This window comes from Urocitellus parryii, chromosome 3 (assembly GCF_045843805.1).
Source record: "Urocitellus parryii isolate mUroPar1 chromosome 3, mUroPar1.hap1, whole genome shotgun sequence".
NCBI classification, from domain to species: Eukaryota; Metazoa; Chordata; class Mammalia; order Rodentia; family Sciuridae; genus Urocitellus; species Urocitellus parryii.
The window spans coordinates 52,195,012-52,267,100 of NC_135533.1; the positions used below are offsets into that span (position 1 = coordinate 52,195,012).

The 72,089-nt window shown below is 41.5% G+C and overlaps 2 protein-coding genes and 2 pseudogenes across 3 annotated transcripts; 2 read left to right on the forward strand and 2 right to left on the reverse strand.

Moving 5' to 3' along the window:
• Positions 1-14,773: 14,773 nt before the first annotated feature.
• Rbm28 (RNA binding motif protein 28) lies at positions 14,774-47,254 on the reverse strand. The gene is made up of 19 exons (XM_026411668.2): positions 47,039-47,254; positions 42,286-42,444; positions 41,864-41,958; positions 41,292-41,367; positions 40,589-40,681; positions 39,836-39,907; positions 38,505-38,715; positions 38,212-38,351; positions 36,057-36,129; positions 33,301-33,410; positions 28,014-28,087; positions 27,091-27,226; positions 25,415-25,479; positions 23,495-23,653; positions 21,490-21,639; positions 21,084-21,158; positions 18,650-18,906; positions 17,939-18,038; positions 14,774-15,660 (listed from the first exon to the last, which is right to left on the reverse strand). The coding sequence occupies exons 1-19, from the start codon at positions 47,154-47,156 to the stop codon at positions 15,526-15,528; spliced, it is 2,298 nt and encodes a 765-aa protein (XP_026267453.2). The 5' UTR covers positions 47,157-47,254; the 3' UTR covers positions 14,774-15,525.
• Positions 17,120-17,406, forward strand: LOC113198835 (large ribosomal subunit protein eL37-like; annotated as a pseudogene).
• LOC113198843 (ras GTPase-activating protein 2 pseudogene) lies at positions 31,405-32,205 on the forward strand (annotated as a pseudogene).
• A 5,011-nt stretch (positions 47,255-52,265) lies between the features above and the next one.
• Prrt4 (proline rich transmembrane protein 4) lies at positions 52,266-60,256 on the reverse strand. Of its 2 annotated transcripts, XM_026411688.2 has the most exons (5): positions 59,608-60,256; positions 59,419-59,523; positions 58,944-59,069; positions 53,865-54,085; positions 52,661-52,830 (listed from the first exon to the last, which is right to left on the reverse strand). In XM_026411688.2, exons 1-5 carry the CDS (start codon positions 60,254-60,256, stop codon positions 52,759-52,761), a joined length of 1,173 nt encoding a protein of 390 aa, XP_026267473.2. In that variant the 3' UTR covers positions 52,661-52,758. The 2 variants fall into 2 exon arrangements, with proteins under 2 accessions (XP_026267472.2, XP_026267473.2); XM_026411687.2 differs by having other exon boundaries at positions 52,266-54,085.
• Between the last annotated feature and the right edge of the window lie 11,833 nt (positions 60,257-72,089).

A 72,089-nucleotide genomic window follows, 5' to 3' on the forward strand; every position in this document is an offset into this window, starting at 1 on the left:
GTTTCTGTTGTTACAAGCCATTCAATTTGTGGCATTTAACTATAGCAGCCTTAGAAAACTAATATAAATATAATAACTTTAGAACCATCTTAAAAATTCAAAGAAAATATAGGTGAAAAAGGTATATACTTTCAAAAGCAGTAAGTGTTTTATAAGCATAAAAGTAATGAAAAATTCAAAGGGAAAAATAAATACTTTTTATATGAAAAACATTTCAAAATAGCTTTACCATACCGAAAAGGTAAACATTAAACTGGGAAGTTTAAATGGCATAAAATGACAGGTCACTATTCCTATACAAGGAGAACTTTAAAACCCCAATAATAAATTCAGTGAGAACACAATCTGACAATTTACAGAATATACATGGCAACAAACATTAAAAGTATTCAACCTCACTAGTGATTAAATTCATATGAATAAAAGGTGATAATTTTTGCCTTTCCCATGAGAATATTTTATGAAATAGTTCTTAATCCTGACCAGGGTGCAGTAAAAGTTGTAAACTGCCTCCCATGGTCCTGTTCAAAGTATAAATTTCTACATTGTTTTAAATACACATATATTTTTCAGTTTTTGATGGACATTTATTTATTTATTTATTTGCAGTGCTGAGGATTGAACCCAGTGCCTCACACATGGTAGGCAAATGCTATACCACTGAGTCACAACCCCAGCCCCAAATTTCTACTTTTTAAAAAATGTAGTCAGATACTTTGAACAGAGACTAAATAATCTATAACATTGACTCAATAATTCTCCTTCTAAGAATCTATTTTAAGGAAACAATGAGAAATTTAGGCAAATATTTATCTACAAAGATGTTTCTCATTGTATTATTTTTTAAATGATAAATTAGAAACAGCTCAATGTCCAGCAATAGAGAAATCAGTATATTTACCTAATGTGAGGTTATACAACAATTGAAGGTAGTGATTTCAATGTATTTAACAACAGGGAAAATATCCACAATAAAAATGTGAAATTAGAGTTCATTATTATATGCAAATTATTATAAAATTCTTATAAAATACATACCTTCAGGAGAAGGAAGGGTTAAAATAAGCCAAGATATTTATATTTTTCTCTGGATAGCAGAGGGGTTTTAATTATTTTTATTCTGATAAAATACATATAACAACCTGCCATTTTAACAATTTAAGTATATAATTTAGTAATATTATGTACATTCACAATATTGTAAAATCATCACTAGCATGATTTTTCAGAAAATTTTAATCTTCCAGAATTTTTCATCTTTCCATAAGGAAACTCCATATCCATTAACCAATAACTCCCCATTTCTCTTTATCCTTGATTTCTGATTACCTCTGTTATACTTTCTATCACTATGAATTTGTCTATTCTAGCTACTTTGTATGATTAGAATCATCCAATATTTTCCTTTTGTGTATGGCTTATTTCATTTAGCATAGTGTTTTCAAGATTTGTCCATATTGTGGCATGTATCAGAATTTTACTCCTTTTTATGACTGAATAATATTCCATTGCTTATAATTACATGCCACATTTTATTTATCCATTCATCTATTGATGCACATTTGGGGGCTATTGTGAATCATGCCATAAACATTAGTGTACAAGTTTGTTCAAATCCCTGCTTTCCGTTCCTTGGTTGAAAATTGCTGGATCATATAAAAATTCTATGCTTTAATTTTTTGCACAATAGTTGGTTTTAATTTTTAAAATTTTTCTTTTGCATTTTTAAGTTTTCTCTGTTGAGCATGTATAATTACTAATTTTTTGTGTGTGGTATTGGGGATTATAGCTAGGGACACTGTTTGAGTCAGGGTCTTGTTAAGTTGCCCAGGCTGGCCTTGAATTTGATACTCCTGCCTCAGTCTCCTGAGTTGCTGAGATTACAGGCACATGCTATTATAATACCCAGCTATTATTTCTACAATCAGAAAAAAATGAATATATATATTTTCAAATGCTTCCCATTGCTTTTCTTTCTTCTTTCTACATAGAAGCAGTATTCCCTCAGAGCCAAACAAAGGATCACTCAGTATTTTCCCTCTAACTGAGAGCAAGGGCTGCACGTGCAGAAAATGACTATTTTTAAATGTACCTGAGATTTATTCTAATCAGGTACGGCAAGATGGCAGACACAGAGACAACTGAGTCTCTTAAAAGAAGAATTTATTCCTTATAGATCAAGAAGAGGGGACATGCCATGTCATGCAGGGCCACACCTGGAGGCACTAGGGCTGGTCTGAAGGTAGATGGAGTGAGGGAAAGCACCAACCAGCCTTCACTGTGGTTTCCACGGGCGAGGAAAGCCAGTGTCAGCAGACTGTAGATTGACTAGTCTGTATAATTACAGCAGGGTCTGGGTGACCAGGTAGTCCCTGCTGCCCAGTACCTACCCCTGGAGTGATTCAGGTCTGGAAAAATATTAGCTTGGTATGAGAGAGTGAGATAAAAGAGGTGGTTGAGGATATGGGCTCTGTATTGATTGGTTTGCATAGAAATTAGCTAGTCCTGAGAGGGGCAGTCTCCCAGGATCAGAAAGGTCCCAGGATAGCAAAGCATCATAAACAACAACACTAATACATGATTAGTATAATGACACATATACACTTTTCCTTTCCAGCAGTTTGTAATAGCAAAGGTTGGAAATCAGTGGAATTTCTACCCTACAAGAAACTGGTTAACTAAATGATGGTAACTTGATACAATTTATCAAGTTACGCAGCCACGGAAAAGGATGAAGTCCAAGAGATGTTGTAAAAAGGGAAAAACATGAAGTCATACATCCTCCGCTATCTGTACTTCTGTGTGTGTGAATGCCATGACTACTTCTGTAAGGACAAACAAGAAACCCTAATAGGGCACTTTCAGAGAAGAGAGCCCAGGTGAGGAGGGAGATAATTTCTGTATTTTTTAAATTTCATGCCATGTAAATGTATTGCCTATTTCCAAAAGAATTATATTAAGATTTTTTTTTTAAGGAAAGGAAAAATAAAGAAGATCAGAAGCCCTGTTATGGGTTGAATTGTGTCCCCCAAAGACACGTATTGAAGTCTTAACTTTCGGTACCTATGAATGTGATCTGATTTGGGAACAGGATCTTTGAAGGTGTAATCAAGTTAAGATGAGGTCATTAGGGTGGCCTTGGTGACCTTATTAAGAGAATAATTTGGAAATGAACAAGGAGAACACCATGTGAAATACAGACACGGAGAGAAGACAGTCCACGTGTCAGATTAGGCAGAGACTGGACTGATGCAACCACAAGCCAAGCAATGCTAAGAACTTCTGGCAGAGGCTGGGAGTGGTGTCATGTTCCTGCAGTTCCATACTTGAGAGGTTGAGGCAGGAGGATCACCTGATCCCAGGACTTTGGGTCAACCTGGGCAACAGAGCAAGACCCCATCTTAAAAGGGAGGTGGGCTTCTGGAGGCAAGAGCATGTGCCTAGCATGTGTGAGGCCCTGGGTTTTATCCATAGCAACACACACACACACACACACACACACACACACACACACACACACACAAATTGCTTGCAAAACCCAGACATCAGAAAATGCAAAGAACAGATTCTTTCTCATAGCACTAGGAAGGACCACTTTGTGACTGGGTGCAGTGACACATGCCTGTAATCCCATATGCTCAGGAGGCTGAGGCAGGAAGATTGAGTTCAAAGCCAGCCTCAGCAACTTAGTGAAACCCTAAGAAATCCTAAGAGATCCTGTCTCTAAATATAAAATATAAAAAAGAGGCTGAAGATATGGCTCAGTGGTTGAGCACCACTAGGTTCAATCCCTGGTACCAAAACAAACAAAAACACAGAAGGACCTCATTGTTACCTATGTCATAGCAAAATAATATAGGTGCTTTCTCAGCTTTCCTTACAAGCCCTAGTTTTCTTTTTGTAACCCTGGTAGAGGCTTCTGAAGTACATTTGATGTCTCCTCTCTTCTACGACTGGTTTTCATAATGAAGTTCAAGCTGGAGACAGTCTGTGCAGATGAACCCTAAGGACCACACAGCCCCTTCCAACTAGAAGCTCCAGTCTGTGGGTTCATCCTTACCTCTCCTCCAAGGGCTCTGGGCAGGGCAGGGTTAGAACTAGGCATGAGCCAAATGTAGGGGTGAGTCGGCACTTCGTTGCTGTAATGTGAACTCCAAGACAGCAGGACAGATTCTGTTCTGTGCTCTGCAACTCCCAGAGGAGCACTGGCACGAGGAGGTGCTTAGTTCATACTGGCAAGTGAACAAAGGAATGGTCTGTCTTGAGTCTGACTTTTCTCCTTCTTCTTCTTCTTCTTCTTCTTCTTCTTCTTCTTCTTCTTCTTCTTCTTCTTCTTCTTCTTCTTCTTCTTCTTTTTTTTTTTGTAATGCTAGGGAATAAATCCAGGGTTTTGCACATTTGCATGTGCTAGACAAGTGCTCCACCACTGAGCTACACTCCCAGTCTGAGCCCATATGGACAGCACCTACCTTCTGCCCTATAGTAAGGATTCAGAGTATTAACACCCCTGAGCCCTTCCATGATGCCTAGAACCCAGTGTGAATCCACCAAGTGGCAGTGGTTAATACTGTGTCCTGTTTTGGCAGAGAAGGCTGTTTCCTTATAGCAAAATTGGCAAGTGGGCTTCATTTCACATGCCAACTCTGGCTGTGTTGAAGGACTGCCAAGGTCCCGGCTGGGCTGGGTGGCAGAGAGTGTCATGATTAATTAGCAATGTTTGCCCTGGCAAAGGAGAAAGGAGGATGACTGGGGGGCCAGCACCTTATAACACCTCACCCCAAGGGCCTGCTTGCATGGCCCAGCTGTTCCTCATGGAAATAACAAACATGGAGAAATGACATGCTCTCCTCTCCCTGCAGTGGCCCTGGGAGCAGAGCCTCAAGCCATATGTTCCTGGTCTCCTGTGAAGGCTGGAGATAGGGCCATCCTTGTCTCTGGCTGTTTCTCCCCAAGGGTGGGTTTTCTCAGCATGGGCAGAAGAGGGTAGAAATCAGCCAATCATCCTGCAGTGGTCAGCCATTCTCTCTCGCCTTTCCTGTTAATTCACTCAGGGCACTGAGGGCGAATGTCATCAGAGACCTTTCTTTCCATACTCCCCAGATACTCTGGTCCCCACAACCTGTTTTCCAGGCTCTTTTACAGTGGTTACTTCACTTGGTGCTTGCTAACAATTTTGTGATGTAGGCTTAATGGCCTCTATTTCACAGATGATTGAAGAAGACTAGCAGGGCCGAATGATTGGTCCAAGGTTACACCCTGACTCTTACACCCTGACTTTTACCTATGTCCCTGGAGATGTGGGCTGTGAAGATGCATAGAGGATGAGTCTCCGTCCCACTGGCAGCCCCCTCCCTGCCTATCCTACTAGCTTTAAACAACCTGGCTGTCTTCTTCCCCTACAGAACTTGAGATCTCTTGGGGGAGCCTTGGCCTTTCTCTTATTTTCCCGCTTTTCTTGCTTATACTTCAGAAGCAGCTCAGATATACTTACTGTCCCCTAGGAAAGGATAAGGATCCCTGCCAAGAGCAGTGTCAGCTGGACGAAGTAGCACATGCCTGTAATCCTAGCTGCTCAGGAGGCTGAGGCAGTAGGATCATGAGTTCAAAGTCAGCCTCAGCAACTTAATGAGGCCCTAAGCAACTCAGAGACCCTGTCTCTAAATAAAATATTTTAAAAGGCTGGGGTTGTGGCTCAGTGGTTAAGCACCCCTGAGTTCAATTCCTGGTACAAAAAATAATGAACTAAATAAAATAGCCAGGGTTACCAAATGACTCAAAAAGCTAGAAACTCTAAGGCAGGTCCCTGGGAACCATGGGGGCCCTACCTTGGGTCTGGCCCAATATGCAGCACCCCAACCTGAACATTTAGGCAAAATGACTGACTGGGTACTCAGTCCCCTACTGGAGCTTCCCCTGGAGACCACTCTCACTGCATTAGTGTTAAGTGCCTGCTAGCTAACAAAGTATGATGGGGTGGGGGGCGAGTAAAGGGAAGACCTCCTACAGGAAAGACAGGCCCAGAAACAGAGACTTCAAATGGTTCTGCTAAAGGACCTTAGCCTATTATTATCCTTAGTCCCTGGACACGTCCATGTTCCAAATGTGGGAAAATGTGTAATGTGCCAGGGCAAGACAGGCAGTGAGTTGCCTGTCACTAAAGGTCTGCAAATAGAGGGAAAAAAACCTCTGGCATTTTCAGAAATTTCCTTCTGTGCTCTTCATCTGGCCTCTGGACATGGGATAGAGATAAGCATTTTATTTATTGAGATAATCTATAGCATATGCCTGACACACAGTAAGCAGAGTAATTAGTTAGTTGATACTACTAAATATTTTTGAATTTATAACAACCATCTTCTTGAATGTGGAAAGAGAGCAGAGACAAGCAGTTCTTCCAAGAACCTGTCCCCTTCCTTGGGACTTACTCCAGTGACTGGTTGCCAGCAGCACCCACATGCAGCTGGGCCAGGCAGGAGGGCCAAGGTCCAATTGGTCAGTGCTGGCAGCTGTCCTGCAGACAGGATGAAGGGTATGTGATTCCCTGAGCAGCCACTTCAATCCTAATGTCCCTTTAATAGCCCTTGTCAAATTGCCATGGCTCTCCCTAGAGATTTTCCTGACTATGGAAAACAGCCATTATATGACCTCCAGGGGAATGGAGATGTCTGCAGATTCTGGATTCCGGGAAAGGCAGTTATAGAAGCAAGTGAGGCCAAGTCACCCCTGCCATGTCCTAGCAAGTCTGTCGCAAAGAAAATCACAAAATAAATGTATTCAGGGCTCAAATTCTCTTTTGACCTATATGTATGTATATGAGTGCATTTGGCTTTTGGTAGCACAGGAGAAAGAGAGAGGGAAAAAACTCTGAAAATGTGTGACTGGTTTCTTTTGCCCTGGGGGAGAGGGGAAAGGAAGCTGGCCAAGCAAAATGTTTAATTTTAAGTTAATAATTTGTCATAAAAACCTTGCACTGTGGGGGCTGTAGCTCAGTGGCAGAATGCTTGCCTAGCACTGGGTTCGATCCTTAGCACCACATAAAATAAACAAATATAATAGAGATGTGCTGTCAAGAAAGAAAGAGCCAGGCACAGTGGCACATACCTATAATCCAGCAGCTCGGGAGACTGAGGCGGGAGAATTGTTGAGTTCAAAGCCAGCCTCAACAACTTAGCGAGGCCCTAAGGAACTCAGTGAGACCCTGACTCTAAATAAAATACAAAATATGGCTAGGGATGTGGCTCAGTGTTCCAGTGGCCCTGAGTCCAATCTCCGGTACCAAAAAAAAAAAAAAAAAAAAAAGAAGAAGGAAGAAAGAAAGGAAACACTTATAATCTTCAAAAACAAAACAAAAACTTTGCATTATTACATGAGGGAAATTTTCAAAGAGTTCACCATCCAAAGACTGTGAGAATAAAATGCTCTTTTTTTCCCTACCTAATTTGAAAAAGAGAAACCATTTCTTTACCCTAAAAACACTTGGGGTACCTAGCAAAAGTGTTTTCCAATACAAGCTATTCCTTAAATAACCCCAGGGAACAGCACATGCCAAGCCAGGCAGGAGCCCTTTTCTGGTCCTAACTCATGAGACCAAGGGATTCTGGGAGAGATTCTAGACTTCCTGCATCCTATTAAATTGGCTCTAACATGGATAGGTTGTGTTTGCCCCTCAATGACTTTTGCTAGGTTTGATGTAAAGCTCATTGAGATAAGATATTATCTTATTATTTTTATTTCTTGTTTTTCAGTGCTTGGGATAGACCCCCAGGGCCTCACACATGCTAGGCAATGCTCTACCACTGAGCTACAGAACAATTTTGAAGGGACGGTAAGAAAGTCTGGAAGATTGAGTAGAACACTACTTGGATGACTTAAAAAGAGAAATGGGAACAGCCCAAAGCAGTGAGCTGGCTATTCCCAGAATCAGTGTTAGCAGGAGAAAAAAAGCTTTTACAGCACTAGTGTGCTGACTGTTTAACAATGGGCTCTCTAGAATAAAATATGTTTGCATGTCATTGATAAAAAGGATGTGTGAGGCTGAGGCAAGAGGATCAATCACAAGCTTGAGGCCTGCCTCAGCAACTTAGCAAGACCCTGTCTCAAAATAAGAAAGGAGTAGGGGTGTAGCTCAGTGGTAGAGTGCCCCTGGGTTCAATCCCCACTACCAAAAATAAATAAATACATACATACATACTCAATAGAGAAAATTTGAAAATGCAGAAAAATTTTAAAAATTAAAAAACCAACCACTGCACAAAAAATTAAACACAGAAATACCATATGCAATGTTCTTTATTGTAATTATAGAATAATAATACACTCAATTATTTGGAATTACTTTTGTTGATTATATATGTGCCAACTCTTGTATCCGTAGGGAACCTGTGGCTGCAATTCAACCGTGACTTAACATAGACTACAGATAAATTTTGTATTACTATTGGATTCTGCACCCACCCAAGTCTCATTAAATGGACATGAGTTGTTAATCAGCTGTAGGACATGTGGAATGGTCTGAGTTAAATCGCCTTCTGACAGAAGCTTCCAACCCATCGATAGGCTCAGAACCAGGAGTACCATCCAGATGGATTCAGCTACTATCCTGAGAAATGTGAGCCTACAGGGTCCTTGCTAACATTGGGAGGTTTCTCCTCTCACTGGTGAGGAAGGCCACTTTGGGCCTTCGGATACTGCTGGGGCCAAAGCACTCTGCCTCACAGAGCTGTTCTTCACTTTATTTGTGTTGCCTACCTCTGAAGTAACACAAACCTGCTCTGTTTCCCAGACCCCTGCTGCCAACACCCTGCTGTGGTGTCCTTGGGCTAGACCAGAGTGCCCTTAAAAGTATCTTATTAGAAAAGTGTATCTTGGCTGGGGTTATGGCTCAGTGGTACAGTACTTGCCTTGTATGCATGGGGCACTGGGTTTGATCCTTAGCACCACATAAATAAATAAAATAAAGGTATTTAAAAAACAAATAAATATATTGTGTTCACCTAAAACTAAAAAATAAATATTAAAAAAAAAAGGTGCATCTTAATCCCATCCTCTTGTAAATAGCATAGGAAGATAGGGTCTTCCACACTAAGGACCAGAATATAAAGATAACATGTTTCCTGCAGGGGCATCTAAAGGGAAAGCTTTATCAAAAACATGACTTGTGAGTCTTTTCAACTATAAAGTACATGCAGACAATGGAGTGTAAGACCCAGGGGAGAGGAAAAAGAAAAAAGAGAAGGAAGAGTTGGGAAGACAGGCTAAGAGAGGGACACTTGAGTCAGTTTCTTACCACTGTTTCCTGCATTCAGCCTCCACCATCCAGCCCTGTGCATAAGGGCTGGGAGTCTCTTGGTGGCAAAGGGACAGGAAGGGGACTTCTAGCCACCAAGACAGATTAAATAACACGTGAGGGAGTTGCTGGTGGATTAAGGCCCAGACAATAGTGCAGGAGAGAAGAGAAAATGGTACAGGAGAGTGAGAGAACTGACATTTTTTATGTATCTAATATAAAATGAATGAGACTGAGCAAGAAAGAAAAGAGAAAGAGAAAATACATAAAATAAGGACAGGTTGGGGAGCAATCACTGCAACAGATGAGTGGGGACATCATTTACCTTTATTATCTTCAATAACCAATCACTAAGGACCATGTGCCAGGCCCTGGAGCTGAACTACAGGGAGAAAATTCTTACCATCAAGGGGTTCACAGTCTCCCTAGGAAGGCAAGACCTAGAGATATGACAAAATCATACCAAAGTTGAAGTACAGCCATATGCCACAGTAGCCTACACTGTCAAGCGAGAGGAAGCCAACCAGTAAGTATGCCAGCAACTTAGAGGGATCACAATGCCCTAGGATGCTTGAGGTCCCCAGGGAAAAGCTGGGCCTTAAGCCTGAACGTGAATGATGGATGGCATTTGAGTAGAGAGGAGAGGCAAAGAAATTGTCAAGACTGGCATAGACGAGGCATAGCAGAAAGGATATAGATCTACATTCAAGGTACTGTGACTGGCAATTTGTTATTATTATTCACTTTTTATTGGCCTTCACTGTATCATCTCAGGAGATGACTCCATTGTCCTTCATAAGCCCAGCTAAGCCCTAGAACAGACAGTCTTTAGAGAGTTCAGCAGTATTACATGAACTACTACTATGGGTAAATCAATGTTGAGTGTTGCAGGGTATATAGCAAAGCATAAAATATAGATCCTGCCCTCAAACACAGAAAGGACTTTCCTTCTATCAATTGTTCAGTGAAAGAGACTCTGAGGCAGCTTTGCAGCAGTAGTACAGGCTCATTTCTGATAAAAAGGCAATGGACTCTGGGCACATCCTCTGTTTGGGGGTGGTCCAATAAGTCTTTTAGTAACTCAGCAGTTTTCTTCTCAGAATTGGTTCCAGGCTGTGTCCAACAATCTTCTTATTGTACTCCTTCATGAATAGAGAAGCTGTCTGCAGCCAATTACCAGTTCAGAATCAGAAGCCAATGTAACCACACACTACACCTATGTCACCCCATGTTTGGGCTGCTGAATAACACCCCATTTAACAAGGGATCTCAGACTTTACAAACAATTCTGGAAAGAAAAGGTAGCAAGACAAGAAAAGAATCAAAACAAGGCAACACATGTAGGCAACTTCCAAATTGGTCAACTTTGGGCAAAGGGAAATTTGGAAATCTCTATTTGGCCTGAGAGAAATCTCATCCTGGCCCTTAAAGTACCAGTTAGAAGTGAGTTGAAAATCAGAGTTGAACATCACCAGAGCCAAAATGAAATACAAACTTTGTCTCAGCACCCCAAAGTCCAACAATATGGCCATCTCTATGAAGAAGCAGTTTTTGGAGAAGTTACAGGGACTTTCAAAGTTGTCTGGGAAGAGTTGCTCTTTAGATGACAGAACTGGCAGGTGATGTCAATCATTGTACAAACAGTGGGATATTAAGCAGAGAACTGGCTACTTAGGTTAGCTGGAGAGCTGAAACTGCAGATTCTGGAGAGTCAGTACTCACTGTCGTGACTCCCTGCCTCTTCAGGCAATGGAAGGCCAAATGTTTAATAAAGAGGATCTCCGGAGCCTTCAAAGTTTTTGACTCTGAATTACTTCTCTCTCCTTCCCTTCATCCTGCCCTCCATTCTTTCTTTTCATTTTTATGTAGTACTACAGGGGACTGGGGGATTGAACTCAAGGGTACTCTACCACTGAGAGAGATCCCCAGCCTTTTTTATTTTGAGACAGGGTCTAAGTTGCCAGGTTGGCCTTGAACTAATTACAATCCTCCTGCCTCAGTCTCCCAATATCTGGGATTACACTTCTTTTCAAGACAAAATAATACCAAAGTTGAAGTATAGCCATATGCCACATAATGATGGACTGCACATACAATAGTAGTACCATAAGACCATATCATTGAGGGCTGGGGTTGTGGCTCAGTGGTAGAGTGTTCACCTAGAATGTGTGAGGTACTGGGTTCACCCCTCAGTACCACATAAAAATAAATAAATAAAACAAAGGCATTATGTCTACAACTAAAAAAAAAAAAAGACTATATTATCTAGTAACATTATGGCCATCTTAGTCTGTTGAGTACACTCTGTGATGTTTGCATAATGATAAAATTGACTGACTAAGCAGGTCTTGGAATGTGCCCGTTTTTCAGTGACACCTCACTGTATTTCAAAGAAACAATCACATGCTCTAACTTTGTAACAGAGGACACCACAATTCTCATTCTACAATAGTTGAAGCACATTCCTTGCCCCAGGCCCAACTCCGAAAGAAGAAATTGTACAATCCCGAATAAAGCAGATTCCTCAAAAACTACCAACTAATCAAGGTTGGGGAAGGAGGACAAGGCAAAGAAATAGCTGCACACTATCTTAAGATTCTTTATTTGGAAGTCTTATCTCTTAGCCAAGCTACTGTGTAATAAAGCAGGGAAATACCACCAAAACTTGATCGTTTTGGCTGATGGCCTTAATCTTCAAAATGAACAAAAATGTTTACTGTTATTAGTGACCAAGTAGTCTATAACTCAACCTACATGTTAATTCAGAAAACCCCATTCCTAGGCTGGGGCCAGAGCTCAGTGGCAAAGCACTTGCCTATAGCATGTGTGATGCACTGGGTTTGATCCTCAGCACCACATAAAAATAAATAAATAAAATAAAGGCATTGTGTCCATCTACAATTAAAAAAAAAAAAAAAAAGAAAAAAAAATGAAAACCCCATTTCCTGAAACTTCAGGCTCCGAAGTGAAGTAGAAGTGAATTCAAACTCAAGGGGTCAATGGCTAACCAAAGAATCCATGGGAAAGTGTCTCAAAGGAGGACACCATATGTGAAGCCCAGTTGTTGAGAAACCAGACGATTTATCCTCATATCTCTCTTGAAAGAACTGTGCAATAACAACTTTCCAAGCAACTGACTGATGCTCTAACACACTGAGTTGCTAAAGCTGTTAGAAGAAATATCTGGATCTAACAAAATCTGGCAATGTTACCTGAAAGAACGCCATTTTTTTTTAATCTATTCTAAATGTTAAGATATATTATATTTAAATATTAGGGATATTTGTACAGTGGGGAGAAAGTGTCTAGCAAACAGAGTTACTGAAAAGAGATGAAATGATGGGCAGGTTGTGGCTACTTTCATAGCCTTAATAAAAAGTACCTTACTTCTTCCCACATCTAGGACAGGTATGTTGACAGGCTACTGCAAGAATGTTCAAATCTCCCCCAATCACAATGTCTAAAGGTAACCCTGGAGATAGCACCTGTCCTTCTAATTTCTCCAAAAGGTCTAAATATTTTTCAATTCCTTTTTTCATCTATCTCTAAATGAACCAAATGAATTTAGAGTATTCATTATTTTCCCAAGATACTGCCTTGAAACAGCCCTATCCCTAGCTCAGCAATGGTTCTGTGAAAGCATCATTTATGACACCGGATTGGACTAGGGAATCAAAAACTCTGGCCTATGTTCCCAACTTTTTCTCTTCTCTTGTGAGTACCATTTCTTTCTTTCCTTATTTTTTTTTTCAATTAATAAACACTTCTTGATACCTAATAAATGCCAGGGTCAGGACTAGGTGCTGTTTCTGTAGGTGCTGTCTCTCTAGAAGCAAATAAGATAAACTCCCTCTCACAAAGTTAATATTCTAATTTGCGGGGGAAAGTTTTCCAGTTAGAGGGAACACAGACACAAAGGCTCTGAGGTGGCTGAGTCAAGAGAACTGAAGGCAGGCCTGTGTGGCCAAAAATAAACAGAAAGGAGAATAAACAAAGATAAGGTAGGAGAGGGGATAGAGCTGTATTGCCTGTTATCACTCTAATCAAAGTAAGATGAGAAACTACAGCAGAGTTTTAAACAGGGGCTAAGCCACTTCAAGGACCAGAGTTAATGAGGACTGAGTATATGCAAAACACTGGGCAGAGAAGAATGTCAGATAATCTCTAGAAAAAAGGCCTCAGGCACCAAGGCAAGAAAAGAGACATATCTTCAGGTCATCATGGGGCCAAATATCAATGATCTGACCAGTCTTTACCATCTCCTTTAGCATAACTCTGGCAAGGCAGTCCCCAGACAGTATCCTAGACATACCACATCTATATCTGGACTGGATGGACTCACACACCTGACAGCTATGTTAAAAAAAATTCTTCCTCATGCCGAGCCAAAATCTGATTTCTTGAGGCTTTCACTCATCTGCTTCTATATACTCTTCTTGGTTTTCCTCATTCTATCATCCCCCAAGAATTTTCTTCTCAGGCAGCCAATATACTTTCCTTTATCAACTCATCCATTGTCTTTTTTTACTTTTTACTATGGAAAATTTCAAAATGTTCATACAAGCAGAAAGAATAGTGTATCAAATCTCCATTTACCCATGACCAGCTTCAACAACAATTAACTCATGACCATTTCTGCTTCCATGTGGCATTCTGGTTTCTTTCACCTACTTGGTCATTACATTTGTCCTGCATGTGTGAACTGGCCAGCTCAGAGTACTAGCAGCTCCTTCACCTGAGACCTTACATGTTGACTATTAAGACAGCCCAATGGTCCCTTTGCACATGTCAGGGCCAGACTGCTGCTTTCTAACATGAATTCAATTGACTCCCACCCTCTCACCAGAAGCTATGCAATGGGATTTTAGACCCCAGCTCAGTTTGTCTCCAGTGATTTTCATCTTTCAGACTCAGCCCACTACTCATGCCATCAGGATCCTTGTGGACCTTGACTCTAATATTTCAGCCCCCAGCCCCTACCCTTTCTTTAGAAAAAAGAGAGAAGGAATATGAATATTATAGAATGAAATAGAGGGCTGGGGATGTGGCTCAAGCAGTAGCATGCTCGCCTGGCATGCGCGGGGCCGCTGTGTTTGATCCTCAGCACCACATAAAATAAAGATGTTGTGTCCACTGAAAACTGAAAAATAAATATTAAAAAATTCTCTCACTCTTTTCTCTCTCTCTCTCTCTTAAAAAAAATGAAATAGAGGGGCTGGAGTTGTAGCTCAGCGGTAGAGCACTTACCTCACGCGTGTGAGGCACTGGGTTCGATTCTCAGCACCATATAAAAATAAGTAAATAAATTAAAGGTCCATCAACAACTAGAAAAAAAAATTTAAGAATGAAGGAAGAATTTAGAGCAGCAAAGGATCAGAGAGAATAGTTAGTTAAACCCTTATTCTACAGGTGAAGAAACTAAGACCCCCAAAGAATCCACAGGATGATGGTACTTAGCCTTAGAGGGACCTGGGCTTCATGTTCACTGTTTTTTCTACCACAGCTACTAGCTCTGAGTCCCCAGCAAGAGCTTCATGACAGAAATGCAGGTCATCACTGGCCAGGCGAGTGTCTCTAGCCACAGCAAACTGATCTCTAATCAGCTATCAGCCATTACCCTTTCATAATAGTAGACACTTAGCAGGTGCTGCTCTGTGGCTGGCCCATTGCCCTCAACTGCTTTCCAATTCAAGTGTCTCCACCTTGCATCGATTACATCAACAATTTTACTTTTTCTGCTTTTACTTAGTCAACTCCTGCAGCATACAGTTCTATAGAGTTGAACTAGTTAGGAATGTCAAAAATGTTAATAAATAATAAAGGATTTAATATTAGAAATGAGACATAGTCTGTTATTCAAAGAATCACACAATATTTCATTTAGAGGATGTTAACAAATTATACATTTTAAAAACTCGGTGCTCCAGAATGCTTTTTTACAATTGATTCCATTTGAGAAATAGAATAAAAATGGACAATAATAGACACAACTTCACATAATAATCTGGCTAATATTGCAAGAACCATCATGATGTTTTTCAGATATTTCTTTGTGGCTAACTAGCCACATACTGGAGGATGAACCAAAGTTCAGATGTGCACAGTCCAGCGAGCCTCCTAACAGAGTGGGTGCTCTCAGGGATCTTCTTTCCCTCAGTGAAAGACATGGGCATGGGCCTAGGGTTAAGAGCTTTACCAGAAAGTACATGCCTGACTTCTTACCCAGTCTGCTAGCAGCATCAACTGTCAAACCATTTGCTCCTCTTTGCAAGAGGTGCTCCTATAGAAGGTCCCAATAATTTCCGCTTATACTGTTCGACCAACTGGTTGAAGTGGACTTCTGTCTTATTTTCCTTAGCTTTTTTCCTAGGTACCTACAAAGTAAAGGAAAGAAGACATAAGATAATCAGTTTCAAACACTAAATATTACCTTACCTTTAAGTCAACGAAGAGAGAAAATAAGCTATAGAGGTCACACCCCTCCAAGAAGAGATAGACCTTCAGAGAGAGACCCTTAAAGAGAAAAGCTCAAAAGCAATCATTCATTGGTCCATCCATCAGAGCAATAGCACATGGGAGCAGAGCTTGCTGAAAGTCTTGGAGCCTCTCCCATTCTAGCTCCCATTCACTCACTTAAACCTCAACACAGTCCAGAGTATGGACATTCTTGCTTGCTCCAGTCCTCACCAAGAATACCACTTGGGCTGGAGTTGTGGCTCAATGGTAAAGTGCTTGCCTCGTATGTGTGAGGCACTGGGTTTGATTCTCAACACCACATATAAATAAATAAGTAAAATAAAGATCATCAACAACTAAAAAAAAAAAAAAATATTAAAAAAAAAAAGAATATACCACTTAAGGGATTTCAGAAAAAGATCTCTAATACCATATGATATAGCCAGAAATTTCCCAGAAACAGATTTCTTAGGTAGGATGGGAAATTAATGCTTCCTTTAACCTTAAAAGAAATGGAATAGGGAAGGTAGAAAAAAATTTGACCTCAAATGTTCAAGAACACAGGATGAGTTTTTTCTACTAAAAGGAACTAAGGCTCCTTAGAAAAATGGCCAATGCCAGGACTAGGAAAAAGCATATAAGACAGATAAGATCATGTCAGATGGACTCAGAAGCCAATCTGAAGGGGCTTCTTTTGGCCTATGACAGGACGAGCATGATAATAGCACTGGACTGAAACACACCAAATATATGGAAATCAAGAATTCCAAAATACTAAAAAATTCTTATTGGTTGCCATAGGAAGTTGGTAGGGCAACAGCTTATTACTCTGCAAACCAATACCAGAGAAAATTAAAAAGTGAGCATTTACCCTGCCTTTCTCATACAAACGGTATTTGGTGGTAACCCCCAAATTTTTTTGCCTATAATTTGCAATGCAAAAGGGTTGAATGAACTATAAAATCACTTTTCTGCAATCCATAATGAAATAATGGGTCTAAATAGCACTCAGCAATGATTGCTAAAACCATAGATAAAAGGTTGGTGGGAGGGCTGGGAATGTGGCTCAAGTGGTAGTGTACTTGCCTAGCATGCGTGAGGCACTGGGTTCGATTCTCAGCACCACATAAATGTAAAATAAAGATATTGTGTCCACCTAAAAAAACTAAAAAAATAAATATTAAAAAAAAAAGGTTGGTGGGAAACTTTCTAAATAGAGGTAGATAATTTTTACATCTACTGACCAATATCCACATCACTAAAAAGGGGCAACCAAGTATGATGTCTGTGATGCAAGGAAGCATACAGCACCACCCATGAAATACACTTGTCAAGAAAACTGAACTTGAGCTCTTTGGTTTCCGCAGCAGAAGGGAGATGACAAAGGGAATGTCATCATTTGGCAAGGGCAATAATACACACATTGTGCCACCACTGGAGCTCTAAGGCCTACCACCTTTAGAAGTCAACCTGTTGCAAATGTGGCTACCCTGCCAAGAGCAAGAGAAAGTATAACTGGCGTGCCAAGACCAAAAGATAAAACAGCACCAGGACTGGTCTAATGAGGCACCCAAGAATTTTATACCAGATTCAGGCATGGATTCTGTGAAGGAACAACTCCTAAACCCAAGAGGTCAGCTGTTGTAGCATCCAGTTCATTTTGAGAGTTTCAACAATTAACCATCCAATAAATGTTCTGGTTTTTAAAAAAGAAAAAAAGAAAACTGAATTTAAGCTGCTATTCCTATCAATTGAAAGGCAATATGTGGTGTCATAGGGACAAGTTCAGTGATATCACAAAGTGGCTAAACTCAAAATCAATTATATTTTAGGGCAAATGACCTAGATTCTCCAAAAAATTAACAGCATGGAAAAAAAGGGGGATGGAAAGAAAGAGGGCTACTATAGAATAAAAGAAGACTGAAGAAATACAAAACCCAAAGGTAATATATGAACTTTGATGGATCCTGACCAAGGCTATCCAAGCATTAAAAAATATTTTTGAGACAATTAGGGAAATTTTGATATGGGCTATGCATTAAATGATATTAAGAAGTTTTTATTAATTTCAGTAGATGTGACAGTGCTGTATCCTATGCAATTGCAATCCAGAATACATTTGCTCAACTAACCCAGGTATGACAGTGCTGCCAGCCTGGGAGACTCACCATAAAGTGTGTACCCTGAAGAACTCACCTGCTTGGAAGATAACTGCTTTTTCTCTTGCTTCCACTGGTTTTTCTGAGTCTTTGGCTTCTTGGGAGGGAGGGACTTCACTTTACCTTTGTCCCGCAACCTGAAATAAGACATCCAATTAAATACCACCCTGAGTCCTTCCTCTAATTGGTATTCCTGGGCTCTCTTGAGTCCCAGAGATAAATTCCTTTTTTTTATTCAAACCCTTTCTAGGCCCAGGATAAGTTGAGTCACTCTAAAATGGGATTCTAGAACAGATGATCCTAAGGATCAACATTTGTGTACTTATCAGGTTTTGTTGTTGTTTAAATCATGGGAATGAAAAAAGACCTTCATTACTTACTAAATATTTTATAAAAATCTACATTTACACATAGCACTAATCTGGCACCCCAAACAGAAGTTACAGGTGAGCTTCAAGTATATGGCTTCAGCTGACAGAACTAGCCATCTGGACAGGAGGAAGCTCTTCAAAAGAGAAAAATGGCATAAAAGCTTGCCCTGGAAGGCTCCTCTGAGGCTCCCTCTGCCATTTGATCCAAGAGTAACTTCTCTGCTGGTGTAGAAAAACTTGTGTGTTAATCCCATGTGGAACCAGCATAGCACTAAAAATTCCCTTCATCCAAACAAATGCCACAGAAGGGAAAAGAGCTGCACAAAAACAAATGTGCCCAGAGTTGCCCTGTTCCATGCCACCCTCCTGCATCTCACCTAATTTTGGGGCCTCGGTGTGAGGGAAGCACCAGGACCTTTCTTCTCTTCTTTCCATCAGGCAGCTCCACCTGCTCCACTTCAGCCTTGGTCTGGAACCCTGTCCATGAGGTAGAGCCTGACTTTCCCTTCTGACCTGGGGGTTTCTTGTTTTGTTCCTGTGTGTGAGTCTGGGCTACCTTCTGTTGCTTGTCTTTTCCAGGCTCTTTTGGCTCCTTTTGGGGCTTACTGGTTTCGGGCTTCAAACTCCTTTTTTGCTGCATAAAACAAGAAACTGCCATCTGGTTTCTGGATAAGGTTTGTTTGCTGGAAATACTCAGCAGAAGTGGAGCTTTATGTGAGTTTGGTGAAAGAAGGGGAATTCTTTCCCCACACGGTTGGAGACTATAGAAAAATAAATACAAGCAGTTCACAAGCCCTACTATAGTAAGAGATAGTTACTGGGTGGGGGACACAAAACTACCATTACCCTTCCCATAACACAGAAACAGGCATAGAGTAACTTGCCCAAGACTCAAAAGCCAGTGATGAGTACAAAATGGATAACACACATGAAAGAGGAATACCAAGAGAAGAAAGCAAGCAACAAAAGAAATATTTAAAGTAGTAAAGGCTAAGGATTTTAAAAAAGTAATAACAGACATAAAACCACAGACATAGGAGCTAAGAAAAAAACAAATACCCCAAAACCCATACCTAGGCATATCATAGTCAAATTGTAAAAAACTGAAGACAAGACCTTAAAAGAAACAAAAAGAAAAAATCTTATCTCTAGAGGAATAAGGGTAGATTACACTAAACACTGAATTTCTCTCCAGAAATCATGTAAACAAGAAAAGAGTAAAGTGGGGTATTCAAAATTCTGAGGGAAAATAATCACCAACCTAGAATTATGTATCCAACAAAATAATCTTTAGAAGTGAAGGAGAAATAAAGACTTTCTGAGGAAATTTGTTACTGGGAGACCTACCTTGTAAGAAATGCTAAACAAATTTCTTCAGAGAGAAGGAAAATGACACAAATCAGAAACTCAGATCTAGATAAAGGAAGAGCATTAGAGAAGACATAAAGGAAGTGAAGAAGAAAAAAGATGCTATGGCTTCAAAGGAAGACATAATGAATGTTACAGATTTATTTGTAATTAAGTCAAAGAAAAAGAAGATTCAAGAAAAATAATGTAACAATAGGAGTTTGCTATTATGCCCTTTCACCTTAAAATATCCAGATAGGTACAGTTACAACTAACACTGATTATATGCCAGTCTATTTCTAAATAGTGAAGCGATAGATATAACAAAATAAATGGAGATTAGAGACGCATACACAAATAAAGCAAAGTAAAAAACAAAGTCATTTAAGAAAGTTAAAGTAATGAGGACTTATCTGAGAGGTGGAAGAACATAACTCATTTGATCTGAATATGGAATAAAAAGGTATCTGTTTTGAGTTAAGGTTGAAAGGGGCATTTTTACACAGAAAGAGTAGTATGTACATAAGGGCAAAGAACAATGTGAAAAAACAAAGCCAGCAGCTTAAGAGTCACTAATCAAGCAATGGCTAAAGGCATTAAATAATTCTATCATGTGTAATAACAAAATTAACCTGAACAATAGCCAGATCCCAAGTTCTCCAACCCAGAGTCACTGTCTTAACCACTAAAATTGCTCATCTCTTAGTCATGCTCTTGGTAGAACCACAAAGACTATGAATATCCACTATATATACAAGTTAAGGTATGATACTGATAAGAGCTATAAGAGGAAGATGGGCAGGAGAATGACAATGCAATAAGGTAGGCAATGACAAGTGTCATCTCATTTAATCCTCACAGCCAAGTGAGGCAGATATTGTCAACCCATTTTACAAAATGAAATTCTGAGTGATAATAACTTACCAAGGAATATATAGCAAGAAAGAAGCAAAAGTTCAAACTTCCCAAAATCTCTATCTTCCATTTACCATGCTAGATTAAAAACAGTTCTAAAGAGACTAGGGTATAGCTCAGTTAATAGAGTACGTGCCTCATATGCACAAGGCCCTGGGTTCAATCCCTAGCACCACACACACACACACAAAAAGTTCTAAAACCAGCAGGCATCATGTTTCTGGAGCTATCTAAGAAAAAAGAATTCTAGACGGGACACTGAAACCTACATTTATGTAAAACCATAACAACATCCATTACATTTGACATGTCCCACACAAACCTATACACAAACTATTGACTGCTTCCTCCATCCTCCCTTTATCTATGGAGCTATCACAAGACAGCCAGCAGAGGAGAAAATGGCCTAAAGAGCCTTAGGGAACTGAAAGTGAAGGGTGAATAACCTTAATTGGGCTGAGAATTGCTCTAAGGGAGCAGAAGCACAAACTGAAGAAATTTTATGTTTAAATAACTGTCCTTATAAAAAATATTAAGTTTTCTTTTTACCAGACTGCGCTGGATCCTTAATTCCTTTATTTTAAGTTTCCTTCGATCTTCCAAAGAGAACTCCACTATTGGTCTCTGTGATAGAAAGAGATAAGAACAACATTCATTAAATTTTTTGGGGGGATGGGGTGGGTGGAGTGGGGTGCTGGGGATTGAACCCAGTGCAAATTTAGACTTGATCTGTGAGTAAGTACCTACCCCCACAAACCAGAGATTACTACTCACTTGCTCTACTTAAAGGTAAGGAGCCAGTCTGCAAGCAGTCTATCCAGTTTAGAGCTCCTTATAATCATTTTACTACCTGGAATAACCAACCACTTATATCTCCTCCTCCACCCCATCCACTAGCTATTCTTTTCCACAGGTGGCTCCAAGGAAGCAAGTCTGTCTGAAGGATGAGGCTTACCTTTTGAGTCCCAAAGATTTCTGGATTGTTGTTGATGTGGCGGAGGGCTCTCAGAGCATGCTCGTGCTCCTGGAACTCTGCAAAGGCATAGCCCAGGGACTGGCCCTTTGTTTTTCCATGAACTCCTTTAAGGTCTCGCATCACTCTACACTATGAGTAGAATGAGAAAAAGAAACAGCAATTACTTAATGATAAGCCTTGCCTGACATAAACTGCTTTAACAAAATCAATAAGAAATGAGCTTATGACCTGGGAATATGGATCAGTACAGTGCTTGTTTAGCATGAAGGCAGAGTTTCCCCAGCAAAATACACAAAAAAGAAGAAAATCAGTTTATAAAAAGAGAATCTTCATTTATGCTACCATCATAAAAAACATACTAAAGTAATATTTCTAAGTATCCATCTAATTAGAATATACCCATTGAGAGCAGATTATTTTCCTATTTACTAAGAATTTATAGACATCAACACAGACCCACAAATAAGCACATAAATACAATAAAACTTGCCAAGGCAAGTTTATAGCAGTTAACTATTCACAATATATACAAGCTGAGAGGCATATGACACTCTACACTGAATAACAATTTATCACTGTGGATGGAAAACTGTCCATAGATCTCATCACTAAAGCAAGGCCCAGGAAGGGACTTATTGAAAGAAGGAGGGAAGGCCAGTGGCTTTGGGTGAGAAAGACATTTCTGGTATGAGAGTGAGCCTTCCAACTTCTAGACTCAGAAATACAGAAAGAAGTTTCAGCTCTCTGCTCAAAATCAGATCCTCTCTGGCATGATTTTTCCCTAAATTCGTAAGCAAGATGTGGTAAGTACTGGACCACTGAGGTATGGTAGGATATAATGAGAAAACTGACCATTTATATTCAATTACTCCTGAAAACTGTCATTCCCTTATAACGGAGAAGTCTAAGTATTGGGAACACATGGAGTCTATATTTGATTTTTGTTCAGTATCCACTGTGTGTCTAGATATTACTGTGTGCACCAGTGGGGAATCAAGAGAGGTATACAACGAGTTCCTGTCCTCAAGATGCTTAATGTCTTACTGAGTCACTATACTTATATAAACCAAAGAATAAAGAGAAAAATCCAATATAATGCACACATTATAGAATACAGAGATTTTGCTACGTTCTCACAGGTTTTAAATATATAGACACTAAGTATTGTGGAAGTTGATGTGAGGTTACTGGCATGGACCCTAAGCCAGTAACACTTCTAGCAGTTTTACTAGGAATGTTGGTGAGATATATGCTGATATATTCACACTTTCTCACATCATTTCCCAATATCAACATACATTTTAAAGAGGATTTCAGTACTTAAAACAGTTTATGGTGATAAAACAGAGCAAAGCAGACCCCAAATATTGGTCATGGTACTTTTAAAATAAATACTAATGAAAATTTATTATGTGCTATACCAAGAATTGGGGATAATAACAGTAGCTCTCGAAGAGTTCAGTCTGGTTTTTCAGGCCAGTGTTAACAGTAAGTCCTATGAAAGAGACACAGAGGAGAGGATTCAGCACTCATGTGGAGTTGAACCAAGACCTGGTATGAACTATTGAAGACATGCATGGCCCCTCTGCTCAAAATGGGGTACTAGGGGCTCTTTCCATTGAGTAAGACCCTAACTAGAAATAAAATGCTCTTCTAAAGAGCAAACCACAAAAATTATTTTCTCTGCAAGAAAATTCACATTACAGCACCCAGGATAATGCTGAGTACATAGCAGGCATTTAATAAATGCTTGCTAAATTAATTCACGAGGATAGAGACTTCCTCACATTCTACTGTAATTTGGTCAGATGGAAGACAGTTCTCATAAGACAGACAAAACAAAAATGACTGCTGAAACCAGTGTTACATGCTGAAACTGTGTTAAAAAGAAAATCTGTTAATATGTCAGAATCCTAGCCAGAAATACACAGTTAATAAACCCAGGATGAGAATGGAAGTTCTGAATGCATGGGGAAACTCTCACCTCCTTGATGCGCACCCCCTCCTCCCCTCTAGTGGCATTCAGCAGCAGTTTCCTGAGCCATTTGTCATCCACAGCCTTTGGGAGATTGTGCAGGCAAAGCCTGGTCCGCGAAACAAAGATATTCTGGTCCTTGAGTTTCTGATGTTTCAGTAGTTCAAACTAAAAAAATTACAAATTGTTAACAGTAGAACCCATCCTTTAAAAAGGCAGACATAAATTCTATAGATGGAAAGAACCATGATCCTCATCCCAAAATCACATATAGAAAAAGAAAGAAAACTAACAACGTTAAAGCCTTTTAATAACCAGTACAAGAAAAGAAAAGTTTAAGGAGGTTAGACAGTGGGTAGGTAGTGGAAAGATCATGGGCTCTGGAATCAGATCTGAACTAGAAAGCTGTCCAACTGCAGAAAAAACATAAAATTTTCAAGACTCAATTTTTCATTCACAAAATGGAACTGCAGATAAAATATAGTCTGCCTCTCAGCACTAATATGAGACCAAAATTAGATTACTTACACACACACATACAAATCCCTGTTTCAAAATATTGCCCAGAGCAAAAAGAATGAATATTGTGGCTAATGTCTATGCCTAGTGCTCATCTACCCACTAACTCAAACTAATTATCTGGAGCTTCCTTCCAAAAAGAAATAGGACTTATTTAAAGCATAGAACAGTATCTTGACTCAACTCTGCCACCCTGAGGCAAAGACACATCCATGACCACAAAATCAAATTTTGCTCTAGCGGCAATTCCCTCAACTACACTGCCAGAAACAGCGGTTCCCTGGGTGACCTGCCTATGAAACAAAATGAAGGATGACATTCTTCTGCTAATTTGTTTTTTTAAACTAGGTTAATAGGATAAAAAGCTCTCGGTTAATTTTTTCTCTTTTATCAAGTCTTCTCAGTCCTGCTGCTCCTTGTTTGGTAAAGGTATATACAAATTGCAAAATAAACAAATACTCTGAAAATGAATACTAAAGTGACATCTGAAAAGGCTATCATGTCTAAGTTCAACAGACTATTTTTCTCCCAGGAAAAGCTGTGCCTGCTGTGAATTTATAATTACTACACATAATCCAGTGAACTTTTCACTGGATTTAGAGCTAATTTTCAAAATTAGCTCTAAAATTCAATATGTCATTATTGCATTTTAGTCAGAAAAGGGCACACCATGTTCCCTCAAATACCAAGATTTCTTGATGTTCACTACAAAAGAAACTGAACACTAGTATAAAACCTGTGCACACTGAAAAAAAGAAACAATGTTTCTGGTTGTCATTATATCCTTACCTCTGTTCATTATTTTCCAAACTTTAAGGTTTCACAGTTAATGCTGTTAACGGTTATGCTTTTTCTTGGGGGGTGGGGGCGCAGTTTATAGGAGATTGAACCTAGAGGCTCTGAACCACATCCCCAGCCCTTTTTTGAGATGGGATATTGCTAAATTGCTAGGGCTGGCCTTGAACTTGTGATCCTCCTGCCTTAGCCTCCGGAGCTGCTGGAATGACAGGCATGTGCTATAACATCAGCTATCAGTTAACAGTGGAAACTCCTATAATATAGAATTTTACTACAACAATTTTATAAACTGGAATTATCACCCCTTCCCCACTGACATCTTAGCTGCTCCTTCCAAACCCACATCTCCTCCCTATCCTAATACTCTAACCTATATAGCTCTTCCTTTCTGAAGCTACTCTACATTTACAATTATACATAGTCCTAGCCTTTACATGTACTACTGCATGATCCAGCAGTGTGCTTCTTAGCAGATGCTTACTGATGAAAAACTAGGAAAACAAAAATAAGATTCAGTTATTATAATGGCACATAATACTGCATCTAATAATTGTTTCTGACCGACTTTAAACCATGGAGCCTTAAAAGTAGGCTGGTGCCTAATCTGCTTACCCGTTCTCGTTTGGCCATATCAGCAGCACTCACACCCTCGGCTGCCTTCGTCCCAGCACGGATCACTGCAGAAAGAGGAAAAAAGGCCAAGATATCACCAAGGGAATTTTCACTGAGCAACAGGAGGAATGTGATTTGAATGATGCAAACTCTGTACAGGGCCCAGAGGACTGTGCTGGCCAGAACATGTTATCATTTGGTCAGGTCCAAAAATAGGCTACAGGGCTAAGTTCTAGACTTAGAGCTACTCTTAAGGACTAAAACTCTCAATATTTTGTGACTTTGTTCTCTTCCTTTTCTCCCTTCAAAGAAGTTTCATATATAGGCACAATACTAACTGAAAAACCTGGAGAAAGTTCTGAAAATAAATACAATGTAAGGATGATGAACGTAACACCTATAACCAGCCCCTTAAACTTAGCTGCCTCTCATGTACCAGGCGCCATCACCAAGCACTGAGATAAGTCAGACTAGAGAACACATCCATTGTTATAGAGGTCTAGGATCAAAGGCTAAGAGCCTAACATTACTAGTTGAGACTATGCAGGAAACAGGCTGATAAATACCATGTGACCTATAAAAAAGAACTTTTTTTTAACTTATGCTAAATTCTGGTTACCTTCCTGACAATAAGGAAAGGTACTAGATGCCCACTTTAAATCCATGAATAATCCAAAAGAGCAATTAGTCATAATTTTCAACGCCTTCAGAACACCTCTTGTTAAAAATGATAATAAGGGGGGCTGGGGATGTGGCTCAAGCGGGAGCGCACTAGCCTGGCATGTGCGGGGCGCTGGGTTCCATCCTCAGCACCACATAAAATAAAAAGATGGGCTCGGGATGTGGCTCAAGCGGTAGCGCGCTTGCCTGACATGCGTGCGGCCTGGGTTCGATCCTCAGCACCACATACCAACAAAGATGTTGTGTCCGCCAAGAACTAGAAAATAAATATTAAAAATTTAAAAATAAATAAATAAAAATAAATAAATAAAAAGATGTTGTGTCCACTGAAAACTAAAAAATAAATATTTTAAAAAAATTCCCTCTCTCTCTCAAAAAAAATGATGACAAGGGGTTAGGGATATAGCTCACTGGCACAGTGCTTGCCTAGCATGTGTAAGACTCAATTCCTGGGTTCAATTCCTAGCATCTAAAAAAATAAAAGAAATGATGTCAAGAATCAAAGATAGTTTTAAGTTTTCCTCCCTCTTTGCCTTGCCAATCTTCCATTAAGAAAGTCTAAAGGCCAGGCGCAGTGGTGCACATGTGTAATACCAGTGGTCTGGAGGCTGAGGCAGGAGGATCGTGAGTTCAAAGCCTGCCTCAGCAAAAGCGAGACACCAAGAAATTCAGTGAGACCCTGTCTCTAAATAAAATATAAAATAGGAGTGGGGATGTGGCTCAATGGTTGAGTATCCCTGAATTCAATCCCCAGTACAAACAAACAAACAGCCGTCTAAAGGCAATCAGGCAGAAAAAAGAATGGGATCAGTTAATTTAAAAATTGGGTGAAGTTTTTCTAACAGAAAGCCACAACTAGTAAGGTGGAATGACAATACAATTAAGAAGAATTTTTTTTTTTTTTTAATGTGCACCAAAATACAATTGTTGGATTATGTCATGGCATGGAGCCAGCTACTCAGAAGCCTAGTTCACATCTCCTTTCCACTACTCACAGCCTTCTCGGGCCAAGTAGAGGTTCCGGGTTCCAGTTGGCTTCTTCACCTTCTTTGTCTGAAGCTTTGCAGCCTCATCACGGGTCACAGCCAAGTCAACCTTGAGCTGCCGGCCATCCAGCTTAAGGCCACCACCCTGTAACAGATTGTAACCCTCTCTTCAAATACACAACAAGCAGAAACTGAGCACCTGACAAGGAACACCAAGGAAAGGGAATCAGAAAACCCCAATTATATTGTGGAAGTCAAGTCCCAGGATATTTCATCCCAGCTGTCCACAAGTGGATCCCTGACCCTCATAATATTTAGTATAGCTAAGCAAAAGGTCATGTGTGTACTGAGGGCAGTCAACAGTAATGGATTTACTTTAGGGGAGATGATTAATTCCAAAGTAGGCCAAAATAGAGTAAAATGAACTGCAATCAGGTTAATTTTTAGTATTCTAAAGAAAGTTAGTAAAATGGTAGTAACTAGAAAATATAAGGGATAATGGCAATACAGGAAAACTTTATCTCAAAACAATATATACTTGGTTACATAACACAGAGAAAAATTCTCAATCATCCACACACTTTCTCAAATATGTATTCCATTTCACAGATTGTCTTAATACCTTCATGACACATCATGTCATCAGCCTAGGATAGAGGCCACATAGACAGCAATTGATAAACATTAGAGAAATTATTATACCTGTTTCCTTGCCCAAGAAATAGGGATAATATTCCTATTTACCTCATGGGGCTGACACAATGATTAAATAAGGTAATGCATGTAAAGTTCAGTGCCTAACACGCACCAAGTGCTAGTTTATCAGCAGCAGCAGCATTAACAAAAATAATGAAACTTTGTGTAAACACCAGATCTTGCCCCTAGGAGTCACTCTCTCCTACATTATGGGGTAAAAGAAAAGCTTTCCTTACCTCAGTCTCTGGAGAAGCAGCTGCAAGGCATTTCTGAGCTGCTTCTTGAGTCATGAACTGGGCAAATGCACAACCTGCACAAAGACACAAAATTAAATGAAATCACAAACTCCCATAGCCCACCAGTAAACCAAAGACAATAATGCAAATGGCCACAGCCTGGCACAAAAAGAGGAAGAAGTAGCATCCATTTATTAAGTACCAAGAGGCAGTGAAGGTCAAAATCGAATGACAGCACATCTACTCCTCTCAATAAAATTTTATTACTCCCTTCATCTTCCTTAACGTATCTTAGAACTTTAGTATCAACACTTTTCTCCTTAATAATATCCACATAAAATGATAGAGAAATTTCAGGTAAATATTTAACTCGGCTGTACTTACTGAGAGCCTATCAGAGGACTAAAAGATGAAGCAGGAACCACTTAGCCCCGAAATTAATTACATCTCACTGTCTCAGTCACTTGAGAGGCATCAGATCTACCTCCTGGGGTAAAAAAGGCCTCCATTACATGAATATCCCAAGAAACCAGAATCCAGAAGCTCAATTCTTGGTTTATGCTCTAGAATCACCATAAAGTACTTTCATTGGATAGACGAAGGGCCATCAGCCCAAATTTCTACTATTGACATAAAGCAGCTTTTTAAAGCAAAGAAAAAAAAAAAAGAAAAAGAAGAGATATAGTTGTTATATTTTGTTAGCACTTTTTAAACTTTAAATATTCTCCATATATGAAAACACTCCCATATTTCCTAGAACTACTGGGGCATTATCTTCTGCCTGTGACAGGAATAAATGGTAGCAAACTAACTGAAAGGACACAAATGGCAAGCCAACCCAAGGGTCACCATTCAGTGAAGATGTCTCTGCCTGCTCCAGACAAGGCTAATTGCTCCTACTTCTGTGTCCCCACCAGCTCCTGTCCTCCACTCATCTCTCTCTTACAGCACTGGTCAGGTGGTGTCTTCCCAAACACAGTGAACATCTTAGGACTAAGAACCACCACCATAGTGTACAGTATGAATAAATACCCAACAAAATAACAAACACAGTTGGACCTCTGCATCACGAGTTCCACATCAGTGGAGTCAACTGACCAAGAAACGAAAATATTTGGGGGGAAAAAATGTCTATACTGAACACAGACTTTTTTGCTTGCTGTTCCCTAAATAATAAAGTTTAACAACTATTCACATTATATTAGGTATTACAACTAAACTATAGATAATTTACAAAATACAGAGGATGCAAATACTACAATATACAGATTGTATGCAAAGACTACATCATTTTTTTTTAGAGTGGGAGAGAGAGAGAGAGAGAATTTTTTAATATTTTTTTTTAGTTTTTGGTGGACACAACATCTTTATTTTATTTTTATGTGGTACTGAGGATCGAACCCAGTGTCCCGCGCATGCCAGGCGAGCGCGCTACCACTTGAGCCACATCCCCAGCCCCAACGTCATGTTTTTAATAAGAAACTTAAGTAGCTACAGATTCTGGTATACGCCATGGTCCTAGAACTAATCCCCCATGGGTACTATAGAACAAGTATAATGAAAGAAATACAGAGGGAAAGATTTCTAACAGGCATATTGACCTAACCAACCAATTTAAAGAAAATGAGTATTTTCTCTCTCTCTCTCTCACTTAACCACTGGCCACATCATCAGCCACCCCCATGCTTTTTTAAAATTTTGAGACAGAGTCTCATTAAGTTGCTCAGGGCCTTGCTAAGTTGCTGAAGCTGGCTTTGAATGTGCAATCCTCAGCTTCCCAAGCCACTGTGATTACAAGTGTGTGTCACTACACCTGACAGTACTTCTTTTTAAAAATTTTTTTGAAGTTATAGATAGACAGAATGCCTTTACTTTACGTTTATTTTTATGTTGTGCTAAGGATCGAAGCCAGTACCTCACACATGGTAGGCAAGCACTATGCCACTGAGCTATAGACCCAGCCCAGTACTTCTCCCTTAATAAGGATTTTATCATTAAAATTTCCAGGGTCAGTACTGGGTTCAGTCTTAACATTTCAGATAATATTTAGCTCTTCTAGGCAATGAAATGGCATGCTGAGGGGGATACACTGCAGGAGGAGCACAAGTTTGCCTGAGTAGGCAAAACAGATGTCAGAAAAATTTAATATGAGTTAGGAAAAGATAATACATTAAGAAAAAAAATTAAAATTATGCTTTTAAGATCATTAATTCTGTTAACTTTAATAGCCCATGCTGCAGTCTGGCTGGGCACAAAATAACCGAGCCGCCACACAGCCTTGTAGTTTCAAAACAGGAACTCCTTTATTCTCCGCACTCCCGTGAACACGCACACGCACACGGCCTTCTCCGGTCTTCTCCTGGGACATACCCCACACACACACACACACACACACACACACACACCACACCACACCAACCGGAAATCCCTCCTCCGGAAATCCCTCCTCCGGCACTTCCCCAACCAATGGGAACTCTCCGGGAATCCCCAAGAGAACTCCAAAGTAGCAGTCCAAGGAGGACAGCAGGGGTCTAATATACAATTGAATACACAGCTTAACATAACCATTATCATCTCAATGGCATGCTGGCGTCTCAACCACTCCGTTCTGGCAAAAATGCCAGGCATCAAAAATGCCAGCCTATGGCTCTCAGCATCTCCCCCCTTCTGTTTAATTAAACACCAAGCTGTGGCTTAGGGACTGTGCCTGTTAGGCTGTCCAATACTACATATGGTCCTTACCCGTCATCGGATGAGCTAACCTCAAGGCGTCAGCCTCCTGTCTTAGGTTGATACCACTGCAATTGGATCTTACCCGTCACTGATTACCGGTCCAGCATACAGCATACTTGTGGATAGGCCTATGCACCAGTGGGGGGATGAAGTTCTTTGCCTCACCTCTGTTGGCCCCCAAATTTGGCCTTTGCCAGTGGGGGGGGGGTGAGGTTCTTTGCCTCACCTCTGTTGGCTCCCAAATTTTAGACCATCACTAGCAGAAGGGAGGAGGATGCAGAACGCCACAACACCAAGCCAAATGACGGCTCCTTTGGAAAAATTGTACCACAGGTGGCACCATCAGCAAAGATACTCCAGCACTACCACAATTCGCTGCACCAACAGATAGTTCACAATGCATACTATGTGCTTCCTTCAGAGTACTATGGTCCTTTGAAAACTTTGCTGCTAAAAATCACCAGATGTTCAGCCAATATCTGCCTCAGCTGCTTACATTTTGGGTGAAATACGTCGATATAAAAATGATGCAGTTTTGCCTTTTGTACGATTGCTGCTGCACCATGATAAACTTGTTCCTTTTGTCACAGCAGTGGCGGAATTAAACTTGAAGGATACCCAAGATGCAAACACAATTTTTAGAGGAAACTCTCTGGCTACCTGATGTCTGGATGAGATGATGAAAATAGTGGGAGGGCACTACCTGAAAGTAACCTTAAAATCTACTCTAGATGAGATATGTGAATCCTCAAAATCCTGTGAAATTGATCCTATTAAATTGAAAGAGGGAGATAATGTAGAAAACAATAAGGAAAATCTGCATTACTATGTGGACAAGTTATTTAGTACAATTGTAAGATAAAGTATGAGCTGCCCCACTGAAATGTGTAATATCTTTTATTCTCTAAGGCAAATGGCTACTCAGAGATTTCCTAATGACCCTCATGTTCAGTACTCTGCAGTGAGTAGCTTTGTATTTCTTCGTTTCTTTGCTGTAGCCGTAGTATCACCTCATACTTTTCATTTGCGACCTCATCATCCAGATGCACAGACAATTAGGACATTAACTCTCATCTCAAAAACCATTCAAACTTTGGGAAGCTGGGGGAGCCTTTCTAAAAGCAAGTCAAGTTTCAAAGAGACATTCATGTGTGAATTTTTCAAAATGCTTCAAGAAGGATACATTATAGCAGTTAAAAAGTTCTTGGATGAAATTTCATCGACTGAAACTAAAGAGTCCAGTAGTACAAGCGAGCCTGTGCACTTGAAAAAAGGTGAAATGAATAAAAGAGCTCAGGGAAGAACTCGAATTGGAAAAAAGAATTTCAAGAAACGGTGGTTCTGCTTAACCAGCAGGGAGCTCACCTACCACAAACAGCCAGGCAAAAAAGCCACGCGTCATTCCGACTCGGCTATGGCTCTCAGCACGCCCAAAAGACATATAGTAAATCAAATGTAAACTACATTCTGAAAATATCAACCCAATATACTAGTGCACTCAAGAAGGGGTAAAAGATATTGAATACCATAAAAGTAAAGCAATATCATACCCATATTTGGAATATTCTAAGTAACTCTAGCTGCCCATTTTTAGAAAAAACTGGCAATGAAGAAGGTCCAAGAAGAATAACTGAATATTATGCAGAAGACACCTAAGTGGTTATTATAGTTGAACCCATTCATTTTACAGATTAAAAGAAAAAAATAAAGCCCATAGTAGTTAAATGATTTGCCCAAAATCACCCAGATTGGATGGGGGTGAGGGGCAGGAATCACCCAACTCATCTGTGGCATGGTTGGGATTATATTCCTAATCTCCAGAAAGCTGTTTAGTTCTGACATATTTATATTTCTTTTTCTGAGTAAAAATTTAAAAAATGATAGTCTTATCAATTTGGAAAATAAGGTTTAGACTACATATTCTTAATCTATGGATAATTTCTAAAGAGCCCACACCTTCAGAAGTAGCATTTTTCTGGAGAGTTTCTATCTTTTGCTAGATCTCAAAGGAATCCAGTGCTTTAAAAGAACAAATACAATCCAAGAAGACAAAGATCAGAATGGGCTGAAAATCCTTATTTAACAGTGATATACTACAATAAGAGGTTAACCTTTGGAGCACAACATAATTTCAGGGGAAAAAAAAAAATCTCAGGCAGCACTCCTGCCACATAGTTTTCTTTCTGATTGTTGCCATGCAACAAAGTTTCTCTGTCAGCTTCCATTTCTAACAAAAGAAGGGGGCGCTGTACTTTCAAGCAATGTGGAATGATAAATACCTATGAGATGTTATCATTTTTGAAATTCAAAGGAGAACAACAAATGAAATTCATTACCCTAAAGTAAATAAGCAAGGGCTTAAAAAGCTTACATAAAATTATGGCTGGCAGCACCATTAAAGCTACTGTTTGACATCATGGAAGATAACTTCAGAACATCCATGGGCTTAAGGAAGCCAGAGGCAGAACAGACCGTGGACACCTCAGAATGGTACACATTATGCCTTCATGGGACCAGTCAACATCCATGGCAATGGCCAGCTGGTGGCAAATACCTTTAGAATGTTCTGTGTCTGGATGCAAGACAATGCGGACATATTTAAGATCTCCAAATTGCTGGAGGAGCTCTCCAAGTTCTTCTTCCTCTGAGTCAAAGGACAGGTTTCTACGAAGACAACCAGAAGGTCACAAGAAAGGTCAATTACAAAGTGAGATCTATGTTCCACTACAAAATAAATGAATTAGACATTTATAGGGGGAAAGAGGGAGGGAGAGAAGGAGGGGGTGGGGAGAGAGGAGCAGAGAAGGGGAGAGAGGAGCAGAGAAGGGGAGAAGGCCTGGGCCCTTGCCTCTAGTGCCTCTCTGGCAGTTTCCTCACTTGTGTGAATGAGAGGCTCAGAGAATTGCTTTTGTCCATGGGGGGGGAAAAATGAACACAACTGCTCACAACCACTCTTCCTTGTTCAGAAATAGCACCAATACAGAAGGGGTGGACTCCAATAATCAGGCTTCTGCAATATGACTCTGCCCCTTGGTCCCAAGGGACTTTCTTATATCAATCAGATTCTCTAGCAGAGAATGAAACTTAAATAGACATATACAAAGACTTGAATTCTATTCAAAATAGTAGTATCCCAACCAAGACTTCCAAGGTACTAGAAATCTTCTACAAAGTGACCTAGGTGGTGGTTGTACAAATATATACATGTGAAAATTTTCACTTACTAGTAATGTACTTTACATAACATGTTATACCTATTCAAAAAAAAAAAAAGGCAGGGTCGCTATAGAAAAGACCCACAAACGCCAGCAGCAAGGTCCTAGAATTACCCAGATTCTCATCAGCTTCTTGAGGTCCACTCTTTGACAACTTTGATTCTATAAGCCACCCTTGTGTTTATCCCACAAACTCTCTTTTTCACTCAGGATGGCCAAAATGAGTTTCTCTTACTAAAACCAAAGTTTCTCTTACTACAACAGTCTAGTGAGAAAAAGTTCTGTCCCTCTCATCCCAGATTAGACAGTTTTTTCTTCTGTGTTTCTATGAAATCTAGGTTTCTATTAAAATTCTATAAAAGTCAGAAACTCCTTCATAATAACAGAAATAGAAATATAATAAAGTGTACTAGCTAAGTGCAAAAAAATAAATAATTACATGTTTAGCATCTCTAACCCAAATACCAATTAACCTTCTGAGCACTGACACGATGCTCAAAAACTTCTGGACTCTGGATTTTGGACTTTTGGATTAGAGACAGACACTAAACTGGTAAAATGTATGCAAATATTCTAAAATCTGAAAAACTCAAATCTTTTTTAACACTTCTGGTTCTGTGCATTTTAGATGAGGAATACTCAACCTGTACTTATTTCTTCTGATGGAATTACAAATGCTGGAAGATTCTGTTCTCCTAAATTTTGATATACTATAAAGATTCCTCATCTCTCCAGCTATGCACATCCTTCCAGGGTTATAAAAAATAGCTCCTAGTAATTGCAACAATTTTACTTTGCTTATACTCAATAAATAACCCCATAACTAATTCTAGTTTATGGGATAATCAGATAAATAGAAGTTTTGTATAATAAGATATATAGAGGATATATCTATATTATTTCTTCTAATTTGCTTCATCATGTATATCCAACCCCTTTACATCCTATTTCACCCCTTTATTTCCCTAAGTTATTAACTAAAACACACACAGAAAAGTAATGGAATCCTTGGTATTGAGGTCACAGGCTTCTGAATGTAACTTTTCTCCTTTCTGTAATACAAAATTATTTACATGGAAGTTCCAAATTTTGCAGTTTAAAAAAATGGAAAAACTATGGAAAGATATAATAGTAACATAAGTTACTATTAAGCAAGAAATGGGAAATAGCCAGTTTTGGCCAAACTCATCTTTGTAAAAATATTTATGTGGGCATCTGAAGGGATGATTTCTGAGTAGTGATTAAGGTTTAATTTTTTTTTCTACCTGCTCATGTATTTGCCAAATATTCTACAATGAACATATAAGTTACCTATATAACAAAAACAATATTAAAAGACTATACAGGAGAATAAAATACATACTTCTAAAAGTAGATCCAAATGAGCCTAGTGCACTAGAACTAAGGAAAGGACTAGAAGACATGCTTGAGATGAACTGAAGATATCCTGAACTATAAAAACGTCAATCTACTGTTGGTAGGGCTGAAATAGCAACAACAAATGTGCAATAAGACCAAGTTCTACCCTCATCCCACACCACCACGTTTTCTTGGAAACAGGATGTCTTACTTATTCTGGACACCGCTTTAAAAGTTAAGGTAGTATTGAGAGAAAAATCATTTGTGACAAATGTGTCACCCCAGTACTCCCTCTAAAACAAAGGCCAGAACCAAGATGTTCCTAACAGTTGAGATGCTAATTTGTTCCAAATAATGCCACCCAAATTACAAAGAATGAAATCTAAAGAGGACAAAATATCTGGACCCCTGCCACTCCTTACTTTCTGCTTTATAGTTCTGATTTTCCTGTGTGTCCCATTGTTTGGTACATTCCCAGATCAGATGTGATGTCCTAATGGTCTTACAGCATGTAACTTTCTGGGCTTGGTAACATGAATATTGCCCAAAGGAAGCAAGCACAGGAGGGAGCAGGATGGGAGGGGAAGATGGGATGGAGGAGAAAGAAAAAAGAGAGGTAAAAAGAAGAAGTGGGGAGAAGAGTTGGGTAAGTGGGAGAAGAGAGGGGAAAAAAAAAAGGAAGAGAGGAAATCTGTCAAGGCAATGAAAACAACAGTTCTCTAGGTAGAAAGCATACCTGATAAAAACAGTTTTGCCTTCACTCACATCAGAGGGTAATTTCCTCTTCTTTTTCTTTGAGACGTGTATATCTAAGGTAAAAAGAAAAATGAGTAGTGATTAAGGTTTAATTTTAAAAGACTATATAGGTGCAAGCCATATAACAAAGGGCTAACTTCTTAAATATGTAAAGATCTTGCATAAATTAATAAAAAAAATTTAAAGGTGAACAAAAGATATGCAGCTAAATATATGAAAAGATGCTCAAACTCAAAATTAAGGAAAAATATAGCAAAGGGGCAGGGATGTAGCTCAATGGTAGAGCATGTGTTTAGCACGTACAAGGCCCTGGGTTTAATCTCCAACACAAGAAAAGAGAAGAGAAACTGCACAAGAAATGAAAGACTACTTTCACCAACAGATTGGCAAAACCAAAAAGACATGGAATCCAATGTAGTGCAGATGTGAGAAAGATACATTCCTATATAAGGCTGTGATAATGTACATTTTCTGGAAATATAAAACATGTAGGATCTTTTTCTTTTTTTTAAATAATTTTTAGATGTTGATGTACCTTTATTATTTATTTATTTATATGTGGTGCTGAGGATAGAACTCAGTGCCTCACACATGCTAGGCAAGTGCTCTGGCAGTGAGCCACAACCCCAGTCCCAAACATGTAGGATCTTTAAGGAGAAAACATACACATAAACATGTTATATTGTGTGTGTGTGTGTGTGTGTGTGTGTGTGTGTGAGTGAGAGAGAGAGAGAGAGAGAGAGAGAGAGAAAGAGAGAGAATATATGTGTTTTTGCTTATAACTATGTTAAAATGTTCTCTAGATCCATAAGAAACGTAACACTGGTTGTCTCTGGGGGTGTGCCCTGAGAGGCTGGGGATCTAGATATAAGGGATATTCAATACTTATTTTGAAGAATAAACATATATACTTGTGTGTACACAGGAAATTTCCAGACAATTATACAAGAAACAACAGTTGTTACTTTGGGGAATTATTAGGAGGACTGTTGAAGAACTTTACTTTCCACATTATACTCTTCTATACTGCATTTTCTGGCTTGCTCTCATTATCATGGTTTAGTCCTGTAAGTTTTTCAGGTGAAAGAATGGTCAGAGACAGCTGAATCTGGGATGTAGGACGCAGAGTTTCATGGTCCTTTCAGTGTAAAAGTTTCAATTCTAAAGTGGCTACCATTCCAACCTCATAGAAAATCTTGTTTCCTCTGATTTCTCATATGGTCAAACCAATATGGAAGTCAAAGAGCTGAATAAAAATGTCCAACTAGACAAGCCAAAGGTCCAGTTCTTGGTCATTTCTTTTTCTATAACGACTTGCCTTCCTCAATAAATGAGTTAACTCTCAATCAAGGTAGCAATAGGGATTTGTAACAGTTTTACAAAATGCTTACAGAGGTCCTTAACATGAACTGAATTGTGTCCCTCCAAAATTCATACACTGAAGGCCTAATACCCAATGTGATTGTATTGGGAAATAGGGACTTTGGGGAGTTAATTAAAGCTAAGTGAGGACATTCAATAGGTTTAGTGTCCTTATAAGAAGTGGAAGAAAGACCAGAACTCATTTTCTCTCTCCCCACATTGAAGCACACAGGAAAAGGCTTTATGAGGCCACAGTGAGACGGCAGCACTTTACAAGCCAAGAAGAAAACCTCTCCAGGGACTAAATCAGTCGGCACCTTGATCTGGAATTTGTGAGAAAATAAATCTCATGTTTAAGCTTCCCAGTCTATGGTACTTTGTCATGGCAGCCTGAGTTCATTATTCAATCATTTATCCCATCTGAACTCAAAAAAAGGTTGTTTGACACCACTTTGGTATTGACATGCAATATATCCTATTTATCCAGTTATATATTCAATTTGGACAATGAAGACTTTAGTATCTCAGTATTAAACTAGGTTTTAAATTGCCCAGGAAAGAGTCTTAATCCTCAAATACCACTTTAAATTCATTTTGAAAACAAAAATTAAATGTCAAGCAAAAAAACCCTTTAAAAGAAAGGAACATAAAGGTTTCCTTTTCAGCATTTAAACATAAATTTGGTTGAACAACTTAGGGTCCTATTTAAAGAGACCGGGGCAGAAATTATGTAATTTTTCAATAACTTATTATTTATGAAGATCCAAGCAAACCTTCATCCTCTTTTTCTTCAGCACTGCTATCACTCTGTGCCAATCCCTCTCCATCAATGCTATCTCTTTCCTCCAGGTCACTGTCCTCATCAGAGTGGTCTTCCTCACTACTTTCTTCAGGAGCTGCTCTCTTGACTGCTCTGCAATGACATAGTTCAGACCTAAGGATCTGAGTTGTTTCATGGCTATTCCACTTCATTATGCACATCAATTTTAGGAAGACAGGAAAATTCTCCCTCTCAGGGACAATCCTGTATCTTCCTCTATTGTCTCAGAACAGGCTCACTGCTTACCTCTTCTGAATTTGCACATGATTGGTCATTTTTGATTCTTTACTCTCCTCCTCCTCTTCATCATCATCATCATCATCATCATCATCATTGTCATCGTCACCGTCGTTGTCGTAATCATCATCATGATCAACATCATCTTCTTCTTCCTCTTCCACCTTGCTATTCTTTTTAGTTGATTCCTGACATTTAGGTTTATGACTCTTCTCCTCATCTATGGAGGAAGGTAAACAAAGGAATTTCTCTAATAGCCAAAACAAGGTTGTTTTAACTGGAGCAACTAATACTCCAAGTTTCTAGTTCTTTGGTTTTTCAGAATTTCATATATTTTTCTTGACTGTATGGTAGGCCATTCATAACTACTGGTTCCACATCCTGAGATTCAACTAAATATAGATCAAAACTATACTTTTTTTCTCTGTAATCATTCTCAAAACAATTCAGTATAACATCTATTTACACAGCACTACACTGTACTGAGTATTAAAAGTAGTCTGTAAATTATTTATAATACATGGGAGGATACTGTGGAATCCATGCAAACCTACACCATTTTATATAAGAAACTTCAACATCCCAGAATTTTGGTATCTGAGGGGGATCCTGGAACCAATCCCCCATAGGTACCAAGAGACAATTATATATAAGAAATGAAGCTATGAGGAAGGGAAGGAAAAAAAGAAAAAGAAAAACAAAACACTCATCAACCAGATTTCTCTAGAGTTTGTCTCATCTTCAGAAGCCTGAAGGTTAACCTGCCCTAGAATTAGAGAACAGCAGCTCAGCCTCTCTGTACAGCCCACCACTTATATACTATACCCAGCACAATGATCACTCAGAGGACCAAGCATAAACTTCAATCTCAGTGAGATCTATTCTGAGACCTTGGTGGCTCAAAAACCAACTATTCTCTAAATGAAATTCAAGTTTCAAGTTTCTCTATTCTGAACGTTTCATCATTCCCATGAAAAGTTGGGAAAAGAGAGCAAGTACAGGGAACAATAAACTCAGGCCCTTCCTCACCCATGTCCATACCCCATGAGTGGGCTTAGAACTAAAAAGATCTTATTTTGGTATCAAATCACCAGATGGTCTGATATGAAGTGACACAAAGCTCTGGGCTCATTTCTGAGCCTAAGGAACTCAAAAGAGTTTTTCCTGTATGCTTGGTTTTGGTTTTTTTGTTTGTTTTTTTGCCTACTCTTGTGCTTTTGATGTCTCCAGCCCAATATTCTCACTCTGACAAGCAGTTTCCTTCATACTTTTAGCATAAACACAAGAGTTTTTTTCACACTCTCATCCAGGATATCCAACCTTCCTATCCAATGCCTTACCTGGGGCAGAAACAGTCTTTGTATCTTTATATTTATCTTTTGCCACGGCCCAGTCCACTGCCACTGTCCGCCCTGTCAAATAGGAAAGTGGCATCAGCAAGGCTTTCCTCCTCCTTAATATCCCTACTCCTGTATGTGACTTTCAACCCATGAAAGACAGTAATGGAACCAGTGGAGACAAGGAAACACCAATTCAGAAATGACTGAACTTTAGCTGCTCTTTTTAATTCTTAAAACATTTTAACAATTACAAATTTTGCCTATCACAGGCACCACACCTTAGTAAAGATGAAGGAGAAAAAAATGAAGAATTAGAACATTGTTTCCAGTTAAATCAGCAAGTAGCAAAACAGGCATTCTGGACTAATGGGCACCCTACTCAAAAGCTAGAAAATCTCTTAGGCACAGTACCTGAGTAGCCTCAGTGAGTTTAATAGTCCATGAATGCTGAATAGTAGTCACAACCAAGAGGAGGAATCTACATACCAACCTGCACCTATCAGTGATTATTTCCAGGACATTCTTCATTAAAAATTTAAGAGGATACTCTCACCAAATAAAGATAAGAATCCTAGCATGTATTCTGTCAAGTTTAACTTCAAGATCAAGCACTAGAAATATTTTACCAAAACAGCTAGTAGTGACTCTCCACAGTGCAAACACCTTTTTAAAAAATGTTGAAAGTGGGTTACTGTGCTAATTCACCCATATACCAGAAATATCTGGGTCATGGTATGGTTATAGAAAACTTACCTTTTATCTCTTTCATGTTCATTCCTTTGAGAGCTTTTCCTGCTTCTAGGAGATTTTTGAACTGAACAAAAGCAAAACCACGCATCTTTCCATCTATATAAAATGTACAAAAAATTTAGAGGCAGCAGTGCGGAGCCACAAAGCACTAAGGAGGAGATCAGAGCAACCTGGGCTGACAAAATGGCCCAAATCCCAACAACCAGCCAGGTAGTCCCTTCCCAAAAGCAAAAGTTTATATTCTCTTGTTAAGTGAACCCTGACTCATGCTTGAGGAGAGCCAAGAAGTCAAAAGCAAAAGTAACTAATCTTCTAAAATTAATCCTAATCTAACTAAAAACCATCAAGGGACTAGCACTATTACTTGGGTTTTCATTACTTGCCAAGTTCTGTGTCAGACATTTCATAAATAGCCTATCATCATATTCAATTCCCAGTACCACCAAAAAAAGGAAAAAAATACAAAATAAAAAGGGTTTAGCAAATTAGTAAGATCTTATCTCAAAATAAAAAATAAAAAGGGCTGAGGATCTAACTCAGTATAGAGGACCCCTGGGTTCAATCCCCAATACCATTAAAAAAAAAAAAAAAAGTATAGAGGACCCATGATATACATCTAGGGCTGATAAAGAGTAAGACATGAAGCTTGTATTTCTGGTTCAAGGCAATATGGAAAAAGACATCAGATGAAGATTGATATTAGTACCTTGCTTCCTTGGGATATTTACTTCCAGAACAGCTCCAAATTGAGCAAATATTGTTTTCAAGTCATCTTCTGAACACTATAGCCAAAAGTGAAGAAAGAAAAATAAGAAATTTATCTCATCAAATAAACATGAAGCATTGACTACAAAGATCATTCATTAAGAATAATATGAATTTTTTTTTATTTTTTACTTCTGAAACTAGGTTATCAAAACAATTCTGAATTGATGACATCTTACTTTATATTTAAATATATTTACTTTTTTTTGTATCCAAGGGGCCAAAAAGGCAGATGTCAGAGAGTTTTTCCACTCTCCTTCATAGCAGATTTCCCAAAAAGTAGGGCATCTTACCATTCAATGTCCTTAAAAGTTATTGTTAATACAGGCCTATTTTTTCAAGTTAGTAGGCTAAGGTTCATTCCCAGGAGGAATTAAGCCAAATTATACCATCCTGTAAGGAGCTCTACCAGTGAGCATACCTTGGCTCCAACTGCCTCCAGAACACATACAGCAACCCACTTTCTACATTTTCAGAAGGTATTTGCACTAAGTTAAGTTCTTTATCACTTACCTTAAAACTCAGGTTCCGAATAATTAATCTGGCTTTCTTATCTGCCACTTTGGCTTTCTTAGGCTTCAGTTCCTTCTTTGGGGACTCCGAATTTTCTAAAAATATAAAAGGCATGGAATAACTCTAAGCTCCAAAATGAATCACTTCTAGATTAGACATCACAGGGCAAAAGCTATTAGTAACAGATGGCATTTACCACAATGTTAAGCATGATATTAACCAGGAACACCAGATTTTCCAAGCTGAGGGGGAAGCAAAGGACTCAAATGAATATCAAAATACACCAGGTGATTCTGGATATCAAAAACAAATTCAAGGAGCTCTAAGTTCTAAAGCCTACCCAAGGCTGCTATGCCTCTTTCATTTTCATAGTGCTGCTCTCCAACCTGGGGGGAAACTCCCTTCAATTACTAGAAATTCACCATTTTTCTTCTTTTCCTTGGACTTATTCCTCAGTTTTTTCTTGGCAACAGTCACATTGATCTTGCAACCTTCAAACGTAGTAATCTCCTTGAGGGCCCTCTGAACATCTTCTGGCATGGAAAAAGTGACATAGCCAAAGCCTCGACACACTTTACTCCCTGGAACAAGAAAAAAAGTGAGTAGGGTGAATAGGACAGAAAATCATAAGCCAAGAACACTAAGTAAATCCTCAAAGGCTTAAGCTACTCCATTTGTGTACAATATGTCAAAATGCATTCTACTGTCAGTATAACTAATTAGAACAAATTTTTTTTTTAATTTTTTAATATTTATTTTTCAGTTTTTGGTGGATACAACATCTTTGTTTGTATGTGGTGCTGAGGATCGAACCTGGGCTGCACGCATGCCAGGCGAGCTCGCTACCGCTTGAGCCACATCCCCAGCCCTAGAACAAATTTTTAAAAATAATAAATTGCAGTTAACATACCAAAAAAAAAAAAAAAAAAGGCTTACACTAGTAGAAACCTTGTGATCAGTTTACCAAATGTCTCAGGACAGAAAGATACAAAGCTGGCATCTATGACCCCTTCCCCACTTTTTCAGAAACTGTTAGGTTTCTTCTTCTTTTCTAAGTTGGTATCTTGCTGTTAGTTCCTATTTTCCCCCTTTCCTGATAATCTTAAAAGTATGAAAGATCTGCTGGGCATGGTGGCATATGCCTGTAATCCCAGCTATTCAGGAGTCTGAGGCAGGATGACTACAAGTTCAAGGATTGACTCAAAATATAAAATAAAGAGGCTGGGGATATAGCTCAGTTGGCAGAGTGCTTGCCTAGCATGCACAAGGCCCTGGGTTCGATCCCCAGCACCATCAAAAAAATAATTAATTAATTTAAAGGGCTTAGCAAGACCTTGTCTCAAAATACAAAATAAAAACGGCTGGGGATCTAACGCAGTGTAGAGGACCCTTGGGTTCAATCCCCAGTAGTATTAAAAAAAAAAAAAAAAAGATTTGGAGGACCCATGATATACATTAGGTCCCCAAAGAACTCAATATCAAATAGGAAGAAAGATCACCAAGGAAAGTAGGAAATGTAAGTATGGTAACTTTGAAAATCAGAATATAAGATTGCAGTCCCTCTTTAGAATAAGTCAGCAACAGGGCCAGGGATGTAGCTCAGTAGTAAAGTGAATGCCTAGAATAGTTGAACAACAAATGCCTAAGGCCCTGACAAAAGAACCTCAAACAATAAACACTGCTCTGCAGATATTATTACCAATACTACAAATGCCTTAGCTATTCAGTATCAAATAAAACCTTTAATGCAAATTAGGTTCAGCAAGTTCCTTTTGCCAAAGAATAATCTGAGACAGAGGAAAGCAAGTGAATGTCACACAGGACATTAGTAGCTCAATTAATGCCTCCATACCAGCCCCATATTCTTCCATAGGATTCCAGAGAAGAATATTAGGATCAGGCAGGTGATAATTATGAAAATCAACTGTAACCCACCTTGGCCCTTTTTTGGTATGTTTATTTTGGTTTAACATAGTTTGCATGATGCAATTTTAAGTAATTTACTGTGTTAAAAAGGTCCACCCACTACCTGCAAAAGAAACAGAACTTGTCTTCTGCTTCCCTTTCAACTACACTTGAATCTCCTCCAGAGATTCATGCGCAATGTAACACAGGATGCAGCTCCACATAAGCTGGTTAAAGTTGACACTTAACAACAGGAAAGCATACCATGACAAGGATATCACTTCTTTTCTCTTGGAATTCCCTCACACCAAAAGCCTGCCTACTCGCCTTTCAAAGAATAAGAACAAGAAAAATCAAGGCCTTTCCTAATGAAAACAACCAAAAATAAAGCATCTCAAATGTGGAGGAGTTCAATGCCCAATAATTATGTCTACACAAAGCATTCTCAAATACATTCAGAATCCTCATAAGAACCCTTTGAAACTACCTCATCTTAAAGAAGCTAAGAGACATGACACTACTATTGGGGAAAACCTAACCTCACCCCCCGCCCCTCCCATTCCACTGAGTTACAGCACTCTGTCCAATATTTTCCAGCTGCCTGGACAAGAAAGTGTATAATTTTTTAAATAAGAGAAGTCATTAATGATTTAGACAAAAGTACAAAAGATTTAAGGTAAGGTTATATATAGCCTATATTCTGAAGACTCAAAGCAGAATTCCCAGTCAATAGCATGTTCTTCCCTAAAAAGACTGTCACATGGAACTTTATATAAAACCAAAATAAAAGTTTTGCAAATATTCATCCTTATTTTGTGTGTGTGTGGTGCTGGGGATTGAACCCAGGGATTTGTGCATGCAAGGCAAGCACTCTACCAACTGAGCTATATCCCAGCCCAAATATTCATCCTTTACCATACATGAATGCACTCCTTTTATTCTACTTCATTTTTTAAAAAATTCTAGTCAAACCTACACAAGACCCACTAATGAATAATAATCTGCAGTTTAAGAAACATTAAACTCTATATAGCACTCTCATTCTCTTATTCACTTATATCAATCTTAGAATGACAAAAGAACCAGGCAGTTGCCATGACTTGAATAACAATTAGAGCCATGTTGACAATCATAACTATAATTTCTGATATTAACAGAACAGAAATTAAAGTGGGGTCATTATTAGCACACATAATTCACACATTCACATATTCAGATAGATACCATGGAGCAGAAAAGGGAGTCCATAAGATACCAGTTCTTACCAGTTGTTCTGCTAAAAGGCAAAAAAGCAGCCACCTATAGAGACAAGTCTGGTACTTGACAAGAAATTAAATGTATATTTTGGGTAACACTGGATGCCTATCTCAGTGTTCCTTGTCAGTCTAAGAGAGAGAAAGGAATGTTCCTATAATTAAAACCCTTATAATTCTCATTCTAATACATGCCATCCATGCACCTAGGAGACATCAAACAGAAGGTGAAGTATACAGCAACATTCCACAAGTCAGTAAATCTCTTCAGTGGCTCAAGTCAAAAACCTTGGAGTTAGATCTAACTTCCAGACTCCTTTTGCTCATACTCCATATATTATCCATCAGCAAATCCTTTCAGTCTTACCTTCAAAAATGTCCATATTCCAACCACCTATTCCCACCTCCACTATTACCATCTAAGTCCAATATCATGATCTTTCACCTTGATTATTCCAAGAGCCTACTAATGGTCTCTTTGCTTCTGTCCTATTCTCCAATAGTCTATTTGCAACACAGTAGTCAGAAGAATATTTCAAAATGTAAACCAGATCAGTTTCTGCTCTCTGCTTAAAACCAGTGGCTTCCCATAGCACAGCAAAACCCAAATCCTTGCAATGACCTAAAAGGTCCTATATGACCTGGTATTCTATATTTCATCTCCTAATCCTTTTGCTTCACTTATTTCAGTCACGCTGCCCTCCTTGCTACTTCTCCCATATACCAGGCACACTCCTGCTTCAGTATGCTTGAGCTTGCTGTTTTTTCTTCTTTGGAATATTCTTCCCCCAAAGACATAAAGCTCACTCTCTTTCACCCTGTCTATATGGGCTCTCCTCCCCTGAAACCCCCCGATTGTACATAGACTCCCTGTCCCACTTCTCTTAGTTTTCTTCTTAGCATTTACCCCCACATCACAATATAGTTGGATTATTTGTTTTTTTGGATGTCTTCCACACTATAAAGATATAAGAACAAGGACTTCTGGTTTGTTGTGCACTGCTGTACCCCCAGGACCTATAATACTGCCCTAGCAACAGTAGCTATTCAATAAGCACTTGATGAATAAAGGCAAAAATGACTATCATACTGACTAAAAGCTCAAAGTCTGATGATCAGATTCTGGGTCTACTATTTATTAGATGTATGAACTTAAACCAAAGTTAGTATATTTCCTAAGTCCTATTCCTGTATGTAAAACAGGAATAAAATTCTTCATCCAGTAAGATTTTTGAGAAAATTAAATGAGAACATGTACCAAACTCAGCATTGTCACTTGGCAAGCAGTCTTTCTTTACTTTTACTTTACTGGGGACTGAACCCAGGGGCATTTTACCATAGAACTACAACCACAGCTTTTTTGTTTATTTATTTATTTTATTTTGAGTTGCTTAGTGCCTTATAAGTTGCTGAGGCTGGCCTAAAATTTTGTGATCCTCCTGCCCCAGCCTCCCCAGTCGCTGGGATTTCAGGCCTGTGCCACTGCACCCTGCAAAAACAGTGTTTTTAATAAAGCATGGGCAAGGCTTAAAAGTCCACTGACTGCCGCCGGGTGTGGTGGTGCTTGCCTGTAATCCCAGGGTTTCAGGAGGCTGAGGCAGAAGTTTAATAAATTCGAAGGTAGCCTCAATAACTTAAAGAAACGGGGGGGGGGAGGATTAAAAGGCTGAGAATATAGCTCAGTGGTAAAGCGCCCCTGGGTTCAATCCAAAGTACCAAAAGGGTAAAAAAAAAAGTTTGCTATTTTCATTATTTCCAAATAAGATCACGAACATAAATGTGCATAATATAAACTGAAAGCGCTACGGAAACCTAAAACGAGGCTCTGACTTTCATAAACCGATCCTATAGGCCCGTCTAAAGCCCATTCAGTTTGAAAAAGAAATTCAATTCCCGGTGCATTCTCTCAGGGGCATATAAAGAATAATTTGGCTCCCCGAAATTTGAAAAGGTGTGCTCAAAGAGATCCCGTCCCCAGGAAAACCCCAGCCCTCTCCTAGACCGTCCCGCCCCCTACCTTTCTCAGTCACCACGAAGCACTGCTTCACCGGGCCCACCTGACTGAACAGCTCTTCCAGCTGCTCGCTGCGGGCTGAGGGCGGGAGGCGACCCACAAACAAGGTCAGGCCGGCCATGAGACCGGGAAAACGAGGGTCGTGAGGCCAAGAGTGAACACGGCCACCGTACTCTGGTAGTAAAGACTGGCTGGAGTACCGCAACCACGCCGACTTGCCGGGCGATCCCGGAAGTGCTCTTCTCTCAAATGACTCCGGAGCAGAAAGCCTAATGGGACGGGGAAGAAACGTTCCGGAGTGAAAAAATAGTGACGCCCCGGGGGTGGAGATTTTGAGCGAGGCTCCACCCTCTGTCTCAACACCGATCCCTCCACAGTTTACTCTTTCTGAAAATCTCACCTCCCGAAAATCTATCCCAATTCCTCAAGATAGGCAAGAAAGGCCGGTTTGCTCTAGGCCTTATCCGGGATCTATCATATAACGAATGTTTTAAAATATTTTCTGAGGGTCTCCACAGATTTCCAGTTTACGCGCTTAAACTGCAGGCAGAACGCACACAGATGTACACCATTCGAACAATTCTCAAATTCTCAGAGAATATGAGACTAATGTCATCTAGGCTTCACTGACAAAGTGTAGCTACTAAAGTATGCATACATACAGATGGTTTATGGTTTGGACCTGGAATGTGCCCCAAATGTTCATGTGTTGAAGGCATGAAGGCTTGGTCGCCAATGAAGCAATGTTCCGAGGTCGGATTTTGGGGCAGTAATTGAATAATGTGGGCTCTGACATCATCAGTGGATTAATGCATTGATGTATTCATAATTTGAATGGACTTTTGGGGAGTGGTGGAAACTGAAGGAGGTGGAACCTAGTTGGAGGTAGTCCAACCTAGTCCCTTGGGGGACTATATCTTGTCCCCACCTCTCCTCCTCTCCCCTCCTCTTCCTTTATCTTCTTTTCCTCTGCCATGATGTTCTGATGTACCTCATCCCCAAACAATTAAGCCTAACGACCACAGACTGACATCTCTGAAACTTGAAACTATGAGCCAAAAATAAATTTTCTCCTCTAAGTTGTTTTTCTCAAGTACTTTGTCACAGTGACAAAAAGCTAACTAACACAGTACACAATTATGCTTTCAATAAATACTGAGCTCCCACTATGTGCCAGGCATTAGGGATAAAATCGGGGAGTTTAAAAAAAAAAAAAAAAACAAAACAAGGTCCCTGCCCTCCTATAGAAGATAGTCTAGTGAGAGAGACAGACTTTACTCAAAAAATCTTACACATATATCACAGCATGTACAGTGCAAGATCGTATCAGAACACACCCAAAGCAAACAAAGCACCCCACTTATGCGTACAGATTTAGAATCCAGTTCCAATCAGAGACAGGGGATGTTCCCCCAGGTCAGCTTATCAGACAGATCTAAGTTTGAGAGATCTAACTGAGCAGGAGAAGATCTGGATGCTCCTGGGTCCTGAAACACAAAGAGTATTTGCCATACATTAGGCTCAGGAACTGACCTGTTTGCAAGAACACGGCATCTGCAGAACACTTAGCTGCAAAAAATACCAAAGTACTTTCTAAATCATTGCTTTTAAATTATGATAGAAAGAATAAAAGGTAGAGTGAAAAATAAGTTTCCTTTTCTCTTCAAGCCCTATATACTCTCAATACATTTAAGGATGGATGGATGACTGGTTGGTAGTGTTGCGGGGAAAGGGAAATTCTGAATATCAGATTTATGAAGCCCTAGCTCCAAGTAAGTGTTATGTGCTTTAAAAAAAACACACACACACACACAACACAGTTCTTTTTAGACACATAACTCAGGAGAGGGAGCACTGAAATACAAAACAGATTGTTAAGGTTACTAGGTTAATCCTACCTAGGATAAAGAGAGCCAAATAGATGAGGGAAATGAACTGGATTGCTTGCACAAAGTTGTTTTGAGATTCCACATTCCTACCTGTTCTTTCTCTTTCCCTTCTGCACCCTTCACCTTAAAACCACAATTCCATCACCAAGGACTAAAATGCAAGCTTCAGGGCCCCAGCTGTGGTGAGGCCTTCCTAGTCTTGGCAGCAATATGTACAGAGGAGAAGGTTGTTCCAATATCTCTGCAACATTCTCTACTAATACTATTTGAAATACTTTGGATCCAAGTTTTTCTTAAAGAAAGAAAACAAACCGTTTCCCTATGCCCATCAGGGGGCAGCAGCTACCCACAGTGTAGGGTTCTGTGCCCCTCAGGACAACTGTATAGTTGACCCTTTCTACCCTCCCAGTAGTTCAGACCTGTGTCCCATCTATTTTTCTCACTTCCCTCGTATCCATTCATATAAGGGAGGGCACATTGTTCTTCAATCAGAAATATTTGCTCATCCATCTCCTCAGGACACACGCAGCGTTCTTTATTAAATAGTAAGAGTCTTGGAACCCTGAACGTGGCTTCCAGGGGAAATAAACTGCCGGCCTGCCCCTCATCCATCACTGTGCAGGAACCTGGAAAGGAGGTAAGAGAGGCTGGGCTCTTCTCAGCCTCTCCCAAGCCCCATCCCTCTGATTCTGCTACTCCTTGTAAACCAAGCCTTCTGTAATGCCAAGTCATTCTTGTTCTTCACAGTTAACACAACAGTAATTAATTACTGCTGCTATTTTGATTATTTATGTGATTAGTTGTTTACTGTCTCTTTCTTCAAAAGAATTGCAACTTCATAAAATCAGGGCTGGTGTCCTCCTCATTCACCTCTCTATCCTCAGCACCTATCATATTTTAAACATTCAATAAATGTTTTAAGAGAATGAATGGAGGTGAATTTGTCTCTCGGTCTTCCTCAGTACCAAGATTTGGAACTGCAGATGAATGCACTGGGATTTACCTGGACTCCTGAGAAACCTGCTTTGGTTATGGGATAAGGCATGAGACAAAAGGGAAGAGCTGTCTAACCAAAGTCTTGGCCTCTTTTTGAAGTCAAAGGGCTCTGGTAACTCTTACTGAGGAAAATCAACAGTGTTGGAGCTGGTGAACACCAAGCTGTACTCCCTCCCCAACTCCTTCCCCACCAGCCCCATACAGTTTCTGGACAGAAAAAAATGTGTGTGGTGGGAGGGGTACAGAGAGATTGGAGTTATCCAGGGCTTGCCTACTCTGTTGGTGTGTGTGTGTGCATGAACCCAAGGGCCCTCAATAGGGAGAGTCAGAAAGAGCAGCTGGTAAGGATTAGAATGAGGAAGAGATGGCAAAAAGAAACTGCATGTGAGCAGAGGCAGATAGAAGGGAAAGTGGAGAAGAAAAGGAGCAATTGCTCAGAGCAGCAAGTACTCCTTGCATGACACAATGCAGCACTGATGCTGAGCCTGCTACAGCCACTATGACACTAGTGAGAAATGCCTGTAATTAGGAGCCTGGCAGTTCTCTGGGCTTCAGCCCAGAGTGACGATGCAGCAAGAATTTCTGAGCCATGCTGAGCCAGGTGATGGAGGAGACATGGTCAGAACCATTCCAGGCCCATCCCTCAGCCTTGCCTGTACCATCCACCTCCCATTTTTCTTCGCTACTCTCTCTCCCCCCAGACATCGCTGGCTCCCTTCCTTCCTCTGAGATCTGAGGCCCTGGATGCTCCTCTCAACCAAGACAGATCATCATCTGCAAGGAGAGCAGTACTTGAATTCCCCCACTAGTGCTTGGGACTTGGTCTGGCCAAGGGCCCCAGCTGCCCTGGGCTTCCCTGCCTGCTTCTCTTTTGGCTCCTAGCCTCCCATCTCTAAGCCTCAGCAGCTGATGGTAAGAATTGGAAGGAAAACCACTGGAGTTCCTGTTTTACCACTTTGAGCCTGTGTGTGCCCCTACAGGTCTCCCTGCGATGTGCAGGACATCTGCCAAAACACTGTCAGATTTTCATTTTGAAACCTAATCCAACACTCTGCTTTTGTGCCATTCTAAATCACTGAATTTTAGCCAAATGACAAATGTACACTATCTAGAGCTCCCAGCCAAATGCTCCAGGCAAGGGAGGGATTACCGAGGGCCTGGTGGCCGGATGTGTTTGTGGCTCTCTGCACTGTGAATTCTGCTTTGGGTGCTGGGCTGGGGCTGAGGCAGGGGAAGAGGCAGGCAGTGGAAGGCAGGCTTTTTCCGGGGAGAATCTGTGCCTATGGGGGATGACAGACCTGCAGGGGAGTGGGTAAGGTGGTTGTGAGCCCAGTTTCAAAGAAGCCCTCTTGGTGGGTAAAGAAGGCAGTTTTCTCTTTGTGAATCCCAGGCTGTTTGACAGTGGTTGGGGGATTGCTCAGGATTCTGGCTGGGGGTGATCAGGCCCTTTTACATGTGTATCAATGTTTCCATGAAGGACTTTATCCCTAAATAGTCCTTAGCCAGTAGTTCACTAAGCCCCAAAGCCAGGCTCCTAGGAATCCAGGCATTTCCACCAAGACTGAGAGTTCCTCCCCAACCTCTGAGGACTACATTTTTATCCCTATGAAAAAACCATTTCTCAGAGAGTCAGAAGGATCTTCAAGGGGCAGCTCCCAGGACCCCCACTCATCCCAGCCATGGGATAAGATTCCTTTGTCTTACGTGAAGGTGCCTGGTTCTGAGGCAGACACACCCCACTTCCACTTCTGGTAGAACCACTGCTTCTGTAGTGCCATTTAAGTTTTTCCAAGAAGGTCAGAACTTTCTCCTCTGAAAATATTTTATTGATAAATTAACTCTGAAAGTGTTTGTCTCCCACCCAACTGCTATAAGGTCTCCAGGATGGGCCATGGACCCTTCTGTGAGGAAGGGTCTGATGGAGAACAGGGAGTCTCACTCTCCACAGAGGTGGGGTTTCTGGGCATGGCAAAGGTGGGTATGGGGCAGAGGCAGGGCCCCAGGTCTTCTGAGGACAGTTCCTCTCACTCAGCACCAGAGTGGGAAGTAGTGGTCAGAGGTGGAGCACCTTGGAGCTTTATTGCTGGCACAGGCCAAGGATAGTGAGATTCCTGCTGGCCTAAAATTACAGCTGAGGGCATCTGAGCCCAGGGCTCCAGAGAAGATGGCACTGAGTCCCAATCAACAGAGCCCGGCTGCTGACCCACCCATCCCCTGGAGGAGGAAGGAAGCAGGGGAGCTATCTGACCCAGGCAGGATTGGGGAAAAGGTTACAGTGTGCAGGTCTTGGCCACAACAGGCACCACAAAGGGGCCCATGGGCAGGGCAGCGAAGTGGTTGCCCCTTCACAGGTCTATGGTGTCGCTCCCCACGCTCAGCTCGTCAATCTGTCGGCAGGCATCCAGGAACTGCTCTTGCAGTAAAACCTCCTCGGCCAGCAGCTCAGGAGCAGGCTCTGGGGAGTCGCGGGAGGGTGGGGACAAGGCCTGGTAGGATCCGGAAGCCGGGAGGCTGGGGCTGCTTCCTGAGGGCCGCGGAGGACTGAGGACGCAAACCAGTGGACAGCGCAGGGGCCTATCGGGGCTGGAACACAGCAGCATGGACGAGCTGTCCCGCGAGAGTCCACACAGAGAACCCGAGGAGGCGCTGCTGCCGGCGGGCCAGGCCCCAGGAGAAGGGAGCTCCGGAGGCGCCGGGGAACTGGGGGTCTCCTCCGACTTTCCACTGGGCCCGGTCCCTGTCTTGGTCCCTAGCGAGGCTGTGCGATAGAGGCCGAGCCCAGGCAGAGCTTCCCCGAAGGCAGGGCCCTGGAAGAGACCGGGAGCCAGCAGCGCCTCGCTACAGAGGGCCTCTTCGATGCTGCGCCGCAGGTTGATTGGGGAGGGCGGGCGGAAGTCTACGGTGCAATCGCTGCAAGGGGAAGAGGCGGGGGACTGGGCCGAGTTGGCCGCGGTGCCTTTGAAGCCCCGGCAGCCACCTCCCTGGAGTAAGAGGTCTGGACCTGGCCCTGCCAGGGCGCACAACTGAAGTAACTCGGCGTCGCCACGTGCGATGGCGCTACCCAGAGGCTCCTTGTCTGGGGGCCCAGTGACCCAGCCCCCCGGCAGGAGCGGAGCCGCATGGCCCGGGGACAATCGGAAGAGCTTAGCCCAGCAGCGCGGAGGCACGCGGGGACTGCAGAGCGCGGGGTAAAGTCCCAGCAGCGCCAGCGGGAGTGCGACACCCACCTCGCCCAGGCGCAGGCCTAGCTGGAAGGCCCACCAGGGCCAAGGCCCCTCTAGGCCAGGTTGGCCTCCATAACCTAGGGCGTGAAGAACCTCGTAGCCTTGCAGGGCTCCGCTCAACAGCCCGAAAGTGCCAGCCACCGGGGCAGTGCGCGCCGCGCGCCGCCAGGACTCACGGGGGGCGAAAGGGCTGCGCGCCTGCGGGACAGGGGTAGATCCCTTGAAGCCAGACCCTCCCAGGGGCGCTCCAGCCCGCCGCCGACGACCTCGCCAGCAGGAGAGAGCCAGCAGGAGCCCTGAAAGGAGGGCGGCAAGGAAGGCGTGCAGCCCGCGCGAGGCGAGCCGCAGGGGCCGCAGCGGGCGATGCGCGGCACTGCCAAGCGCGGCGGCGGCTGACAGCCCCAACCCCAGAAGCAACAGCGCGGCCAATCCGGCGGGGCACCGCGGCGGGCGAGGCCGAGCCAGAAGCAGGCAGGCCAGCCCCAAGCCGGCTGCCAGGCAGGGCAGAGGAAGGTCCTGCAGCAGCAGCCAGGCCAGCGCCGGCAGCCGGTCCCGGTGCCCATAGGCGTCGTAGAAGAGTGGAAAAGCCCGCGTGGTCCCCGCAGAGAGCAGCAGCAGGTCCAGCAGCGCCAGGCAGGGGGCGCCAGGCGGGCAGCGCCAAGGCAAGAGGGCCAAAGCCAATAGTGCTAGCAAGGCCACCAGGCCAAAGAGAGCGCCTGCCCCATACACATGGGCCTCCCAGGCCAGCCCCCAGTGAGCTCTGGCTTCTGTCCAGTCGGCCTCCAGGGTCAGGAAGAAGAGAGGCAGCGGGGAGGCAGGAGGCTGCACCTCGTGGTCAGGTAACTCTCCCACACTGCAGGACTCTGGCCCACATTCTGGCTGCACTGAAGGGTTCCCAAGGCTGGCAGGAGATGGGTCATCAGAGGTGGGGATGGTGGGGTCTGTGGGCAAAGAACGTTTTGCTGAGGCAATTGTATAGTCCCACCCTCCACCCACAGACCTCAACTAAATGCCTGAATATCAGTTCAAGAGTACATCAAAACACCCAGGATGTCATCATGTATAACAAATTCAAATAAACAAGTAATATAAAAAACACCGCGGATGTCCTTGTTCTATAGAGGAGACTCTAGGACTTCTTGGTCTCACATCCTCCCCTCCCCCATTCCAACCCCTCAGGCTGAAGCTTCCTCATCCTTCCCCCTTTCCCTCTCTTATGTTTATTTTCCTCCAACATTCTTTGATTCTACTGGGGGAAAAAAAGTGTTTGTTTGTTTGTTTCTTTAAGAAGTTACAGAACTTTACTACAACTGGAAGGAATAGTGGATGTCCCCTCTAGTACAAATCCCCCATCAGAAAGGAAGTTTTGTGATAACAAAGATTTTTTGTTTCCTGTGCTCACATCTGAATCTACATGCCTAAATGGTTTGTGGTATCTAGTTGACAGTGGGCAGATATCCATTGAATAAATGAATTCTCATTTGCCAGATAAAGATACTGAGACTCTGTAGAGAGATAAAATGACTTGTCCAAGGTCAAAGAGTGGCAATGACAAAAGAGATGATGTACCACTAGAATCCAGACCTGAGCACCAATCTGAGCCCCTTTCCACTCCAAAGCCTCTTCATAATTCTTGTCTGCTTATCTCTTGTTTTGCACCCCTGACTCCTAATTCCTACCTTGGTGGTAGGAGATACTTCTGACCTTTTCAGATATTCTCCCATGTTCTCATTTCAAGGAACTGACATGCATACACACACAGAGCAGGGGAAGAGAAAAGACTCTCTTGTCCCCAGCAGCTTGAGGAAAACACTATTCTTATTACTACCCTTCCTGCCAACTATACCTCAATCCTCAGCCTACCCATGGCTGTGGCCCCACAAAGCCATTGGTCTAAGACTCAATATAGATGGCCCTTTGGTTCTCTGCCTTTTATAGAAGGTGACATTAAGTTGGACTACCCTGGGTCTCAAACTCCTAGAAAGGAGCAACTGGGGAGTTGTTAGCAGGATAAGATGCCATCTGAGTAAGTGAGTCTCTCTGTGTCCAACATCTTCCCACATCTCTCAACAGAGAGGAAGTCAACTAAGCAGGGAGAAGTAAGACCCTGGTTCTACCACTCTCTTAGAGCAAGAGAGGAACTCAAACGAGTTAGATCCAGGGATTCTTGCCACGGCCAGGTCACAAGGAAGATGCTGGAAGCTGACCCCTCCCTATCACTATCTCACAGGCTTGAAGCAACTACATATTCAGGTTAAAATGAAGGAAGAAAAGATGGTAGTGAAGGATGGGGACAGCCTGGTGGTGAAGGGAAAGAAGACTGGGCACAGATGGGAAGTGAGGGAGGAGTGTCTTCTATGGCTCACACTCCTGCCTCAACTGTTTGACCAGGTCCCAGCTGAACAACACAGGAAAATCCTGGCTTTCACTGGGGACATGAAAGGCACACAAGTTCTAAGAACAAGGAAAAGGAGTAGGGGGCCAGAAAGCTTCTCTGGAGAGAGGGGAGGGGAAGATGGAATTGGTCAATTAGAGAGACAGAGAAGGTACAGCCAGAAAACTAAATATAGCAAATAGCAGCATACACCCTGATTCCCATTTGATCACATTTCTCAAATAAGAAATAGGTAAGAGCACCACTACATAAGATAGTTACAATGACAAAAGAGATGATGTATGTAATATTCTTAGGAGTGCCTGGCATGAAATAATGTTCAATACAAGCTGGTGGTCCATATCATTATTATTGGCTAATGTTCATCACTGATCAATCATCAGTTTGTATTTGTGTGAATGTGACCATTCCTGGCCTCACACTAATTCTTGATTTACCTAATTAAAAACTGTTGTTTTTAACATCCTTCGCATATCCTAAGCTTGCTTAGAAAGACAACAATTAGTGGAGTGAAGATCAACATACTGTCTCAGTTTATGAACTCTATTTGAGTTAATGACTTGACCATCCCAGAACACTCAGGAAGACCATGGCCATCAGTTAAATGAGAAACCACCCAGCTAGGAACAGATAGCTTGGTAATCAGGAGAGGGCATCAGTCTGGCATTGGCAGGATCAAATAAACACATTCCCTTGTCCCTCATTCCCTGGTCCCCTCTGATGTTCTGGCCCAATGCACTGCTTCTGGTCTTAGTCATTTTGCAGTGACTGAGGTCCTACAGCAGCAGCCAGGCCAGTGCTGGTAGCCTTTCCTTAGTGGGCTCTACAAAGAGGAAGGGAGGTTCTGCCCCAGCCTGTCACCCCTCACCCTCTCCTCATTGCTCACTACACAGACAAATGCAGCTCTCAGAGGTCAGCTCCACTTCATACTCTTCCATCTTCACCTTTTCCCTCTTGTGGGACACAGGAAACCCCATCTCCCATCTTTGTCCTCAAGCACTATAGCAACTAGAGCAAATTTCAACATTTGTAACAATCCAGGGAAGGAATAAAAGCCAGAAAATAGGCAAAGTATGGGGACTGCTCAAGTGTCTGAGAGTGAGTTCTGAATTAGGAGCACTGTTTCCAGGGGTCAGAGCATTCTTAGTACATTCTAAGTGAGCCAGGCAAGGGTGGGGACAGGTAGGAGAAAATCCAACTTCTACCTTTGAAGGGTCCACTTAACCTCATTTTCTGTCTCCCCATTTGTGGCTTCCCCAGAAAGAGCCTTCAGTTCCCCCCCAGAAAATAGTAACCTTCTGATTCCCCCTTCCCAGGATCCCGCTCCTAAACAGGGCACCCCTCCAGGGAGACCCCACTGTGACCTGTAGCCCCTCTTCGCCTCAGGGGTGAGGGAGGAGATGGGATGTCAATGTGAGTAATCTGTGAGGCAGGAGCTGACTGGGGAGGGGGGAGGGGAGGGGAGGGACAAGCTCATTCATGGAAGAGTCAGGCCTGATTATCCACCAGCTGCCCAGATCAAAGGGCTGGGGAATTGCATCTCCATCCTGGATGCTGTAGCTCATTTAGTGGCCTGGCCTCATCCTTCTCCCCACACCCACCCCCAGGATCCTGGAGAACTGATAAACATTGTAGCACTGATACTCGAAATATTTAACAACTAGGATGGAGCAAATGCTGGCTGCGCAGAACAGAGACCCACCAGGGTACTCCAGGAGTAAAGGCAAGCACTCAGGGAACTGAGGACAGGAGGGACTTATCAAATAGTCTAAAAATCCTTCCATATGTTAGGACCTATACAACTGTTGGGTTGTGTATGGGCTAAATACAACTCAGTTCAAGGTGAAGGGAATCTAGTACAAGGAAGACATAGGAGTCCAAGGTGCAAGGTTGATGATACCTAGTTAAGAAAGATCTTAGAGGAGACACAGAAAGACTCCCTTTGTTCCCTGTTTGACAGTGCTACATATATATGCACGTGGCTTTACTCACATGCATGCACACACTCCCACGTGAGTGAAACCCATTGGTCTTCTCTCCAGGAGGCCCTCCTGGGTTTATCCAGGAGGAGCAGCCAGGAAGAGGCCAGGTTCCTGCAGCCACCAGTGAGGAAGGGGGTGAGGGTGGGGCTGCTAGCCTGCCGGGTGAGGCTGCCTCTGATACTGTCCAGACTCATTAAACCTGCCTGGCCAGCACTGTCACCCAGGCTGACAGACTGCCAGCCAGCATCCTTCCCCTGGGGCACAGAGTTGCCCCCCTCCCACAACAGTTCCTATTGCTGCTGTACACTGGCTAGACAGGGGAGAAGTCAGTTCCTCACCCACCACTTAGGGAGTGCTGTGACAATGACTGGAGGGAACCAGAAATTGGGGTTTTGGTGTTAAGTCTGGGGCTGGCAGAAACTGGAGGACCAGGGGTATCCATGGCTGAGCCTAGTATGGGGTGGCTGAGGGGCTTCACAGGCACAGTAACCCTTTGCAGAGCCCTCCCCAGGGCTCCTGTGACTTCATCTTCCCAAGCACCTGGGCCATCTGCCCAGTGAGTTTATGTGTGATTCCACAATAGCTTGGGGCCAAGGCTGTAATATCTTCTGCAAGGTAGGGTCTGGAAGTATATGTGGGGTACAGAAGCAAGGTTAATAGCTATAACTATATGAACTTCTACTTTGTGCCCAACAGCATGCCAAGAGTTTATGTTATCTGGAAACTTCACAATATCTTGGCAAAATGAGTACTATTATTAAACCTTAGATATATGAGAGAAGTTAGGCTCAACGGGGTAAACTAACCTGCCCAAGGCCAACCAGCTAGTTTTAAGTAAGTAAAGGGATTCAAAGCCAGGTCTCAAGATGTCAGAGTCTGTGGTCCCTCCTCAGTATCACATACCTGTCTAGATGCATGTTCTGAAAGGCTCCCCTGATCAAAAGTGGCATCTGTCTACTCACAGTCTCCTCTTCAATGTCTTCCTAATGAAGAGCCCAGCTCTGCCCATATCTGACAGCATGTCATGTCAGATCAGACAGCAGAGGAGACAGCCCAAAGTTGGTGTTGAGAGGGGATGCGGAAGTAGGCCAGGCCACCCAGAGTGAAGGGTGGGGTAAGTGGCAGTGCAGTAGAAATAATGAAGGAGTTCCTGTACTGTTTGGCCTGACCCATCTGTCTCCATCCTATTCTGCCTATGACTGCAAACCTTTCAGAACATTGTAACTTAACTCCATGTGGGATCTTCCCTGGTAACACTTGTTCTCAGACAATTTGTGTAGATTTCTCCATGATGATGATGAAAAGAATGATGATTATGGTTACAATATCAATGAAATAAAAGGGTCTGAGAACACTGAGAGTGACTAGCATGTAGTGACACTGAATAAATAACTGTCAAGTTCAAATGAATTGTATACTTACCACGTTGCATCAGTGTTGTTTCAATTGAAGCAGAGCTTAGGGAAGTAGCTGGGTCCAGCAGACTTGGGCTTGAGAGCTTCCTTTCCAAGGTAGGTAGGGGTGGGGACAGAGTACTGCCAAAGAACCCTGCAACAGGAACACATAAGGCCTACCTACACCAAAGATTGTGGCCTTTGATGCTTGAGAAAAAATCCTGTCCTTCTGAGGATCTTGCCTTAAGGAAGTCACTAACCTAGGAATTGTAGCCACATACTAAGCTGATGTACAATTTAAACTAAACTACAAGTGCCAAGCCAGAGTCAATCTGGCAAAGAATATGTTTCCTTGTGGAGCAGTAGTCCTTGTCCTAAGACCTGGGAGAAGCATTACAGGCCTCCCCTGGGCAAAGAAAAGGAGGTATTGGACAGGCCCCTAACATAGCACCTGACATGTAAAGGGTCCTATAAATGTATGTTGAAAATAAATGAACACTCACCTGGAGAATCTGACACTTTAGAAGCAGAGCTTGGGGATATTGTTGTGCCTGGGGGGTTCAAGCCTGAGAAGTTCCGGAGTGGGGACAAAGTAGTGCCAAAAAACCCTGCAAAAGGAGTGCAAGCTGAATCTGCCTTTTACTTACCAGGGGGACCCAGCAGAGACTCTCCTCAGATGGGTGGGTGCTTACCAAAGGGTCCCAAGCGCCCAGCAATCTCTGCCAGGCTGGCTCGAAGGCTGGGCAGCAGGGGTAATGTTCGATGCCCAAGTGTGGGGGCTGCACCCGCTCTCAGTGCCACATCAAACTTCAGCTCCAGCTCGCTCTGGTGGGGCCTGGGAATACTGGATGGAGGTGCTGTCACCGTCAAAGCAGTGGCCCAAGTCACAGTGCCCATCCTGGGCTGATAGGGAGCAGTGGGCTGGTCGGTGGGCCCAGAAAGTGGTGATGTGGACTCAAGAGTCAAGGAGGAGGCCCAGGGCACAGAACTGCCTTCAGCAGAGCCCCACTCTGGGGGAGAGTTCCTGGGAGAGCCCACCAGCAGTTCCCAAATGGGATCAGTCCTCAGCACACTGGCAACCTCTTCTGGTTCCTGGCCTGGCCCAGGAGACAGAGGCTGGGTCTCTGTGACAGGGCTCCCCCAGACAGCAGCTGGTCCCCGAAGATGAAATTTGAAGTTAAGTCCCAGGTTGAGGGACAGCATAGAGGCCTCACTTTGAGGTGGCGGGGTCAAAGTGGTTAGAGAGGCACCTGGGATGGAGGAGGCAGGCTGGGGGCCCACAGGAACAGCAAGCAGGACCCAGCAGAACAGGCCCAGCCCAAGGCAGCCATGCCCTGCCATGGCCCCACCTGGCCCCCTGGGGTGGCCTGAGTAGCAGGGGGCTCAGTTCTTCAGCACCTTTTGAGTACGAAGGTCCTAGAGGGAGGAGAGGCCTTGTGAGCCCTGGCTGCTGCCACCCTCTCCCTTTCCCAGGATCAGACATCCCAGACAGAGGCTTCTGATCACCGAGAAGCAGGTGGGGTGGGGCACAGGATGCAAAGTGTTCTGCCTAAGTAGAGAGACATGATGGCTCTTCTTGCCAGCTCTTTCCTGTACCTTCAGGCCCTATCACAAATCTCTCCCCTGCCATCCCTCACCCCCACCCCAACCCTGCACATTGAGAATTGGGTTCCTCAACATAGCCAGAGGATGGGCTTAGGCTTCCAGATGCAGACTCTTACCCTTCTTCCCCCACACTTTTGTGGAGCCTTCCTACCTCCTTCAAAAATTCAGAAGCCTACTGTGCACCAAGCCTCCTGCTGAAAATACAGCTGTGAGCAAGCAAACCCTCATTCTGGGTTAGTTCTGACCCCCACCTCTGGCCTGATCTGAGATACCACAGAAACACTGGGCCCCCAGAGGGGCACAGGCCTGCTGGATCTGGCAGTGGCAAAGGCTGCTGGGCTCTGCCAGAGTCTCTAGTCCAGCAGAAGCTCCCTCCTCTCACAACCCTTTCCCCTTCCGGGGCCTGCATGCTCCCTTCCCCAAGACCCTAGAAGTATTTGGAGGGAAGGGTAGCTTGGCCATTACTGGCTCCCCAGGGGAGAAGGCCAGGCAAGCAACCTGGGTAAGGGGCAGCAGCAATAGATTCCCAGTCCCTCCCCAGGACTCTCCCCACCCGGAACACACATCTGGTGGGGGGAGGGAGGGTGAACCAGGGACACACGTGCACCCGGCACCCTTCCATCACGCACACATAGCCACACCTAGCACCCGACACACTCACCCACTCACCCTTCACACACCCCTGCACACATGCACACACATTCCATCCTGCCGAGCCCCCTGTCTCCTACATGGGTTCAGATCCAAGCGCTGTAAGCTCCTACCTCCCCTGTCTAGCTCTCCCTCTCTCTCACACACACAGCATATACAGTCAGAGAGGCACACACGCCCCTAACACACATTGGCACTGTACATACACACATCACACGCCGTCATTCCCCCACGCCCCTACACACCCACTACCCCTCGAAGGCACACATGTACACACACGGCGCGCACACACACGTACACACTCCCCAGTCTGGACCGACCTGCTCCTGTCGCTCGCTCCCTTAGGCAGTCTCCTCCGCCTAGCCCCCGGAGAAAGGGCGGTCGCGGCGACCCCGGCGCACCCTACTGGGCAACGCTCCGCGGAGTCTCGCGCCTTCTCTCCGTAGAGCCCGGCGCCAGGACTGGAAATCGGGTCCCCAGCTCCCCGACGCCCCCTCGGCTCGTCCAAGTGACCGCAGCTTCGCCGACCCGCTGCCCCCTATCTGCCCCCGGCCCGGCCCGCAGCGCTCTCACCAGGCGGGCGGCCGGGCTCCGGCTCCGGCTCCGCACTCCGCGCTCCGCGCTCCCTCCCCACGGCACCGCCTCCTGGCTGCGAGCCCGGCTCCCCGGCCCAGCCGCCTGCGCCTGGCTCCGCGGCAGCAGCGCTCTGACGGCCCTCCCTCCTGGCTCCCGCGCCCTCCCCCTCCTCTCCTCCCACCCGGCTGCCGCCCGCGGTTCACCCCCTACCCTGGCCGGCAGGCGAGCGAGCGCGCACAGCAGAGCCGAGCCGCGTCCGCTTCGGGGCCGGGGCCCCACGCGCGTTCATTCACCCAGCGCCGCCAATCAACCGCGGTGAGCGCGGGCGCCTCGTTCTCAGCTTGCAGCTGGCAGTCACACACTCCCAGGGCAGCCCAGCGCACACATCTACAAGCAAGCCATTCCCAGGAAACACACCCGCCGGCCAGGGCGCGCGCGCGCACACACACATACACACACACACACAGAGGCATGCACATAAGCGCGCGCACACACACACAAACACGGCACACAGCAGCCTGCCCCCACGATGGCACTTCAGGCACTAAAAGTCATTCTATTACGTCATTACTGTGAGTGAAAGTATACTTCCACATCCTCACAAATCCCTGTTACGTTCCCATTTTACAGCCAGGTAAATTAAGAACCAGAACATCACCGCTACATACCGCTATACAGAGACTTGAACTCGGTCCCTTTGCTGCCCTCCTCACCATCTTATGGTTGGCAACAGTTGTACTGCTACAGAGGAGCATCTCCTACACTTGGCAGGCCGACTGCCAAATGTCAATCTCTACACAACATCTCTTTTTGCTACAACGGATCTTTCAAAAATACTTAGAGTTTCAGAAATGTCTGTAGAAAAAGAAAAATGGTGAGTTGAACTGCTTGTGAGAATTGGATTACAACTTGTTTCCCATAAGAGGTGAGAGGAGAATGGTAAAATCAAAGAGCATCCAGCCTCCAGAGAATACAAAAGAAACCAAGCAGAGGCAGCCTTGAGGATGACCCAGCACTGAGTAGCCACCATGGATGCTTTTGGCAGCGCACCCTGCTAGGCTGCAGTTGTGACTGATTTAAGCAGTACTTGCTCATTTATGTTACTCTATATCCCTTCATGTTTTCTTCCAAAAATTCTAGTATTTAAAATATCAGAACATAAAACCCCTGAGGCTCCCTGTGCCATTCAAAGCTTTCTCTAAAAATTCAGATATTCAATTTACTGAGTGCTGAGCACCAAGGTGAATGCTTCTAAGAATCTCCTCCCTTATTCCTCATCACAGGCCACAGAGAGAAACAAATTATTGTCACCATGTTACAGCCCTGGATGTGACTCCAAACCTTCTTTCCAAGAACCCCCCTTCTGTTCTGCAAGGCTAGGACAGGGTGTGTTGCTTAAACAATTACCTAGGTAGTTGCACACCTGTAATCCCAGCTATTGGTGAGGCTGAGGCAGGAGGATGACAAGTTAGAAGTTAACCTGGATATCTTAGCAAGATCCTCCATTTCAAAAAAAAAAAAGAAAAGAAAAGAAAAGAAAGAAAAGAAAAGAAAAAGAAAAAAGAAAAAGAAAACTAACAAGGGCAGTTTCTGCTTCAGAGAGCTAGCACAGCACTTTACCCATGGTAGATGTTCAATAACTACTTGATAAGTAACAAATGACTCTGGGGCCCATGTGAGCCATAGGCTACATTTTAGAAAGGCATCCAGGACTCCCTCCCCCCATACACCCCATCCTCAACTGATGTAAAATCAAATCAGGTCACCAACTGTGCTCTTCTCAGGATCAGTTAACGATGAAATCTGGGATTTATTCTGAGTTCCTAAATAAAACAGGCAAAGGGTATCCCCTATTGCACCCTGCCAGAGGGGTTACCAACTGGTTCCTCTTCCCTCCCCCAGTCCATTAGCGGTGTCTTGAGGTAGCATACTAGGATTCACTTTCTGGTTTTCTTTCATACACATACTAAAAGTTTCCCACTGGAGACATTTTCTTTGAATCCTCCTCATAGAAAGGCTCATTTCCTGCTAATCGTGTTCACTTAAAGACTTCTAGATGGAAGGACAGAGATAAACATACCCCAGTTCATTAAAATACCTGTCCTCCATGACCAAGTAAGGTTATTCCCAGGAATTATATTTTTAAAAGATATTGGAAAGGGAAATTGGGGGATTAAGATGGTGACTGAATGCATACATCCAATCTCACTCCCTCCCAAAACCCCACTAAAACTTCAATAGAGAGATTTTAAAATCAAGAGATAAACCTGCAAGGAGGAAAAGACCAGGGAAAAAAGACAACAGCAACAGAATTTTTGAGACAGGATACAAGACAGTCATGCAGTTACTGACTTACCAGTCCCAAGGAAAAAAGACATCTCCAACTAGCAGTGAGGAGGGAAACAGAGTCAGGAAACAGAGTCAACTTGATTTACATTGCGCGGTTCTCTGAAGGCACAGAAATTGGCAGTTCTAAGGAGCCTCTGGAACTCTGGAAGAGATGACTAAAGTAAAGACCAAGGTGAAATGCCATTAGGTCCCTAGATCTCTTCCGGAACTCCAAAACACCTAGCAATAGTTCGTCTCATATCTCAGCCAGGTCTGGAAGATTTTCCTCTGAAGGAGGGAAGATAGAAGGTAACTAGACTGGAGAAACTTCAGGCACAGCTGTGACCCCCATTAATAGCATACTGAAAACAAGATATTAATTGACATATCACACAGAAAGAATGCTGAATGCAAGTACCTGAGCCTTCTCCCACAACCAAATTCCCAAAGTGGTGGAAGCAGGGCATTTGCTCGCCAGACTGGAGACTGGAAAACTCTACCCTAGGGCATTTCACAAACCCAAGAGGAAAAGGCTCAATGAAACTGACATAGGGCTTTCTGCAGAAACAGCCTAGCTGGCTGGGGGTGCAGCTCAAAATGCTTGCCTAGCATGTGTGAGGCCCTGGATTCAATCTGTAAGGCTGTAAAAACAAAACTAAACAGCCCAGATCATCCTATAGTGCCAAACTCAACCTATGAGCTTGGAGTTTCTAACCAGCCTTTTGCCTCCACCCTGCAACTTTAATCATGACCACAGATTATTAGACATTCAGAAAAATTTCTAACACAGAAGAGGGAGACGTAATAATAATAATAATAATCAACTTGGATGAAATAAGTTATACAAAAAGAACAGGCAACAAAAAGACTGTTGTTAATATCCACAGAGAGATAAGATACCGTATCCATGATGCTGTACAAAGAGATTATACATTCAGAGAATGACAGTAGCAATAGTGATATCTTAGAAAATAAAATCAGAAACAAAAACTTTAATGGAAAGATTGGAAGATAAAATTAATGAAATCTCCCTAAGAAGTTAAGCAAACATAAAAATATGGAAGAGAAAAGAGAAGAACATTTGAGGACAATTTCAAAACCACATCCCCAGCCCTATTTTGTATTTTATTTAGAGACAGGGTCTCACCGAGTTGCTTAGTACCTCGCTTTTTGCTGAGCCTGGCTTTGATCTCTCAATCCTCCTGCTTCAGCCTCCTGAGCCACTGGGATTACAGGCGTGCGCCCCCATGCCCAGCCCTGATTCATTTTTCAATAAAAGTATGAATATAATTTTCAATAAATGCATTAATATTAACTACATCAATAGGACAACTAAGAAAAATATATAATCATTTTAATAGATATTTTAAAAACATTCAAAAATTAATAATGGAGAAATATTTCCTTAATTCATAAAGATTCTGAGCAATTGAATATATAGAAGGGTTTCATTTCAGTTAGAAATGGAAATTTCTCCATTTCTGTTGCCAAGGCTGACATTTAACTGTGTCAGCAAATTGTAGCTGATGCAATAAGATCAGAAGTAAAAGGAAGAGGAGGATAAAGAGAATAGGAGGCAGAGAAGAAGGAGATGTAAGCCCCCTTATGATCACAAAGCTCAAGAATAAGAAGCTCCAATGCCTAAGGGCAGGAGAAGATAAATGCTTCTCTCCTGCACTGATCTGCTTTCCCCACCTGCAGTCTTTGCTGGAGATAGATATATATATATATATAAAACATTCTATATATAATATTTTATATATATAAAATACATTTTATATGTATACATACATACATATATATTTATTTAACAGAGATTAAACCCAGTAATACTAACCATTTAGCCACATCCCCAGCTCTTTTTATTTTTTTATTTTGAGACTGGGTCTTGTGAAGTTTCTTAGGTCTCCCTAAATTGCTGAGGCTGGCCTTGAACTTATGATCCTCCTGCCTCAGCCTCCAAAGTTGCTAAGATTACAGATGTGCACCACCATGCACAGCTTTCCTGGTAATTTTATCCATGTAGGAGATACTAACTCAGACCATTCAACTGGCACTTAAAGAATAGACATTAAGCCAGACATTATTTTCACCTGTCAAATTGGCAGGTTACCTCCTGTTTTAATAGTACTCAATGTTAGTGAATGTGTGGTGAAGCGGGCATTTTCATATATAGCTGGGGCAGTTTAAAACAGTGTAAATACATGACTATTAAGCTGGCACTACAGAATTTACTTAAAGAAATCAAAAACAAATCACAGAGTTCACAAATGAAAAAAAAATCTCATTTGACATATAGCTAAGCAAATGAGAAACAGGACCAAATTAAACACAGAAATAAATCAAAATGACAGAAATTAATAAAAATCTCTCTATAATAATGTTGCATGTAAATGGTCTCAACTCTTCAATTAAAAGACATAGACTGACAGAATGATTTTAAAAATAAGACCCAACTACATGTTGTTTGCTAGAGACTCACAGTACAGTCAAAAACATCCACAGGTTGAAAGTGAAAGGATGGAAATTGATACACCATGCAAATGGAGCTTGAAAACAAGCAGAAGAAGCTATGTCATATCTGACAGGGAGATTTTAAGACAAAATTAATCAAAGGGGAGATCACTTCATAGTGGTAAAGGGAAAACTCCAAAAAGAAGATATTACAAAGTAAATATTTATGGTCCAAACTTGGGTGCAACTAACTTAAGAGACACTATTTGAATTAAAGCCTCAGAAAGACCCCAGTACAGGGCTGGGGATGTGGCTCATGCTCGCCTGGCATACTTGCGGCCCAGGTTCGATCCTCAGTACCACATACAAACAAAGATGTTGTGTCCACCAAAAACTAAATATATATATATATATTAAAATTCTCTCTCTCTCTCTCTCTCTTAAAAAACAAAAAAACAGAAAGACCCCAGTACAATAATGCTGGGTGATTTCAATACACCTCTCTCACCAACAGATAAATCATCCAGATATAAACTCTTTGGACCCGAAAAATATTATAAGTCAGACGAACTTAACAAATATCTATAGAATATTTCATCCAAGAACAGCTGATATATTTTATTTTCAGCAGTTCATGGAATATCCTCCAAAATAGACCATATATTTTAGGTCACAAAACATTATTAGCAAATACAAAATTTGATATAATTGCTTGCATCTTGTGACCATAATGGAATGATACTAGAAATCAATACCAAAAAAAAAAAAAAACCTACAGAAACTATGTAAATACTAATATATTGAACAATACTTTTTTGAATGATGAATGGGTAACAGAAGAAATCAGGAGAGAAACTAAAAATTTCTTAGAAGCAAATGAGAATAGTGATACAACCTCTGCAACACTATGAAGGCAGTTCTAAGAGGAAAGTTTATAGCTATGAGTGTCTACTTAAGGAAATCAGAAAGATCCAAAATAAGCAACCATTGGAACTGATTGTAAGTGTGCTTGTTCCAGAGCACAGAAGTACAAAGGAAGGCATCACGGAAGTGTGTTCTTTGTTTTGGAACAGATGAGTGGAGACAACAGATCATTTCTTGCTGTTTGTGAAATAATTTAAGAAAAGGTCTGGTGGAGAAGAAGTAGGTGATCTGCCTTTCTCCTTTTGAATTTAGGCTACATACTTGGTAGGGGGGTAATACTATTCAGTTGGGATAGTGGGATAAGCATAAGGACGGTATAGGGTATATACCCAACTTAGAAAACACATCAACTATAGATCATATTTGGAACAGTCATTATCTTAGCCATGACCTTGACCTTTATGATACAAGTGAGAAGCCAGGCTAAAGAAATTAAATCCTGACTTACATGTTAGTTATTGTTTTCAGAACACAAAATAAAACATTTCATTATTCTTGTATATTGGCAATAGTGTATTAGTGGTTGGCTGAAAGTGTTGGTTTCTCTGTCAAGTAGACATCAATCTCACTGTAAGATACTTCTGTTTTTTCTTAAAGTGACAATTTCAAGCCTCCTAGATATTTACAAAAGCTTTTCTTATTAGGAAAGAAAGGCTAAGCTTGGCCACTGTTGTCAGCTTATAGATTACACATATCCCCTGAAATATTTCACACTTGAAAATGAAATTCATTTAAATATCATTGTAATAAAGTCTTCAGTGCATCAGTTTTTCTTATTTCTTATTCTGTAAACCTGTTTCATGAAAATATTTCCAGAAATATTTGGAAGTTTTTTCATATAATTAATTTCATTTTAAGTCCACTTATTAAGGATTTAGTCTTATATACTAGTAACCAAAATATGTGAACAAATTTATACCTGAATATGAGATTAAATAATTTGATAGTACCAAATGAAAATGAATTTCCTTCCCATTTCCCTAATCCCTGGTCCTTTAGGTAACCACTGATAGCAGTTTATTAAGTATTCTTCAAGAGGTAATCTATGCACATGTAACAATATGTCTTTCTCTTTCAAAAACATAATGGTAATTAACGTACTTGCTGGTTTGCACCTTGCTTTTTTGCTTAATATATCTAGATTGGACAACTGTTAACAGTATAAAAAGTATATAAAATCTTTAATAATCTAATGTGAAAATTTTTGCATTTGCCTTTAAATATCTACTGGTTTATTTTTATAATTTTTGTGTTTATACTATTTGCAAGCAGTATGTGTCAATAGAATTTACTATTAATAAAAAGCCAATTTGGATAGAAAAAAAATAAGCAACCTAATGATGCACCTCAAGGTCCTTGAAAAAGAAGAACAACCCAATTCCAAAGCCAATATGAGGAAATTAATAATTAAGATCAGAACCAAAATCAATGAAATTGAGAATAAAAAAATGCAAACAATGAATAAAATGAAGAATTGGCTCTTTGAAAATATAAACAAGATGGTGATAACCCTTAGCCAAACTAATCGTAAGAAAAAGAAAGAAGACCCAAATTAATAAAATTAGAGATGAGAAAGGAGAAATCACTATAGACATCATAGAAATTCAGAGAATCATTAAGGATCATTTTGCAAACTATAGTCCAATAAATTGAAAAACCTAGAAGAAATTAATATATTTCTAGACAACCGACAACCTGCCAAAAGTGAATCAAGAGGACACAGAAAACCTAAATAGACTAATAGCTAGCAATGAGATAGAAGCAGTAATAAAAAGTCCTTCCATCAAAGAAAAGCCCAGGACCAGATGGATTCTCAGCTTCATTCTACTATGCCTTTTTTTAAAAAAAAACTAATGCCAGTTCTCCTCAAATTATTCCATGAAATAGAAAAGGATGGAACAGGGCTCAGTGGTAGAGCGCTAGCCTAATATGTTCGAGACCCTGGGTTTGATCCTCAGCACCACCTAAAATAAATAAGTGAAATAAAGGTATTGTGTCCAACTACAACTAAAAAATAGATTTTTTTTAAAAAAGGATGGAACACTTCAAAAGTCATTCTATGAAGTCAGTATCACTCTCATACCAAAACCAGAGAAGAAAGAAAACTACAGACCATTACCCTGATGAACTTAGATGCAAAAATACTTAATAAAATATTAGCAAATCGTATTCAACAAAATATTAAGACTTATATCATGACCTAGTTGGTTTTATCCAAGGGATGCAAGAATGGTTTAACATATGCATATCAATAAATGTAATCCATTACATAAAAAGAATTAAGGACACAAATCACTTAATCATCTCAATAGATGAAGAGAAAGCCTTTGACAAAATTCAGCACCCATTCATGATAAAAACACTGAAGAATCTAGGGACAGAATGAACTACCTCAACATCATAAAGACTATATATGATAAACCCAAAGCCAACTGTCATAGTGAATGGGGAAAAACTGAAAGCATTTTCTTTAAAATTTGAAACAAGGATGTCCATTATCACTACTCCTAATTAATATAGTATTAGAAATTCTTGCCAGAGTAATTAGGCAAGAGAAGGAAATAAAAGGGATAAAAATAGGAAAGAGATAAGTTAAATCATCATTGTTTGCAGATGATATGATCCTATAATTAGAAGATTCAAAAATCTCCACCAAAAGACAGCTAGAGTTAATAAACTCAGCAAAGTAGCAAGTTAAAAAACAAACATTACCAAAAGAAATATGTAAATTCAATACAATTCCCATCAAAACACCAATGACATTTTTCCCAGAACTAGATAAGCAGCCAAAAACTCATTTGGAAAATTAAAAGACCCAAAACAGTCAAAGAGATTCTAAGCCAAATGGACTGGAACTGTAGCTTAGTGGCAGAGCACTTGCCTTGCACGTGAGAGGCACTGGGTTTGATCCTCATTAAAAAAAAAAAAGCACCACATTAAAAAAATACACAAATAAAATAAAGGCATGCTGTCTATCTACAACTACAGAAAAAAAATCTAAGCCAAAAAAGTAAAGCTGGAGACAAAATAGTACCTAACTTCAAATTGTACTACAGAGCTATAGTAATAACTACAATAAAGTGCATGGTACTGCCTCAAAAACAAATATATAGACCAATGGTACAGAATAGAAGACACAGAGACAAACCTGCACATCCTTGACAAAGGTGACAAAAACACATTGAAGAAAAGGATAAGCTTTTAACAAATGGAGCTAGAAAAACTGGTTATACATATTCAGGAGAATGAAACTAGACCTTTAGCTCTCACCCTGCACAAAAAATCAACTCAAAATGGAACAAAGACCTAGGAATTATAAGAGAAATTATGCAACTCCTAGAAGAAAGTGTAGGGTCAATACTCCAGCATATAAGCACAGGCAATGACTTTCTCAATAGAACACCTAAATCTCAGGAAATAATGCCAAGAGTTAATAAATGGAATGTATCAAATTAAAAAGCTTCTGCACAGCAAAGAAAACAATTAAGAATGTGAAGAGAGAACCTACAGAATGTGAGAAAATCTTGGCTAACTACTTTTCTGACAGAGGATTAATATCCAGAATGTATAAAGAATTCAAAAAACTTAACATAAAAACTCTATTAATAAATGGGCAAATTAATTAAAAAGACAATTCTCAAAAGAAGAAATGACAATAGCCAGCAAATAAATAAAAAGATGTTCAACATCATTAACAATTAGGGAAATGCAAATCAAAATTACTCTGAGATTTCATCTCACTGCCAGTCACATGGCAGCAATGAAGAATACAAACAAACAATAAATAAATGAATGAACAATAATAAATGCTAGGGTGGATGTGGAGAAAATGGAATAGGTTTTTTTGGGGGGCGGTGATGAGTTTTTTTATTTTGCTGTTTACTTTTTTGTAAGAAAATTCCTTTTCTTTCTTTCTTTCTTTTTTTTTTATGGTACTGAGGATTGAACCTAGGGGTGCTTAACCACTAAGCCACATCCTCAGCCCTTTTTTATAATTTTTTTTAGAGACAGGGTCCCACTGAGTTGCTAAGTGACTTGCTAAATTGCTGAGGCTAGCTTTGAACTCACAATCCTCCTGCCTCAACCTCCCAAGATGCTGGAATTATAGGCATGTGCCACCACTGCCAGCAAAAAGGAACACATTTACACTGTTGGTGGGATTATAAATAGTATAATCACTATGGAAACTAATATGGAGTTTCCTCAAAAGACTAGTAATTGAACCACTATATGACCCAACTACACCACTCCTCAGTATTTATTCTAAAGATTTAAAGTTAGCATACTTGAGCCATATATGGATACCCATGCTTATAGCTGCACAATTCACAATAGCCCAACTATGGAACCATTCTATGTGTCCATCAATGGATGAATGAATAAAGAATAAAGAAAATGTGATGTATAAGTTAAAAAACAATAGCTTTCTCATATACCAATAATTAATCCACTGAAAAAGAAATTGAGAAAATAAGTTGGGTGTGGTGGTATATGCCTGTAATCCCAGTAAATTGAAGGGCTGAGGCAGGAGAACTGCAAGTTCAAGGCCAACTTTAGCATTATGTGTGTGTGTGTGTAGGTGTGTGTGTATGTATATACAAATAAAGTTACCAAAGGGAATGTCAACTTTGTGTAT

Excerpts from the sequence above, each read along its gene's own strand:
- Prrt4 (XM_026411687.2), bottom strand. The coding sequence starts at position 60,256 with ATGGCAGGGCATGGCTGCCTTGGGCTGGGCCTGTTCTGCTGGGTCCTG. Across the intron at positions 59,070-59,418 it reads TAAAGTGTCAGATTCTCCAG|GGTTCTTTGGCAGTACTCTG; the intron begins GTGAGTGTTCAT and ends TTCCTGTTGCAG. Across the intron at positions 54,086-58,943 it reads AACAACACTGATGCAACGTG|ACCCCACCATCCCCACCTCT; the intron begins GTAAGTATACAA and ends CTTTGCCCACAG.
- Rbm28 (XM_026411668.2), bottom strand. The coding sequence starts at position 47,156 with ATGGCCGGCCTGACCTTGTTTGTGGGTCGCCTCCCGCCCTCAGCCCGC. Across the intron at positions 41,368-41,863 it reads TTCGGAACCTGAGTTTTAAG|TGTTCAGAAGATGACTTGAA; the intron begins GTAAGTGATAAA and ends TTTTGGCTATAG. Across the intron at positions 38,352-38,504 it reads CATGTGCAAATTCAGAAGAG|AGCAGTCAAGAGAGCAGCTC; the intron begins GTAAGCAGTGAG and ends ATGTCATTGCAG.